The sequence below is a fragment of the Parus major genome, chromosome 7 (assembly GCF_001522545.3).
Source record: "Parus major isolate Abel chromosome 7, Parus_major1.1, whole genome shotgun sequence".
Taxonomy (NCBI): Eukaryota; Metazoa; Chordata; class Aves; order Passeriformes; family Paridae; genus Parus; species Parus major.
Genome location: NC_031776.1, coordinates 16815683 through 16887771, shown reverse-complemented (window position 1 = coordinate 16887771; position 72089 = coordinate 16815683). Strand labels below are relative to the sequence as shown.

Below are 72089 nucleotides of genomic sequence, written 5' to 3'. Positions count from 1 at the left end.
TAACGCTCTGTTTCATACCAGCTCAGCTGGTACTACCTTGAGGAATCAAACTACTTATTCTGGCACAAGCTTGCCCAGTGCAAATTAGTCTGGAAAATACTATAAGCAAACCTTTAAATAACCAGCCCACTTCTGAAAGTGAAAGAAATTGGTTGGAAATTTTCTCTACCAAAAACTACAAAACATTAATAAATTAATAAATAATTAATTAAACTACAATACTCACTTTACAGTTGAGACAACATAGAAATGAAAAAGGACGATTTTCCAGATGGTCTCTACCACAATCTTCTTTGCACACCTTAGAGAGGAAAATTATTCTCTCAGGTGATAAAGAAATCAGTCTGATAGCAACAAAAAGAAAGTACCTGAAAGATGCTTTTAACTATTAAATTATTAAACTAAAGCACGTGAAAGGTGCTAAAATATGACAATACCTCATGTGAAAATAAATACAGCAGCATCAGAAGAAGAAAGTATTTAATCAATCAATCTTATACAGCCAATATAATAAATATTTTTATTAAGAATTGAAAATGTGTATTTATTTACCATGAGTGATATAAATGCAGGCCAAGAGCCAGCTGGATCTTTCAGAACAAAGCATTCATCCAGCAACAAATGTATCCTATCCATCAAGTAAAGAGCTAAATGTAATGTCACAACCTGGTTTTCCATGCAAAAGAACTCATCACACCCTGCAATAGTCACCCTCCTTCAACAGAGCTGTCAGGTCCAGCAACAAGGCCGTGCAGGAGAGCTGCTTCAAGTGCAGATGAAGGGAGGAAGAAGAAGGGGAACTGGAGAAGCTCATGTTATGTTTAAAAAGAAAAAGAAGGAATTCTTATTTTTCCCCTTCTCTACAGAAAGCACAAATGTGTTGCTGAGACGCCTGCAAGGCCATTACCAAATTCAGCATTGGTAAACATGGGTTTAGACTCTAAACTGCAAAAATTTTCAGTAACAACTATTTGAGCCCCACCTGTTTAGGGAAAATTATTTATTGGGAAATAGTAAAATGAAAGAAACAGCAAGAGAGGGAAACCCTGAGAAATAATAATTAGAGTAAAATCAAAATGAGAGACAAGATGGATAAAGGGAGACATACAGTCATGGACAAGTATTTTGTTTAAAAAAAACCAAGCATCCAGTGTTGACAAGTTAGCCTGCTTCTAGTGTAAGCCCTTTGGTAGTAAAGCTGACAATGCAACACTGCTCCTAAGGAGCAGTAAAGTTTATCATCTGGCCTTAGTTGTAAGACATGGATCTGGATTGCAGCCGAACACCATCACATGTCCACAGGTGAGAGTAGCAGTGCCTGGATGTGAGCTGCAAGAGGAGAGAAAGGAGTGCAGTGGAGACAGTGGGAGCCTCTCTCTCTCCTGCCCTGAGGCCAAGCCAGCAGTTTTCTCCTTACAAGCATAAATTTAGCAGCACAGCACAGACACTCAGCAAAGCCTCTAAAGCTTACAGCCATGTAAGGGTATCAGACTTCATGGAAAACACCACATGTACGTGCAGTGGCACATACCTTTGCATCACACACCCTGGTATCTGTAACACCTGTCATCTAACTCATTTGGTCCTGGACTTTGTACACAGGATTTTGGTCCATGGCCCCAAGTAACAGGAATTTCAGCTTTCTCTGGCAGTTTCATAGCCTCTCAGTAGAAGGAAAGTTGCCTTGGGAATGACACAAGAAGGACACACGGTAAATCAATGGCAAGGGTTGTAGCCAGACCACACTGGACAGCATCCTATGGACAGCATTTGGGATTGCTGTGCAAATAATTTGGCTGGTGCTTCCTGTTCACCTCTAGGAGAAGTCAGGTGAGTCAGCATATGTCTGGGGACAAGCCTGGTCAAGAAAAGCAGGATGTGGGAGCACACACACTACATGCTTGTGGGCAGCTTGCTTGCATTCCTCCCCCTTCTACTTGTCACATGCATTCCCTCAAAGAGTGGGTGTTTCCTATTTGCTCTTCCCCCTGGGCATGGAAGAGGAAAGAAAAGAAGGAAGGAAGAAGCCATCCTCCAATGCTGACTGAGTCTGATCCTTGTCATAGCTTGCTATTACACTGCCCAGGAGGCAGAGAGCTTTTCCACAAAAACAGCCTTTGCTGACAATCTAGAAAGTGTTCCATCTGGAAGGGACTACGCAGATGGAAGAGACTGCTGTTTCCACCAGTCAACAAAACAGCTACATGGAACAAGGACAGATTTCTTGTTTAAAGGGGTTGAGAGGAAAGAGAAGAGTGAAGAGAAATCCAGAAGCACAAATGTAAGTCACAGGATGCCTTAGAGATACTGATTTACCTGGTGCAGGAGCAACCCTCCACTTGAAGATGTAAACTGTGCTGAGGCTATTGCAGATTAGTGTTGGGATGACTAAAGGCCCCCTGTCACCTGGTAAAAATTATTCTTCCTGCAACCTCTGAATTTTAAATGGTTCCTTATGACCTTACAGGGTGTTTCCATGGCATTTTTTACATTGATGCCAACCTGAACTCACAGACAGACTAGAGGATAGCCAATATCCAGCAAGAATGCAGAATATCACTGGGACCTCTGTGTGTGTTGTGGTTGTCAGAGTACCTATCAGAACAGATCCTGCCAAAAAACCCCTCACACGTAGCAGGCTAGAGGAGTCCTTAGATAGATCAGCAGCAATGCCAGGATGGGCCACTTAATTTGTATTTGGTGGGTTCCAAACACCAGTTGATGACACAATGAAAACTGCATTGAAATCCAAATGCTAAATAAAGTTAATATCCACTAACAAACACGAATTCAAAAAAATCAACGTGCATTTTGAAAAACACAAGCCATTAAAGTATAAGAAAAAGCAGACATAGTGAGAAGGAGCAACATGGAAAGTAATCACAGCAGAAAGGCCCCACAGTGGAGGCAAGAAACAAAAGGTTGGATTTGAGCATACACTGCAAGTTTGAAATGTTGCTTTAAAGCCAGAACATCACTTCTCTGAAGCTTCATCTCATTATGATTCTTCCCCCAAACAAGGGCTCTGCTTGGATTTTATCTTTCATTGGAGTGAATTTAACATGGCAGCACATGGTAGAAATTAGCAAGGAATGACCAAAAAGGCACCCCAGCTACAAGTACTCTGGTAACAATTTGAAATGTAGACATCTTAGTTTTCTACCAAAGTATCTGGGGCAGCGTTGCCTTGTTGCTTTTATTTTTTAATCAAAGTCAAAAATCTTGCAGAACCTTTGAAATGGTTTCTTCAGTCAGAAAATAATTTTTCACCAAAAACTTAGTAAATCTTGGCCCTAGCAGCTGACATATTTGGATGAAAAATTAAATAGGGCTCTGAGACCTGAGATTCTCAACACATTTGAGATTTTACTTAGATGTTTGTTGAACAGCTTTCATTTTATTGGTTCACTGGTCACTTTGTTTTCTCTTTATAAAAGCAACAGCTGTAATTTTACTAACAGTGAAAAATCTGCCAATAGCATTGAGCAGAATTTTAGAGAGGAAAATTCAGACAAAATACCAGAGAAAAGAGATGCATCAGACTGTGCAGTGTCATCATAAGTAAAACAGTGAAACTTACAGTTCTCTTATTTCAAAGCAGAAGCACTAGAAAATGTACTTATCCTACCATAACAGTGTTAGAGGCTCATCAGGAATAGCTCTTCTCTGACTAGGATTTGCTCTGACCAAAGAGATCAGATGCATTAAAGCAGGGCAGCTTAATATTTGAAAACACCTTTCAGTCTCAGTCAGTCTGCAAGAACCATGTGAACTTGTGGCTCACTGACAGCACTGCAGGGGCTCCCACAGTGCATGACACTGATTTATCTGTAGAGAGAAAATAAAGTACAGCCAGGTGATGCATTATGCCTTTCACTTGAAAAAAATATCACAAATTAAATTATTTCCATTTGCTGCACAAATATTTTCATTTCAGCTGGGTAAGATAATAAAGTACAGCATTCATATCTGAGTTTCCATGTGCTCACTGCAATTTGGGCTTGGCCTTCTGACACTTTCAGCAAGGTGTTAAGCTCATTTCAACTGCAAAAAATGCAAATTTTCCATTTGCCTCAACCAGTGTGGATTTTAGACACATATAAATTTCTTTCAGAGTTTGGGCACAATGCCCATTTTTCACTGCTTACTTTATTTTGGGAACATGAGTGGTACAGCCAAAAATAATGAAAACCAATTATATTGCCTTGTAAATTATAGTAGTTGAAAAATAAAATTATTAAGGCAATGTAACAAAATAAGGAGTGGTAAAAGATAAACAACCTACTGTAAATATTTTGGCCACTGCACTCTAAACTGTATTTAAATCTAAACATGATTTTAGAGTGAAAATTTTCTTTTCTTATTGCTATGTCCTAAGTTGTAGAATCCTGTTTTCCAGACATTCCGCGGTGAAAGATGTGGAGAGTGGGAGGATACACTCTTGCCCTGAGAAACGTGGCTTAGAGACTTTGGTACAGGGCTTGGATTGTTCCACAATTTGTGCCCTTTTCTTTCATCATTTTCCATGGCCTGAAAAAAGCTGGAAACGCTTAGGCCAAATTTTGTCTTTAATGTGCAATTGCCCATGTGACTTTAGAGGGGATATGATTAGTCTAGAATTTTATACAGAAATGAAACTTCAGCTTTGAAAATGGGAACAATGACTTAAAAGCACAGCTGAACCTCATGCTGAGACACTTAACTGATGCATGGAAAGTCATAATAACAGCAATGAAAGATGTCCAGTATAGATATATTTCTGGGAGTGTTACTTAAATTAACTGTTGTGGAAAGTTTTGCTTCAGAATGAGGAAATATCTGGTCCACACCACTTAGAATGGATTGCTATACCTCCTTAAGAGGAAAGACAGGTGAGAAACACCTCACTTGCATTCTGGCATGACATTTCCTAAAGGTATATATAGGTCTACTGACATTAAGCAATGAACTCAATTTAGGTGTCTTCAGGAGAAAATGTTCCAACTCACATTATGAAGCAGCAACAGAACAAAGAATTTCATTGCCCTGAGAACTCCGCTGCTCTCCAGAGGGAAGGCATGGCAAGAACAGTGAGCTCTGCTTCACCTTTATTGAGCAGCCTGGATCCAGCAGACAAACAACACTGGGACCTTGGGACTATGCTATGGTCACTGATGTCTGCCACTGGTCACTAACCCATGTTCAATACATTACCTTGCACATGGTTCAGCACCACTTAGCTGTGTATTTAGTGTTGCAAGACTGGACATCCTTTTACAAAGCTGAAGCCTAATCCTGTTTGCTCTGTAGGAATGTAATCAGATCTATTTACTCATGTAAAAGTGTCTTTTTCTTTGCAGAAGTCCTGGAACAGAATTCTTCACACAGCACAAAGAGATTTTAGGTTCTCCTATAGAATTTTAACAATTGTATCAGGCAATTTCTTTCCCTTTCTGAGGAATGGAAAAATGCAAAATGTCCAAATCCCAAAATGTGCCCCATTAAGCATGAAGAAGTGAAAGTTTTTTATGCATTTACTATCTCCCATCTTAATTACTAAAAAAAGTAATAATTTACTTTCTCTTTATCTCTACTCAACAGTTTCACATGCTATTTTAACAACACTGAAGTTGCTAATAAATATCTACTGCTCAGCCTCATTAATCAGTCACTACTATGTCTAAGGATGCATGTATGTACAGGTGGATGTGGCATTCATGTATTAATATTCCAATTCATAGGAAGAAATTTACACAACAAAATCTTCCCCAGTTAATTCCACTTAGAAATTTATCACAAAGCTGCAATGAAATATCCAGAGTTCTGCCAGCAATGCAATAATAATCACATATTTGCAAGGCTGCTGCAAAACAACACAATCCATACTTGTCCAGAATGTTCAATATTGCGACAAAAATCACAAACTGTAGTTCAAATATGTCTTCACTATGAATGCATTGGATCATTTACCTTAACAATGTGAACGTGCTCTCATTATTATGTTCAACTTGATTAGTGTGTAGTCTAACATTTAAAAGTGCACTTCAGAGGAAAGAAGGTATGAATGCACAATTGGGCCTAATAAATTGAGCAATGCCATAATGAACTGCGAGGGATCTATAAGAAACTGATAGACGCAGGACAGAGACACTCATAACTAGGAGAAAAGCAGCAATAGCAAAGAGAGGACAGAGCACTCTCTCCTATGAAATAAAGAAACAGACTCTGTCAGCCCACCTCAAATTTGCAAAGGCTAAACAGGAATAGATGGTATCCCTTTCAGTGTTAACAGTGATAATAAATATAGCAAGAGTAGGTTTATTATTGATGCTCTGCAGCAGCATCTGCTGGTTACTACAAGGAGAGCCAGCATCTCCTTCAAAAACTGAGAAGATACCATTGGGTATAGAGGCATGATTTCCCTCATGCTAGACTGGTCACTGGACAGGATCCGGGATTAAGCTCAAGGAAATAAGAGTACAGCCTTGGGTAAATTATGCCGTGCCTGAGTCTTTCTGCATGTAACTTGAAGTTATTCAAGAACCTCAACTGAAAGCACTTAGCGTTTTATGGTACTGTTCAATCTGCACCACTGACACTGTTACAAAGAAAGGGAAAACAGAGAAGAGAATATTTGATTCAAGGGAGAAGCCAACATTTGCAGATGTTACCCAAACAAGGAGGAAATATATTTGTTTGCACAAGAAACAACAACTTCCCCTCTGGAAGAAAAATGAATAGAAACCACAAACTGTCTGGATGTTCACATGGTGTGTCTTGGGCACATAAAGCTGGAGAATGGACTGTGTGGCTACCTTTGTGTGTTGACGAACCAGCACTAGTAAATCCATCCTTTTCGTACTCCAAGCAGTTAATGTAGTTTCCTATATGAACAATCCCCTTTTTCCTGATGGGTAACCCTTTTGTTTAGGCCTCTCAGAAGTGGACTAAGTTAGACTGCAGCAGGGCATTTAATGGTGGGGCAGGGGGGTGGGAAATAGAAGAAGAAAAGTCCATTGTGAAGGGCAATGTGGAAGGGCTATTTCAGTTTTAACACTCCTCTTTCGAAAAAAACTTCCTCTGCTAGGTGAAACCCCCAGTGCTGGTGGAGCCAGCTGAGAACGTCTATACATAGCAGAGTGTAGAGCACAGCTCTTTCTGAAGAGGTTCTGAATCACAGAATCACTAGGTTGGAAGAGACCTCCAAGATATAACAAGTGGTTATGGTGTAATGCCTCAGCCCTCCCCAAACTCTTGTACTGTAATATTCTGCTTCTTCAGTATTGTCCTATTGCTTTCAGAACCTGGCCTAATCTGAGCTGTTTTCTTATGGCATATCACATTTGCAGAAATAGGGCTAAACCATCGTTCCTCAGACTGATAACAAAATCTACTCTTTATATACTGCCCATATGTTTTTGGCTGAATATACCTGCAAACTGCCTAAATATCTGAAAACATCCCTACTTAACAGAAATTAATTTTTTAATGGTTGAAAGTAAGCAAGAAATCCCAAATAAAATCCTATTATAGCATCCTTTCTGACACTCCTTATAAATAAATGGGTGTGGCTTTCTGTCTTGAAAAGAGGAATGCAAAAGCCCTCTCAGGCACATCATGATTCTTAGGACATCCTGTGCAGGGCCAAGGGTTGGACTGGATGCTTCTGATGGGCCCCTTCCAACTCAGCATATTCTGATTCTATGAGTATAGTATGGGTCTAAAGAGAGGGTGCAAAGTATACTGCAGCAGATTTGGCATATGATAATGGGGAAGTTGTTCAATGCTTCAGTCTTCTTTTCTACAAAACAAGACTGAGGGTGCATTTGTTAATGATAAAGTAAAACAACAAGTTCTAAGGGTTCCATGATATTTCTTCTTTCCAAATTATCATAATATTTGAATATGTCATGAATTCCTTGGGGAGAAAAAACTCACAATCAAACCAAACAAGTAGGGACCCAGCTATTCTTCCTGCCAAACAATTGGTGGAGTTTTGGGTTGAGTCAACCTTCTGTTTTGTTATGCACAACTAAAGCTTTAGATTTCCTTCTGGCCCTCCATTTTTGCATAGTTGTTGGATGGAGGCAAACTCAGGTGGTCAAGTAACCATGACTGCAGCATGTAACTATGCCTCTGTGCCCTCTACTGCACTGTGGCTCTTGGGATCTTTCAGCTACAATGCTCTGGGGTCTATGGCTGCAGCTATATTGTGTCTGCTCTCACCAAGCCCAGTTTTTATGACTCACAGAAACTCGTATGTGTGTGTGAATTATTGGTTTTTCAATTGACAGTGAGGGAGCAAAAAATTATCTACAAAATAAAAGCTTAGCTACTTACATTATAGTCTCACACATTTTACCATGTGTTTACTGTCAGAACGTGTTGTAGTTAATATCTGAATTTCTGCCAGACTGCTGACAGACAGAATATGATCTATTTTAAGATTTTTTTTTGTTTAGTTACAACTACTAGTCTGTAAATACTGTGTGCAATAATAGAAACATTAATTTGACATAGCTATATGTTTCAAAAGCGTTTATAATTTCCTTACATTTTTCATTCTCTTTGCAATTCCAACTAGAAAATGCATGATCATTGATGCCTGGAGTTGCTACAGCATATTTTAAAATACAAAAATTATAAGAAATATTTAGTTCATTGGCTGTTGTTCAAATGGTGCTTTGTTGTCTAGTAACTTTAGATTTACCTATAGTTCCTCTTAAAATCAAACACAAACCTGAAATCTCTACACACACCATGACAAAGGACACCAAAGAAAATCAGAGCAAGGGAGCACAGTGGAAATCTGATAAACTTTTCCAGTCAGTTACAGGCTTATCTGCCTGTAAGGCAAACAAAAGTAAATGAAAGAGCTCTAGATTCAAACCACAGTAGAACTTTTTTCCCCTTAAGTCTCACGGTACAATTTCTTCATCCCCCAGGTTTTACACAGCATGTTTATACTTCTAAAACTTCAAAATGATCCATATACTGAAGGGGATTTAAATAGTATGCACAACGGCTCCTCTATCCTATTTCTTGTTTGTATCTCATGGAGCCAAATTCTTTAAATGACAACATCAAAATCATTACATTCTACTGGCTTTGCAGTTTTCTCGTATTCCCCTGTCTGTTTTGGAGCATACTGTGAGACAGCTTTAGATTATGTAATGAACATCCTTAAACCAAAAAAATACCATTCAAAGGGGACCCTTTATCTTCATTGTCTCTGCCAGGGTGTCAGTCATACATCCATCCCATTTAAAAACATTGAACATTATTAATTTTTATTGTTTTTAGTAGAGCTGTGTATGGAAGATTCATTTTCTGCCTTGATTCCTTTAAACTTACATGTGCTAAAGGAGAATACATGTACTTTTCCAGGATGGCAAAACACAGCCATGAGAAATCTTAGTCTCTAGTCAGCCCTATTCAAGTCTTTTTTTCCCCTTCACTGAGCTTTGCATAAAGCTAACCCAAACCCACATGGATTTCTATAATATCCAAAAAGAATGACAATGACTGATGTGATGTAGGTGGAAACTGCCTGAAGAAACCTAAATTGTAACAGGAAAAAAAAATTGACATTTTAGATTTTAAATGTTACACAGTTTTTATAAAGCCTCAGTCAATTTATTTTATTTATTCTAATGAAGAGCATTACAACTGCTTTACTGCACTGAAGCAAGCATCGATCACACCATTAATCACACCTTGTGAATAGTCACAAATCAAGTTCTAACAGCAAGCACTGAATCAGGAGCAATGAAGCATAAACTCCTTCACAATTTATGATCTCTCCAATTGCATCTTTTCAACCATTAAATTGCAAGATACCATAAATTTTTATCTTCTTCACTTCAGTCACATTATTGATTCTGCCTTGTGAAATATCGAATAGCTGTAAATCTAGGCTATTGAATTAAATTTAAAGTCTTGACTTCAGAAAAGAAACCCAACACACTGCCATGGCTGTTAATTTACACTGAGGAACAAATGATAGAAACATTAAAATTTAAATGGACAACAGGGATTTCAAAGAGCCACAGTTCTGTCAATCCTAGTCCTTGTCAACCTTGAGGGTTTTTCTTTTAGCCAAATTTTAGATCACAAAGTGTAATAAAATAAAAGCTCCAGGTGGATGCAGAACAGATAATTCTTGCAAACAAGTAAATGATTAAGAGGGTAAATCAAAGCTACTGAATAAATGTTTAGGTTTTAATAACTTCACTGAATTCTGCACAATCTGCCTAATTACAAGGCTGAGGTGCTATAATACAAATAAAATTGGCATACTGTACATTTGGCATAAGTACATTTTTACTTCACTTTACCAGCGAAAAGATCAGATCCCTTAATATGCCCACAAGATTCTAGAACATCATAGGCCAGTTCTTCCAAGAACAGTGCATCCATCAGAAATGAAAAGGAAGACCCACCACAGTGAAAGCCTTTATTAATTAGTGGGAATGATACATGCAGATATAAGTAGAAGCTCCCAAGGGACTGGAAGGATATAAAAGTAGAGCTGGAAAATAAGTATTGGAAGAAAACACAGGGTGTTACCTAAATTTCCAGGGTAGTGGTGGAGAAGAGGGAGTTTTGTGGAGTTGTTGTGGGCTGTTCCTGTGAAAGTGATGTCTAGCCAATGCCAAATGCCAGGTGCTGGCTGCTGTTGCTCTACATGCCCCAGTTTTCTGGGTGCCTGGACAAGCTTACAGTCCTCACCCAGACCCTGAGGTATTTTTCCCTCCTGCTCCAGGAAAACTGGGTTGATCCCCTACAGGCCCATTGCCTTCAAGGTGACGGCCTTATGCCAGCATGACCAAACTCTCTTCCACTGTTTCCATCCCCAGCAAAGGAGCCCCTGCCTGACACTGAATGTGCTGTTGGGTGCCCCACTTACTATCCTTCAAGTTCCTCCTGCATGGACCACAAAGCTGTCCTCAGCACAGGCTCAGAAACACATCATCTATTACACAGTTTACAGGATTCAAAGGCTGAAATTGGTTTTCTGGTGCATGGCTTAAGTAAATCCCCACCTCTTAGAAAAAGGCCATAAAGCTATTTGCCACTGGGGAGAGCAGAAGCAGGTCTCATCTATTTCTGAGCCTCCCACATCACCCTAACCAGACACAGTCTTTGTTTCTGTATGGTAGAAATGGAACAAAGGATTTTTTCCCTTCCAGAGAGCCAGCAGCAGGAAGGCCCCACAGCCACCCACCATAGCTGTATGGGAGAAAGGACAAGGGACTGGCTGGTGAAGGAAACAGAACAGAGAACATGGGCAAGGCAAGGCAGGTAGGCCTCTCCCCTCTCCAGGTGTGCAATGGGGAATTTCATATCCAAGAGCAATTCCACATCAGGACCACTGCCTGGAGCAAGCTCCTTGAGCTCCCAGTGATGGCTGCCTACTCTGCTTACAGATGTGTATGTAGGAGGCTGGGGTGGAAAGAGGGATGGAGCAGGCAGACAAGTCTCTGGCAAACAATTCAACCCCCAGGGAAGGAGGGAACTTGGCCTTCTAGCCAAGCATACTCAGTTGGCATACTCAGAAGTTGCCTTGAGATACTCAGCTGTCTTTCAAGCCCAATACTAGTTATATTCAATCACATAAAGCAGCTAAAAGGGTGGTCTGAAGAGTTTGTAGTAGCAGGCATTATAACTGAGGGCTGGGATCCTTCTTATCTGATCAGCATGTATTTACTTGGCAGTAATTTTCCTTTCTTTCCTCCATTAGCTTTTTCAGACTATGAGTATAGTTATCTCCCATTTTTTTCCACATAGAAAAAACTTGCCAGATATAAATTTTGTCACTGGTTTTATGATTTCATTTTAGCCCACCAACACAAGAATCAAGAATATAATCCTTTTAAGGAGATGAAAATTAATAATTGCAAAACTCCAATTCAAAACTTAACCCTATGATTTTTTGTACAACTTACTGGTAGCACTAAATTACTTACCCTGTATAATAGCATGCTGTAACAGATCATACTATTTCAGGCAGAAAGGTCATCTGGCACCATACTTCACAGAAATGTAACACTTCCCCCCTCCTTCCCCACCCTGAATTTAGAACAAAAATGTTGTAAATTCAAACAAACTACAGAAAGCGAAGTTGGTGACTGTCCTAGGGTAACACCTGTGTTATACTTATATCCCAAATAAGTGCACTGAATTTGCAGGCTGTCATTTTTCACTAGGGATATAAGTACTCAGTGCTTGGGACTGATGTGGCCCAAACTGTGAAAGGAGTAACTGGCACCATTTCCCCAATGCCAGTAACAAACACCTCTGTACTGCTTTTCACCAGAACAGCTCTTGCTCTCTAGCCCAAGGAGAAAATCACTTCAGTACTGACTGAGCCAATGCCCAGCAGAATCCTTCCACATAAAGTCACATACTAATACCAAGTGTTTTGTAACTCCTTTTAGATTATTTACAATCAGATTCACAACTCATTTATGCCAAAGAAAACACTGTTCTGTGGATTCTGTGTTGTGCTTGTACAATCTCCAGGCTTTACATTCCTACTGCTTTGTTGGTTACTGTCACTTGGACTTCAGTGTTATGATTTTTAAACCTCCCTGAATCATGTAGTACCTATCCAAAATATGCTGCTGCTCCTCTTGCTGTATTAATGAGTTCATATCTGGAAAGGAGTATCCTCTTCCCTTTTAACATCTGGAACTTTTTCCAAAAAAATAATAAACTTCAGGTATTAGGTCAAGAAAGTAAACATGAAGGAAACTCTTTTGTTCTCTTTTCTTTGATCAATCGGTTACAAAATTCCATGAAATAATCAATTAGCTAGAAAACAGAACAAATCTGAACACAAAAGACATGCTACTATCAATAAATATTTTTGACATAACACTCTTTCTTCTTGTGGAAAAACACTACTGAGGAGCTTTTCTTCATACGATGTCTGTTATATGCTATGTTTCCTGTTCACATATTTAAACCCAGACACTTTCAGGTGCAAATGAAACACTTCACAGAATTGAGACTGGTATCAGGAGGCAACCCAGCAATGAGCAGAGACCCTTGAACAGGAAAACAGTAACAGAGACCTCACAAACATTTTATTAACAATAATACAATAAACATCCAACACTATTGTCCCATTTTTGAACTTTCACAAGTACTAAATTTTACAACACTTTCTGAGGTCAGGCAAGTTATTTTACTGTGTGATCAATGGAAAAAAGTTATGTTCCCAAACCCAGAGTTGGCATGTGTGTGCCCAAGGACTATGAGATATAGTCTTTGAATTAATAATTTTTCCTAACAGGGCTACATGCAAGCTCACTGCAGCCAAAAAGAAAGGCCTTCCATTAATTATGTAAGTAAATTCATAGCCCTGATCCCCAGATATCCACTCTTACTAGGTCTGGACACCAAAATAGAATAATGTCTCTGTGCATGCTCTCTCCATATATGATGTGAAAAGTGTTTAGTCTGAAAAGTGCTGATTACACCTGTCCATTGGTGCAGACACAGCAACTAAACTTAGCTTTGGTTTGCCCCATAGGATATAGGATTTTCTTATAAAATAAATAGAGAAAAAAAATCAACTTCATATTCTTCTTTCATAAAGCAATTATGCTCCTAATTAGGCCTGCAAAAAACTGTTATAACTACTCTGTGCTCCTAAGCCAAAAGCCTGGATTCAAAGAGACTTTCAGGAATTCAAAACTTGGACCCAGATCTGAATTTGAAGCTGAAGACCATTGTACACAGTTCACAAAGCTTTGGTTTTACTTCTGCCATCTCTTTTTCACTGCTGAACTATTTGATAAAAAAAGTTTTCAGAAAACTCAGTGAGTTGCTCTGAAACCCACTACAAAGTATAATACCAGCAACTTTGCACAAAAATTTCTGATTCAAAAATGACAGCAGATTTTGTTTAATTATCAATATGTTCCAGAACCTTCTAGATTGTATTTCCTACAATTTTCCATTAACATTTCTGATCAGGCAGGATCTGATCAGAACTGCTACCTTCCCCACTTTTAAACAGTGCCAGCAAGTTGCTAAAAACTTCCTCAGATTATACTTTTAGTTCAATGAAAATTTAATAATCAGTAATTCTCTTTGAGAATTCACCTTTGCCCTTCCCTTTAAAATAGAAGGGGTTGGTAGAGGAAGATGGTGTAGTGCTCAACATCAGGAACAAATGGCTGCTGTCCTCAAAGTGATCCAATCTTCTAAGGAGCCAAGAACCACCTGACAACCTAAACCATGAAATTATGTCTTAACTGTCCTTTCCTGATTATGTTAGGAGGAAGTACTTGTATATTGGAATGAACCCTCTAACATGACAGAGCTCTATAGAGACAGCTCTGTCATTTGGAAGGGTGAATGCTACAGCACCCTTTAAACGTTCTTTCTCCAGGAAACAATGGTATTTGTTTGAAGGTGTGAGAAGGAAGACTGTTAAGCAATGAAAAGGACAGATCCATTGTGCAATAAGAAAAGTACTCACTGTGCAGCAGCAGCAGGTGCCAAGGATACTACAGGGTTTCCAGTAAAGGCTGTAATTAGGCCTTTTATGGCTATGACCAGAATCAGCAGTCTGTGAAGAGCAGTGAACTGCTCTCTTCAGCAAACATAGGATTTCCCAAAGTTTTCCTAGGTCTTCAGGAGGATTCAGCCTTGCAGAAAACTGTTTAGAGAAAGACAAATGCAGTGTGGCTGTATGCAGTCCCATCTGATAGTAATAAGCAACAAAAGCAAATAATTTTTTATTATATATATTTATGTTCTAAATAGTTACAAGATGCAAAAAAAAGGTGTTTCTAACGTGACCTATAAATCAACACTTGGTAAGCAATAAATTAATTAGCAAAATTCTTTTGAGAAATTGAATATCTTGGCACAGCAATATTTTAGTCAGAATTAGGGAGGATCTGAAGTAGTCTGCAATGCAATCCTAACAAATTAAAACATAATTTTTAAGAACTGAGGTCACTACAGAGATAGATAGTAATATTTCAAGGAGAGAAAACAACACTGAATAAAAACTAGAAAAATTCATGAGAATAAAGACATAAGTTATACCAGCTCACATAATAACCATCTGTTTTATTTCTTGCTCATCAAAGAGTCAGTTTTCACCATCCATTTCCATCTCTAGATATCCAGTCCATTTCCATCTCTGTAGCTCTTCCAGGACAGACTCTTCAGACTATGACTAACATGAAAAAAACAGAGAAAAAAAAATTCTCTCCCAAAGGAAGTATCTTGGCTCAAATAAATCTGTGGCTTAAGCATTGGCTACAGATGGCAGCAGAATCTTAGAGAGTGAATGTATAAAGGGATATGGGCAACAGAAATGAAATGGGATTGATGTTTGCCTTAAATAAAAGACTGTATAAGCTGAGTCTGAGGTTGATGAATGGTTTCTGCATATATGACATTTTAGTGACTGCTGAATGTAGCAATTCTTGGCAGGGTGGTGATGGTGAAGTGATGCTGTGAGCCAGAGACAGTGCTGGAAAACCAGAAATTATGGGATCTGCTCAGCTCTGTAATTTTGGCTGAATATACCAGTGAGCACATGAGTCACACCCTTCACTTTGCAATTTTTGTCTGGTTGATTGATATGAAAACACCAAGGAATCTCACTGAAGATACATCTCAAACTCAGATACTAAAAGGTTCACCATGAATGTTCATCTTCTTTATTACACAATGTTCATGGTCTTTGTTCTGGGTTGCTTTGAATATCTATTTTGTCATTCAGTAAATGTTTTTGGGCTCAAAACAAATAGCCTTTCTTCATCATGACTAAGAGAAGATGGCATTTACAGTCATTAATTAGGTAGTCTTAGACTGAATGTGTACATTACAGCAACATTTTACTTCTCAGCAGGGGTATTTCAGAGAGTGCTAAGAAAATTTAGTGCATTTTGTAATGGCTATTTGGGGAATACATATTATCTCAAAACATTTATTGATTATTGGGTTCAATTATTGCAATTCTGAATGATATCAACATTTCAGAGTCAATTCTACTAGCTAAATACAGATGTAGTCAGTGTAAAGAAGAAAGCATGGCAAAATTAGGTGTAAAAGCCCCAGACAGCTGACTGCACAGTAAAAATTTGTAAATATGAGTATTGAACTGGATACTGAGCAAAAGACAGAAAGAACAAACCTGCAGCAATCTATAGCATTTGGCACATAAGGGGAGTGCCTGCTCTTCACTGTGCAAGTAAATTAATAGATAACACAATCCATTTAATGTGCAATACCTCTTATTTACAACTTAGATTTTCTCCATAGATAATAACAATTGTTCTCTGATTATCATTTGAGATAATATTTCATTGTGTTTCCCATTTCTCTATATTTGCTTGTCTGCCTAGACTTCAACAACTGAGTAGAGATAAAGTATCATTAGTCTAGGGAAGAATTGCCAATTGAAACAAAGAATTTTGATATAGGGCATGTGGGAAGTGCAAGAAAACACTTCTACCCCTGAAATATGCCCTCAAGCTAGGACCATGCCTCACACCCCCAGCACACAACAAGGCTCCAGGCTCAGATTTAGCCACCAGTGAACTTTCCCATGTGCCAGAATTAGACTAGCAGTAGCTGCAGAACAACATCACTCTGTTATCCTCTCCTATTACAGCTGATTTAAAACTGATTTAGGAATTCTATTGCACAACTTTCAAATCAAAACTAACTAAATAAGCTTGAAATCAAACCTTAAAATACCTACTCAAGCTTCAGAACTTTTCTCTGTTAACAACCTGCATAGATGTTACAATCTGCAAACCCTCAAATCTGCAGAAGGGAAGTAAGTGCACATACTTCTTGAGGTTTAACCCCAGCCAGAAGCCAAACCCCACACAGTTCTCACATGACAGCAGGATTGGGGAGACAGTCAGAAGGGTAAAAGATAGAGAGCTCATGGGTAGAGATACAAACAGAAGAAAGCAAAAACCATGCACACAAGCAAAGCAAAACATGGAATTAATTCACTGCTTCCCATGGGCAGGAAGATGTTCAGCCACCTCAGGTGTTCAGCCACCTCCTGGAGAGCAGGGCCCCACCCCATGTAACACTGACTTGGGAAGACAAATGCCATCAGTCCAAATGTCCCCAGTTCCTTCTTCCTCTCACTTTATATCGTGAGCATGATGCCACATGGTCTGGATCCCTTTGGTCAGTTGGGGTCACCTGCCCTGGCTGTGTCTCCTCCCGACCTCCCATGAATCCCCAACATCCTCACCACTGTGGCAGTACAAAAAGCATAAAATGCCTTGGCCCTGTGTAAACCCTGCTCAGTAATAATGAAAACATCACTATATTATCAACTCTGTGTTTAGCACAACCCCAAAACTTAATCATGTACCAGCTACCGTGATGAAAATTAAGTCAGCTCCAGAATAAACCAGTACAATACTTGATTAAGAACGGGTATGATCAGATGCTTACCGCACCATGATTTTTATGATTTCATACATGAAATGTGCCTGACTACCAGAGACTGCTGTTCTATTTAACAGCATGATAGGCAGATACCATGTTTTCCATGGCACTGTACATTTAGTTTCTTGGGAGCAAGCTTGCATCAATGTATAATTAGACAGTTATATTTAAATGCACCTGCTGTGTCAATGACTCTTCTCCGTGTCTTGACATGTCAAATCTGAAATTAGCCTGTACCTCCTAGAAATGTCTTCAGTAAAGGATGAGGAGATACTTTTCCATAGGGTTAAATCCTGCAGGTGTTGCACCTGAAACAGTGAACTTGTTCTCAGATGCGCTGACCCACCTACACATGGTTTATAGCTTCCAGTGAGGCATGTATTGCATTCTTTTCTATGCCAGCTCAACAGCTCAACTTTAATGATCACAGAAGAACAAAACAGTGTTGAGTTCCTGTTGTCAAAGCAAACAACTGCAAATCCTCCACATGCAAGCATGCTCCCTTTACTTTCTGTTGTCTTATTCATAACAAGCATGCTTGAAAACCAGACTGGACAGTGGGAGCAGAATGGAAATTCTCTTCTTACCCATATCCATTTTGAGGAATGAGTGCAATGGTTTTAAAGTTGCACAGAGGTAACATATGTGTCAGAAAGTATGATCAGATGCGCTCTTCACAAGTGTTAGGCCAGATTAGCTTCAATGCAGAAAAGCAAAACTTCAAAAATACTGCCAGCATCATCTTTGTCATAACAACAAAAGTAGTAATGACAAATAGTGGGAATTTATATTGATGCTGGCATCAACAACTCTGCTGGCAGAACCTCACCTAGCATATTTACTTACTTCATCTTTTGGTTTAACATATTTAACTACATATGGCATTCTTGAATTACATGGAGCTGAAAGTGCTGAGTGCTCTTAATTCCCACTGACTTCTCAGTGAAATAGAAAGGGTGCCTAGTACCTTGCAGGGTGAGAATGGAGCATTTTCCTATGTCTACTTCTGTTCCTAGCTCTCCTGCAGCAGAATCTTGTAATGTGTATTCCAGATGACTTTTGTTTCAAGCACCATTCCACTCAAGACCAAGTTCTTATAAATGCCCTATAGCTTACAATCTGCAGGCTGGGAATTTCTGCTTCAGTCTACAGCAAGGAAGTATGTAGGCACTTTAATTTGTATACTGGTAGTTGCAATGTTATAACACAGACCCACTCAAGGCTGCACTATACTGAATTGCATTTACAGATATTAGGAAAGCCACCTATTAAACTCAGTGTATTTATTACCAATTAGATTTCTTAAATTTCCCAGCAGCAGCTATTTCACTAGCAATGAAACAAACACACCAAAAAGATACAATACAATTTTCCCGTCCTATCTGCTGCAAAAACTAGTCTTAAAATCAAGTACAAATGAAACCACCTGACTGCGTTGGCTCACTTTCAACACGCCAGTCTCCCTGACTTTGCCAAAGAAATGTTCCGAGTCTCACACTGAGAATGACAGAATATATGACTCCAGTGGCCCATAAAAAGAAGCAGAGAAAATGTAAAGCTGGCAGACAATGTCATCTACTGGCAACAACTGTATGACTTTATAAATCTTTTCTGTTGTTTCTGCTCCAAAGGTGCAGCTTCAAGACCAGAAATATTTGTAAGTGCACACATGCATTGTAGTTAAAATATACTCTCATGCATTTTATTTTACTAATGAAAAAAAATGGACAAGTGATTTTACACCTGACATACAGGTATGACTCAATAGAAATCAATGAAACTGCATCACTTGAAACAATAATAAATTTGACCCTGAGTTCTTGTTTCATTTTAACTTATCAAGAGAAACACAGAGCTAAAATTAGCTTACAGTAGAAGTCACATGGTAACATGAATAAATCTCTTCCCACTAGTTCTGTGAAGATGCCTCTGGCTGTGAACCACAGCCATCTGTGGGCAATAATCCTGTCTATCTAATAAATATCAGGCAAAGTCATAAATTACGTGAGACTGCACCATACATTAGAATAAAGGAATAATGACAGATGGCAGAAAGCCCATGAGGTCACTGCAGGGATGAAGCGTGCGAAATATAGTGAAGGAAGCGCTGGGAAATGTAGGTACATACAGTCTTCAAAATATTTTGCAAAGAATAAACAAATTATAAGTAAATTGCAAAATATACAGATAAAGAATCATCCTGTCTGTGCTGCTTTTTCACAGAAATGGAAATGCATCCATATCTTTACACCCATAGGACAACTATTAAGTCTTTGCCACTTAATGGGAAATGGAAAGGCGTAAAGTCTGAAAGAGGTTTTGGAGAGAAATTATGCTCAGGAGTTATACAATGCTCCATGTATTTTTTCCTACCTGGAAATTGAAAGTGGCACAAAATGAAGCAGGACAATGATGTAGATGGAAAATGCCTCTTAGGAACAGCTCTAAAATTCATCTGATTTTTGGAAGAGGTACTCTTCTGTGGTTCACCCCAGGCCCCGCAGACATCTAACTGTAATAAGTGAATTCAGATTCTGAAACTATTAGAAAGCCAGGCAACAGCTAATTAAACTGACAAAGAACTTTAGATATTGAAATCTGGCTTTCTACCTTAAGTCTGTCTGTAGCTTTAAAATGGAAAATACCTTAGCATCTAAAATTAAACATTTCTATTGTGGCAAGCTAGCCTGATGCTTTGATTAATCTGGTAATTTTACTTATGAACTCCAGCCTGAGCCAAATGTACTCACATAGGCAGTGTCACCTCTGGATACTGCAGATAAATATACTGTTTAAAAATAGTTCCTTTCAATCCCTGGAAGTCTTACTGAAATACTTTCATTACTTGGTGCTGACAGAACTTTACCAAAAAAAGCAAGAACCCATTGTCATGGCCACCTGCATGTTACTAAGTTGTTGCAATGTTCATTTGAACCAGATTCATAGTGTCCAATTGAAACTAATTTTTTTCCTCCAAAACACTACAATGGGTTATCAATGGAAAAATTATGTTTTGTATATCTTGCAAAATATGCATTAATGAAAGCATTTTCATAATTCCTCAGGTTTACCACATATCATGAGATCAAGGAAATGGGCCACCTTCCATTTTAAGTGGCTTTTCATCTGCTTCTATCCCTTCTACTTCTACTTACGAAGTTTTCTCTGCCTCTAAAGATTTTCTTTGCTAGTTAGAGATTTCTTTTCTCCCCCCCACTTAAGAATGCGCAGAGAAGTAGAGCTTAAAAACTTTCTTTTGAAAGTGGAAAAACCCTTTTAAATTGTGTTTGCTCAAGATTAACCTCCAATCACTTGGGTTAAAAATTCTATAGTGTTTCATATACTGATTCTCAAAGAACAATGGTACATACACCAATGGAAATTTAATCTTCATGGTGCCTTCAGGGTTTTCTATGACTATTATAATCACTACTGGCAGGCAGATTTTGTACAACTCTGACTTCCCACAGATCTCCCTAAAAAACAGTCCTATTTACACTACTTATTACATTAATCCAAAGACACTGGAGACTTCATAGGCACTGCCTGATGTGTAAATGCCAACATACTTCAGCATTAATATGTTTATCCCATGGATTCATCAAGCTCTGAGTTGATATTTATAAATCTGACAGTATTTCGCACTTACAACAGTGTTAAACACAAGATATTTTTTGCAGGATTGGGGGCTCATCTACACTACAGACTCGAATAACTTCTGAAAATTCAGTGTCTGCTTTCCAACAGCACTTACAAAAGTGTTGTGAAATATCTGATAATAGAAATCTCTCAAAATCCTTCTGGAAGATGGGTATATCAACACTGAAGACTGAAGAATGAACTATTATTATTCTCCAAAAAAGAAATAATACATGAGAGTTTTATCAGCCTTTAAACAGTAAACAAAATGCACTGGAACATTCAAGCCAATTTCACTGGTTGGGAGAGCAATCACCACCCAGAAAATTAGGACAACATTTTCTGACTGAAACACAAATTAACTGCACCACATTACAGAACAGAGCAATTACACTTTAGATCACACTTTTAAAAATCTGAGACATTCATTAAAGGACAGGTGATGGTTTAAGGCAGTTCCAAATCTCCTCCTAGGGCACAGGGATCACGTGGTATTTTTAAGTCATCTGGAGACAGTAAAGAGAAATGTCGTATCCATCTGCCCCCTATTCACACCAGCCAGCAGGCAGAAGCCAGTCCAAAGTACACACAGATATATATTAAAAGACATGGTCATGGCTGCTGCTGTGTCCTCCTACTTCTGAGGGAAAAAAGGAGGCAAAAATTTTCCAAGCAAAGCTTTGGAAACTCCCAGAGTTGAGACTTTTACATTGAACAATGCATTAAGAATATCTGGGAGGGAAAATCCTGTGCTGGCAGATAGGAGGACTGGATGATCTACAATGGTCTGTTCCATTTTTAAATTCTATCATCAGATTTGTCCTCAAGTACAAACCCTCTAGGAGTTTCTTGGGGGCGGTGCATCCCTCCACAACCCCTACTGTGGGCTCTGGCTTAAAAGCCACAATAGAGTCCTTAGAATCTAACAACAAGAGCTATTCTAGGCGATGGTTAGGAAAATGGGATTTAAAGGAAGTTTCTACTATTGTGCAAAATTAGGGCAAAAAATCTCCTTTCAGATAAGCAACAAAGTATATCAATTCCAACAGTTTGCTCTCCTGCTGTTGTATCCATCATAAAGAAAGAAGTCTTTCTGTGGTGAATAAAGGTGATCGTCTAATCAATTAAGATTTCATAGAAAATACGGAACAATTCATCTGTCTGCCCCACCCTCTTCCCAGGTTGAAACAGGACCTTTCCACTTTACTCTGCATGTCACTTTTGTTAAAATGACAGGCACCTCACAGAAAACACCAAACATACATGTAGAGAGAGAAGAATTCTCATTTTGAGATCCACCATACAAGTGAAGGTTTTTGAGCTATGAATCTGATTGCTCTGTATTGGACAATTGCTTATATAGCATGATATGTATCATTCTTGTATGCCTGGTTATTCATGTCTTACATGATAATCATCATGATAACACTTATTTTGATTACACCAATATTATTAAAAGCATTTCTGAAACTTATGTAAAGAGTACACTGCACAGAAGTAATAGTAATTATTCACTGACTTCACTATTGTCCGTGATAGTTCACAGATTCAGTTGAATACAGTCATTATCTCCACCAAGCACAATCTATTTTGGGCTGTCATGGCTGTGGCAGACTTGGGTTTTTGCAATTGTTGAAAACAAGCTTTTTTGCACTATGTGGAAAACTTTCAGCTGAATTTTGGAAGTTGATTTCCTTTAGCCATAGCTATGTAATATGTTAGTCATTCATTTATCCTATTTTACCTGAAGATATCTTAGAGACTTCCAACTCCTCCACCGAAGGATGGAGAAACACCAAATGTTCACAGTATTCAGAGCCTTAAGGCTAATGTCGCTTCACAGTGGCATTAACTTCAAGTTGTTGTAGCTCTTATGTTGCAGCTTTGGCCTCTAATGACAAGGACATTTTCAGAGTATATTTTCTCTTTATATGGCTATAAACTGGAAATAAGTTCCTGACTTCTGATCATTTCATATGCAGAAAATATAAGTAGAAAAAGAAACATAAAAAATTTAGAAGTTAGCACTGAACTTGCAACACCTGATATATATTCTAATAGAATTTCTCTTTTGCTGGTATTGTTTTAAAAGGATTTGGCTTAAGAAACAAAGGAGAAAAAATAAGGAAAATTATAAATTAAACAAAGTATGGACTACTGCCTATATGAAATGTAGAGAAAATGCATAGGAACAAAGAAGGAAAATACATCCCCTAAAAATAAATTATAAGACTTTAAAATATAGATAACATTAAGGTATTATAGACAACATAATCTACAAAAGAACCTCCCAAACCCAAATCCAACAACAACAACCAAAAACCCAACCAAAAGTATTTGCAAAATGTACCAATTTTACTCAGCTTACCTGGGGTTCACACTGTGATTCACAGAATCATAGATCTACTATGATTATACTGAATATGCTTTTGAAGTATTGAACTTGAACACACATTTTGTTTTACAAAAATATTTCCCTTTAAAAGCCCAAGCAAGCAAAGCAGGTGTTTATGGAGTGTATTTGAAAACATAATTTCTTTTACCTGGCTTTTCCCCATTTCAGCATTTTGGGCGTATGGTTTGACTCTTGGGGAAGGTCCTGTGCAGGACCAGGAGTTGGACCCAATGATCCTTGTGGGTCTCTTCCAACTCAATGCATTCTGTGATTCTGTTATAGTGTCACAGTTGCTTCTAGTTGTAAGAAATTAGAGTAAGAAGATTTTAAAATTAAAGATAACAGATAACCTGACATAGGCATATATTTTACAAACATCCCTGTAGCACTAAAAAAACTGTAAGAAATCTCCAGATATATATAAAGAATTTCCCACACCAAATAACTATTCTGGAATATGTATTTAAGAGAAAGAGAAGGAATAAGAAGACAAATAAGAATTATCTTCTTGGGAAATGCTTAAATTATGCTACTTCAGAAAGAGCTGATGATATAGAAGTGAAAATTCTCGAATGATCACTTTATTTCTCTAGGCAAGATTGGGCTAGTGTTATACAACATTTTCAGATGTTTCTAACTTATATTATCATTAAGTGTACACAGTCCTCTTAAAGCAGTTTTTGCCTAACCCTGCTCTTTGCAGCAGTGCTCTTTTTTTACCCAAGAGATGAGCTAAAAAGGAATCTAGATGTTTCAAGCACACAGAAAGACAGAACTCAACTATCCTAATACTTATATCTTCCTGACATAAGACAGACATCCCTACAGCAATTTCAATAAAATGCTATGATCTTAAAATATAGCACAACCATGCATGTTAATAGGACTTAGTATAGTAAATCTATGCACCAGAGAAGCTCTGAAATCATACTGCAAGGTCTGGCTTGGCAGAATTGATGAATACCCTATGGAGATAAGCTTGGGTCAGACCTCAGCTGATTCTTAGAGCTCTTTCATCCTAGGCCAAATGAAAATTCACAGAAGCAATCATTAAATGCATCTCCATTTTTTCCCAGGAACTACCTGCAAAATAAAATATACCTTAGTGTTTCCATAACTGGAAGCATGAATAAGCAAGGCAGGCTTGCAGACAGAGGGGTGAGCTGTATGCCTGGTGGGGAGCAGGCTTCATGTGCCTTTCAGATGTTAGAGTCATGAAGCAGGGGTAAAAAAGTTTAAAAAAAAAAGAAGGGGAAGTAGTCAATAGGTCAAGGACTACAAAACCCCTACTAAGCCCTATCATGCTACAAATTGCTATCTTCTTCTCTTTCCCCATATGCTGTTATTACTGCATCATCAGACACTAGGAGGTGTCTGGCATGGCCTTGTTCTACAGCTTGGTTTGGTATTTTGAGAATACACTTTTGAGAATGGTGTACCAATGGATGATTAGCTGATCTAGCTACTCAGAACAGAGCTGGCTGCTGTTTTATTCACATTTGACGCACTGGCCATCTCTCAGTACTTTTGACACTCTTCTCTGGTTACTTTCCATCCCATTGAGAAGCTCAGAGAGCTAAGTCAAATTTGTCAATTACTTAGGATTCTCTAAAATTGATATAAAGTAATTAGAAACACATAGTGACTGCAACTCTGCTAATTGTCTTTGTCATTGCAGTCACTATGCGAGACAAAACAGTCACGTTGAGGAAGGCACAAAGGCATAAATAACCAGCACTGTAGAAAAGTGTTGAACAGAAAGACTAGTCACCAAATCACAGATGTTTTACTATGTATTAGTTTATATTTTATGCGTCCTGGTGATTGTTACAGCAATATATATAAATCACATTAAAGTCTGTTTAGGGAGCTTAACCTGTTGAATGTTTTTATTTTAACATGTAGAGTGTGTTTATTTTACTGGAGAATGGGCATTACTGTTCCCTGCAAAGGAAATGAATACATCAAAACTTACTTTGTGGGTGTTGTTATGAATTTAACTACATCTGAGGGAAAAAAGAGAAGGAAAATTATTGGTCCAATGTAAAATTTGATTATACAGAAATTAAATCAATTAATAGATATGTACAGGAAGATGTTTTTCAACTCACACTGTAAGAAAAAAAAGCAGAAAAAATATTAGCAGCTAAAAGGAATCACAGTTCTGTGATCATTGATTTTTTTGTCAACAGCATTGTCCTGTGATCACCAAACTACTGTCAGCCTCCTCCTATTCCGTCTGATCATGAAGATAAGTCACTTACATATATCTTTATACTATCTTGTAGCTGACACTAGGCAACATTAGTTACAAATACATTGCCAATTTGAAAAAAATTAAGAAATAGAGAAAAATAATTTTAAATTCCCACATAGTTATTTCAAAAGCTTAATGATTTGACCAGTCTGAATAATTCATTGACTAGACAACTGTGGCAAAAATCTACAAAGCACCACATCTTCAGGGGCAAAACCTGATAACAATGTTAAACAGTGACCAGACCACTGGATTTTGTTTGTGTTTTGTTAGGTGTTTCAGCCCAAATTCAGAATAACATCTTAAGCCTGTGATTAAGGTTCCATTGAATTCAAAGCATTCACAGCATTTGCCTAAAGTTGAGTAAGACTTTCCAATTTTTTTAAATATAGCCAGACCATTGAAAAAACCCCAAACAACAAAACAACAGAAGTACAGTGCTGTTAGAGATTTTGGCAATTTGTTTCAATACCAGGCCAAGTTGCTGAATAAGACAATACTATCTGCATTTCTAAAATGAAATTTCCTAAACTGTTTCCGTTATCTAGATTGAAGTACAACCAAGCAAAGAAAAAATGTAAGTAGAGAAAAAACTTTTTAACTGCCCCATGAAAATATTATTCTTTAATCACAATTTGAGTTAACAATATTCCATCAAATCAATTATAACGGAATGACAGAACAGACTAGTGGCTTTGGTGATTTAGTGAATGACCTGCTGAAAAGTCAAGTATGACAAATGATGGGGCAATCTATCACTTTGAAGAAAATGATCTTCAGCCTCCTTTAGAAAGACCAATTCTGTCAATCCTACTAATGCTTTCTTCTTGGAACCTACATGAGAAGCAGACATATTTGCTAACTTACTTTGGGTTAGTGGCTTGGATATGTAGGCAAGAGTAGATAAAGATGTCAACTCAAATAATTCCAATTGCTAGAGTAGAAATCAAATTTGGGTATTAAAAATAGAAAGCCTGGTGTTGGCATTGAAATTGTTGCAGACAGGTATAGATATTATAAAGGACAGGTCTTAAAAAATATGGTTTAGGCCCTGCTACTTGAGTTAAGCTAGCAGTAGCTTGCAGGTTCCCATGCAAAACAACCTTGGGAATGAGAATTTGTTTGCATAACAACCTACTCTTGGGGAGAAGAATAAGTCTGTACTTGCGTAAACAATAGATGTGTCCCATTAGAATCAGTGAAGAAAATATGTAAACATATCTAGAGAGAGAAAATTTAATGGACATATACAAATGCCCTTCTGGACCAATGAAATGAACTTCACTGTATTGCTGACCAATTAAATTCAATACGGTGCCTTTTGATAATCCTATAAAATATGACCTATGCAATAATGATTTGGCTTTTCCTGCATGAGGAAACTGAGGCTTGGCTGGTTTATTACAACAGAAATGTTATTGTGTAATATTCCACTTCAGGGTTGTGCAAATCAGATATTGATATAGACAATGATTTACATATATGAAGCATATATGCAAGCTTACATATTTGTGTGTATATAACAACATATATACACATGAGCTATAATCTGTTTAAGAGAAAGAAACAGAAAAGTCTACAGTGCTTTTTCTTACTGTTATGGCTAATAAAGGCATTAGCCAGATGTTAAAACTCATAGGCATCAAACAGCAGTGATCATTATAGTCTTCAATCACCCCATTTAGAATTTACAATAAGCTAAGCAGAAAACCATTATTTCCACCTTCAGTATAAAGTTTTCCTCTGGCTGAAAACAGAGTTCTGCAATGGACTGATGCACCATCTGTTCTAACTTCAGAACCCTTTTCCATGAAACTTCCAGCAAGGAGAACAAGCTATTGATGAGACCCCAGAATATAAGGACATCATTAGTGAGTATCATAATAAGATTAAAATCCCTTGAGGGCTCTCATCAAAACTTAGATTAAAAAAGAAAGAAAAAAAAAAGAGACAATACTGACATTATAGTAACAAACCATAATATAAGGCATAAAATTAACAAACATTATGAATTAATCATACTTAGACAATTACAATCCATATGGCTAGTTAAACTCAATCTGCTACCTGTAGTGGCATAGTCTGGATACTGTATATTCAATGCCAGTGCATTTCTCCCAGAATGTAATTACTTAATTTTGTGAATGATAAAATGATGTGTAAAAGCCAATGTTTCCATGGATTCAATGCCCCAAGTCAGATAAAATGTATGAATGCTTATTATATCTCATGACAGTTTTTAACCCTATTTCATCTCTCATATTACCTTTAGGTATGTAAGAACAGTGAATCATCTTCACACTCACTACTAAGGTTAATGCAAGAAACAAACAGTGTTCCAAGTCTAATTTTCTGCAAACAGGATTCCTAGGACTTAGATGATAACAAAAGGCAAAAGGTCAAATCAAGCTGTAGTTCTTGAGGTTTTTTATCGCTTGAAGCACACACATTTGGATTCCGAGAGCAACCACTTTCTCCTTACTGTTCCACTTATATTCAGGCAGGATATTTCAATCTCCCAGAGGACTTGGCATCGAGATTCTGATTCATCGAGAATCACTTTCCTCTTTTGCCATATACAGCATGTCACATCTGGTGATACACAATTCAAACAATGGGAAGCTGCAACTCCTCAAAAAAAAAAAGTAAACCAAACCAACGAAACACCAGACCAAGCCAACTCTAATATTTTAGTCCTTTGTAGACTCTGTAAGGAATTTCAAGCTAATGCTTTGTCTTCCTTATACCAAGCTCTGGACCCCAACCTGTTCTACAATATCTGGAAGACTCTCCTGAAACAGTTTATATCAAGCATAAGCAAATCAGTTGGGCAATATAACAATATACTTCATCACTGCTTGTTCTCTGAACAGACTTGAATTTAAAAAATAGGAACATTTTAATTAATGCCAGACACGCATTTATAAAAGGGAGCTGTTACACGGAAAAAGAACAATTGATAACCTCAGGACTATCTCAATATTTATTCCATTCAGTTTTTCAGATCAGGCTGCTAGGAGGAAAGAGTATTCTTGTATCATAGAATGACATGCCTATCAGAGGACTAATTTTGGAGGGAGGAGAAGACATAATCTTTCCTTTAGCTCATTAAATGGTTACTAAAAATAGGTGGGACTAGTGAACAATAACAAAAATGAAGTATTTTGTGAAGTTGTGAGGATTTACATGCTCAAGGGTCCAGAAATTATCATTTGCACTTTCCTATTTAAGTATCTACAAAGTAATATCAAAACCCAACACAATCAGGTCTATAAGCTCCAGGTTTACTTCAGTCTTTCTGTTTCAAGAACAATCACCAAAAAGACATTTAATTACTTTGAGCCACTGGCCACAGAAATCCAAATTACTTTGCATCTTTAAGTGAAAGTGCAAAAAATATATAACTGTTTGAAATAAACAGATGTTTGTTAACCCCAGACTTTTATACAAAGTAAGTTACATATAGAGTATTTCTGGTTCAGGATTCTTCTTTGGTTACCAGTGGACAGGTACAAAGAAATGAAACATTTTCAGTTTCCCAATCTTTGATTGGCAGGACAAATTTAGAAAATATGTATATTTTTGGGGTCCATAATCTCATTCATATTCATTATTTTTGACATTGTGCAATTGCAGACAGGTAGTTTGGCTTCCTCCATAGTCATTATTAGGTGCTCCAAATCTATTTAAAAGTTAAAGTGTGGTTTCATAAGGAAACTAATTCCAGAGGCAGCAGAGAAGGCTTTAGAGCACGAACTTCAGAGCTTTCTCATCATCCCAGAGCAGAGTCTGGGTCCTCGCAACTATGACCAGTAAATGCTTTTCTTGTTCAATAATATATACTTAATTAAAGAAACCAAAGGGCACTCTAGTCAGTCTTGTGGAATCATTAGCACACATTTTGCATGGTTACAATCATTCAGCTTTCAGCCACATGCTTTATAATACCTTGTTAGGAGCACTATACTCACCATGAAATCCTGTACTTGTCATGACTTATTGCTTAATTAAAATAATGTAATCAAAAACCTCACAGAACAAATGTTGACTGAAAAAATTATGCTAATCTTATACATATCTACTATTCACATATTACTTTCTGCAGAATAAGTTGACTAATGTGTTAATAAAATGAAACATACCCAACTATCTTGTCAAATGCTATTTTTATCTCAGCATTTACATACATTTGTCATGAAGGGGGTACATTCTGAGTAAAAGGAATAAACACTGTTATGATTAAACATGTCTGACATGATGTTCTCATCTGAGCATCAGGCAATGCCACATGCATAGGAAACTTGCACTCATGCAGTCAAAAGCCAATGGCTTCATATCAAAATCAAACTTACAGAGAGCAGGACAGCTTTATTTAGCAAGGAGATGCATCTGATTAGATTTGTTCTGAATTTGGCCCTGAACACTCAGATTAAAAATGTTGACACAAAGTTTGAAACAAGTATAGCCTGATAGGATTGAACACTGCATTTCACTGAGACCAGAACTTTTGTAAGGAAGGAAGAAACTCAGAAGAATCTTCTCACAGTCCACAGCTACTTCAGGACATTATCAATGTCAGGAAACAAGGGAGACCCAGCCCCCTCACATTTGAGAGACATGCTTGACTCCCTGTACCAGGAAGGACTTAAATTATTGCACTTACATAAACAGAGAGTTTAGAAAAAAGGAAGAACAGAAAGACTAGTAAGGATAGGGACTGGAGAAACGGTGCCATTTCTCCCTTTGGAAAAGGCCAGGTAAATCTATATAATTATGCACCCAAGATCTTTCAGAAAGGACAGGTCTTTTAGCAGCCTTCTTTCCTCTACTCTCTGAAGGTACTGGAAAGAGATAATCAAGACCTGAGCTTGTACAGGAGTGTACACTAATGACTTGCCTGCTTTCTCTCTTAGTGCTGCTGGCATTCAAGTACAATGCCAAGAGTATTTCTCACATTCTTGCTCCTGAATATGCTGGGAATCCTCTATAGTTCCTTTCTAATGAATACTGCACTGCCCCCCAAATTCTTTAGTATGCTTGCCTAGCAGCAGCATTATCAAAAAGTTTAATTTTTTCCCTTCAGCACCCATGTAGATACAATAAAATGTGCAGAGATAGATTAACTTTCTCAGGAGTCTCCTTGAATTTGTGTTTCTTCTCATGTCAACACTATTTAACACAAAAGTCTGAAATCATGATTGTATAAGCTCTGCAGGGAGAAAAGAAAATATGAACATGTGAGACAGAGTTGTACTGGCACCATCCTCTAGCCGTGTTGTTGATGATGAGAATTTGTGCCTAATCCATAGATCAGTTAACACATCAGTGACTTAATGTCAGTGGCAAATTAATAACATATCAATAAGTAATAGGAATGTTTTATAGCAGTCTTTGGACTTGGACATTTTCAGACTTAAAAATGCACAGAAAACAAATTGTTAAATACTAGCAATAAACAAGATAATATTAAGAAAATCCCATTAGTAGTGCACAGATCAATAAATATTTTCTTGCCCGAGATTAAAAACATAAATGTTTCAGAATTTGATAAGCACAAAAGACTGATTTTATACCAAGCAATTTTCAGGAAAGAAGGCCTGTATACTTTCATAGAATGAAGATTCAATAAAATGAGCAAGGTATTGAAACCTGAATTTAACCTGAATATAGACACAGGAAAATTTGTGGAAAATCTCTCTTGGGACAGTAAAAAAACCCCTCTAATAAACCAGCAATACTTTACTATTTTATACCATTTTTCACCTATATATTTCAGGTACTTTCAGGGGAAGAAAATATCCAGGATTTTTTAAGTCAAAAAATTTGTCTCTGCCACACAGTCTTATATAGCTTAAATTCTTAATTATCTTAGCTTCCTTTACAGTCTTCTGTAGTCTGTTTTGCAATGGAATATGCCATTTTAATTATCCCAGATCTATCTACCAAACTGTCTTCATGTCAGTTTCTTGACCTTCAGCTCTAGCCTTTACCTGTTTGTTACTGGGAGTACCTTAAGGCTCAGTGCTATAATCCATAGAAAAAAAAAGTGGCGGGGAGGGAGAGATGAAGAGAGGTTTCTGTAGCTACCAAAAAAGAGTTTTGATATTTTCTGGAAGACTTTTTTTTTTTCCTTTCCCTTTTTTTTTTTTTTTTTTCTGATTTACTACTATGAAAACCTGCCATTTCAAATTCAGCAGTCTCCCTCAAAAAATCAAAAAAGGGTTACTGTGCCATAGGATAACACAAAAATAAGCTTGAAAAATCACTTTATTGCTAATTTAACTTTATTCTTTGGCCAAACCCCATCCTGCAGTGTCTTAACTCAAAGTACCACAACAGAAAGCAAATCTACAGAGATGTAACTGAGTTCATAAAAGCATTCCTATACTCCGGTTTGCCATAAACCTTTATAGATACTTCAAACTAGCAATAGTAAAAGAGAAAAAGAGCCAGCTGCAGTGGTGAGGGCCCAGAACAACAAGACAGACTTTTCTGTGGAGTGTTTTTAACATAGTTCATTTGATTCACAAAGATTTCAGGAAGCACTATAGGAACTTTTGTTGGTACATATGTTAGAAGGATAACCCTGTCAGCAGAAAAACTCCAATGACACATCTCATCTTTTGTGATCAATGATAGACAAAGGGACATTTTTTCATTCACTGAGGTGGAAAGTGAGAAGTCTACCTTTCTAAAGGGGGCTCTGCTGTGTCTTTCAAGGGACTTATTTACTTTGGAAACAGGCTGTTCTAGAGAGATTGGAAAGTAGCCTGCCTTTATGAGGCTAACCCCCTGAGATCCACACAGGCACAGAATCATAGAAACATTTCAGTTGGAAAAGACCCTTAATGGCTATTACCTGTAATGGTATACAATATAGTATGTTGAAATATGCTGGACAAGTGGACCTGATCACAGGAGAACACACAATAGGAGAGATTAAAGGGCACAAGAGCAATGTCTTGCACAAACACAAATAATTCAGGTATCAAAAATATTGGTAAAATTAATCACTAACCCTGCCTTAGAAAGAACACTTTGCTTTAAAAAGTCATCAAAATTAAAATCAGAACAAATTAGGTGAAGTGCATCACTAGCAAAAAGAGAAATATAGTGTTATATGCAATTCTGCCCTTGCCTGTGGATTTCTCTTTATATAATTAATTTGGGAATGTATACTCTTAATTTTTATATCCACTGTTGCTGATGAGATGTTTTATGTTGTCTTACTGTAAAAAAGAAGTTGCATTTCTTCTGAATTTAAGATAATGCAATAATTGCTTTCCCTGTTTTACTGGTCTTGATGTAAGTCACAACAACATTAGAACTGTTTAGATAGTTGATGATTTACCTTATTTTACTGTTCATTTCAAAAATTCTTGAACAAAATTAAGCAACCCTCTCAATGGACTATTATGTGTTTTTCTTAGCAGAAGGGATTAACTGTGGTAATTTGTAAATTATGAAGTCTCGCAACCATTAAATCCAAATGCAGAGCAAATTTAAACAGAGAACATATAGTCATATATAGAAATGAGTGAATATTTATACGGTAAATAAATCTTATAGTACTAGAAGTATACACGTCGTAAGATGCTACTATATGAAGACAGATGAAGCAGCAGGATCGTGTTGTTCCTGTTTGGGCTCCCCAGAATAAGAAAGAGATGGAGTTATTGGATGGACCAAATCCAGTGAAGTTGCAATTTTTTTATTCATCTGCTGTTGTTTCTGATGCTAATGACATCTAGCCAGCTCATGTCAGGTATACTTTAGGGCTTTTTCTTGCTATGGAATAAAGTCCTTTCTTCAGTTTATTTATAAAAGTCAAGGAATGGTAGTTAATGCCCAGCTCTTGAAGAATGCATATCTGTGGGTTATTCTCTCCAAATATTTTCTACTTTTCTCCTGCTGACGACATCTGATCAACAAGATACTCAAGTATTTGCAGGGCCAGTCTACTGACTCTAGAAGGTAAAACACTCTGACTTAGTAAACTCAAGTTACATAAAACAATTCAAGTAAAGAAAATATCTATTATGGTCCTCTTACCTTTTACTTTGTGAAAAGTTTAAAGCACAGTATAATTTGGAAGTAGAGAACATCTCTTTTATGACTGTGGAATAGCAATATTTAATCTCAAAAGAGAGGTTTATGAAGTAAAGTGCACTGCTACAGTCCAGTTTTATTACTTCAATATCAAAGGATACCAGTCATGTGTTTCCTGAAAACTGCTGTCATTGACTTCACATTTCTTGTTACACTGAATAAATAAAATCAAGAGCAAACAAAATTTTAACTGGTCATACATATATATATAGTACATGGATTCTGTGTGCTTCTGTCTCACTTTTCTGGTTGCTTAGTTTGAGAAGCAGACCAAAAAAGGATAAAGACTATTGAGATATGTCAACCTCTATGACTTGAAACAAATATTTTCTTTCTGTCACAGTCTACTCTTTCCTATGTTTCCTTGTTATTTTAGATCATGAATTTGGAATAGTAATTATGACTGTACCAGCACTAAGCAGTAAAATAACAAACAGACTCCTCTCAGTTTTTCTTTCTATACAACAATTCTTCCAGTCTCAGTGAAATGCAGTGTTCCTACCAGGCTATACTGGGTTCAAGTTTTGTGACACATTTTTAATCTGAGCTCTCACTCCCAAGTTTTCTTTGGAATTACTCTAGTAAGACTGACTTCACACACATACTGTCAACATTTCTGAGATTTCTGCAGAAGAATACCTTGATCAACTGAAAAATATTATGTCAGCCAAAATCATGTAATACATACTCTTTGTCTCTGGGACTTACTGTGCCTACCATGCCTGCAAGTTCTACTTATGGGGGGAAAAAAAAGCCAAACCTGAGGAAAGCTTGACACACTCTGGCAGTTTGAACCCAAACAAAGCCCAGCAGCTTCTCACAGAGCACATTTCATTCCAAAATAAATGGTTTCCTAAAAAACCCAATAAATTACCCTGGTTGAATTTGCAAGGTTTTTGTTGATTTGGTTGGTTGTTACATTTTTTTTTACCCTAAGCTATTATTTCCCAGAGTCAGGTGTGTAAAACTGAACACAGGCAATCAGAACAGTATCATTTTGATTGTGATGCTCCAGGAGTAAATTTGGTCATGTGTACATCTTCTTTCATTTGATGTTTCCATAATTCCATCCGTAGTGCTGTTTCCCCAACTCTCCAACCACAAAACCGTCTTACCCTGAAACAGCGTATGCCAGCATTACCTCAAAAAATAAAGTAAGAATTTCCTCCATTTTCTCACCATGTGTAAATGCTCTTGAAGAACTCTCACCTGTTCCTCTCTTTTCACTTTGCCTCACCAAATTTTTCTGGCCTCAATCAAGGCAGATTTCTTCACTTTCTACCCAGTGATACTTTTCACTTGCTTGAAGAAATCCCTTCTCCTATTTATCAATCTCTCTTCTTTCATCTCCCGTGCAGCAGGCACCAGTGCTTCTCCTTGCTTGTCCTAAATCTCCCAGGCTCATTAGTCCTCTTCTCCGCCCTTGATCTTCATCTTCTTCACCTTTGTGATTGTCTTCCACGTGCTTTCTGATATCTGTGACTTTGTGAAAACCTTTTCCCTTAGCACTGCAGTACTTCTGCTTTCTTCTGTGACCATCTCTGCATGATCCTCTAACCCTGCAGTATTTCTTGTTATTGCTGTAAACTGCTCACCTTGTACTTTGCTTGCAGGTCTGCCTCCATTGGCTTCTGAGGAATCAGACTATTTCTTTTGTCCTTTCCTGATCAAGATGCTCCGTCTTTCCACCTTCCACTCCATGAGTCATCCTCCTTTTTTGTTCTTGTACACCTCTTCGACACATTGATCCCGCAGCTTTACTCAGAGATAATTAATATCTCCCTCTTCCCATTTGGTGAAGTCTAAGTGATCAAACTTCCCTGCTTTTCTCATCAGCTGTTTTTATCATGTACAAGGAAGTTATTGTTCTTATAACTATTTCCAAACTTACAAAATTAATTTGGAGAGTGATAGCACTGCATTAAGCTGAAAAAACAAACATGTGTTACAATTTCATGTTATGTTTGTTCGTGCTTTTAGGGCTTTTTAGAAACACTACAGAATATGATTTTATGAGGTTGTTTATACTGCCATCAAGATCAAGCCTTGCTATAAGCTGTGAAGTTGGACATTTTTGCCTTACACAAAGCAGTGGTCAGCATAAGCACTACTGAGGTGACCTTGCCCAGTCTGTATCTCAAGCAGTTTCAGCTCCTATCTCAGGACTAAAATGATGAATCAATCTCTATGTCTGCTCAATACCTTGACATCTTTCTTTCTTTAGAAAATAAAGGTTAGCAACAGGATTTCTGAAAAACAAACACTTATGCACATCAACCTGAAGGGCCCCTAATTATTTTTATTTATTTTTATTTTGTAATAAGGGGAGATACTTTATGGAACATAAGCTCCCCTAACAAGATACAGAAAATATACAATAATTTCATATTTCCGGCTAAAATATTTTCAGCTGAGTTATGTGAAGACACAAACAATAACAAGGACAACCATTCTCAAACAACCTCTTCTACCACCAATTGATGCCAACAAGAGACACTGCATTGACTTGGATCAGGTCCAATTAGGTGGAAACAGTATGTGCATGGTCCAGCACTCAAGTGGTGAAATGGTTTGTTAGCAGAGCACATGGTTTTGATTAGTGGCCTAATGAACTAATGCCTTAAATCAACAGGAAATGCAGCATCTGGTCAGCACTTCATTGCTTCCTCAAGCCCTGGACACATCTTACTATTGCTTCCAGCTCTCTTATGCTACCCCAGTGCATAAAAGTGTTAAGGAAGTAGTTCTTTTGAAGAAAAAAATAAGTAGATATTAATATATTAATTACTACAAGCAAGACACAGGAAGTGTTGCTGGTTCCAATATTCTATGGATCAAGTTTCTGCCAAATGAGACAAAAATAGCTTAGGCCTTCTCTAGTTTTCACCATCCAGTATTTTCTACATCATGCTCTTTGAAAAACTGACCAGAGTTAATGATGTAAAACATATTTATTCATTAATAAACATATTTGTCTCTAGTAGATATTGAAGCACTTTATACTGATATTAACATGCTATATCTTATTGAGATGTTTGTGTCTGTGGCAAATAATTTTGCCTGCTTTTTACATAGTCCCCTGATCCCTACCCAAAATTCTCATTAATAGGGATTCCATATTTCCACACAGCTTGTCAGTTTGATTATTTAAGTACTTATTCAGTGTACTAAAGACCCTAATCACCCCTTCAAAGCATGCAGCTCTATATAAGGCCTCCAATGTCTGAAATACATAAGGATCATCATCATCATAATAGCATGGCAGCTGTGCTTCCTATAAGCCAGAAAAGTTGATCCTGTACACAACAGACACACCTCAGCTACTGTGTGCCATCTGCCTAGTTAGCGGTTAGACAGCCACAGCAGATAGAAACAGCTGCTCCTGACAATATGAAAAACATCAGTACTTCCTTAAAGGCTTTGGCAATGTGGATAAACAATTTCAGTGAAAAGAATATTTTAAATTGCTGCAAATTTTCGATGCAACTGCTATTATGCATCACACCACAACAAAGTGATTATGCTCAGTAGAATGGATTTTGTTCAGCAACTCTAAGAGTGTTGAGGGATTTTTTTTTTTTTCCGTGTTGCTTTTGGTTTTGTTTTTTTTTCCTCAGTTTTATGGAATACCAGTTAAAAAGGGTAAGAGACAATTTTGTCCTGGACAAGGTTTCATGGCAAACTAAAATAATTTACTGTGATTTTTTTCCATTTCATTCTTTCAAGTAAAACAATTTTTACTTTTGCAAGTTCACTGTGGTCTTCACCTTGAACTACTTATTTATTTAGGGAATTTACGTAAAGACTGGATTTCTGAGAGACCTAAATACTGTGTCTGGTCTGCAGCAAAATTATTACCTATAATAAAAGAAAATAATGAACTACTTACCATTGTGAGGATGGGAGGGTGTTTGGAAATGCAGAGAAACAGCACAATCCTTGATCTTGGCAGCTATGTGTTGCCAAAAGGTGGATTTTACAGTGAGTAAATGTTAAAATGCAACAGATGCATAGAAAGATGACAGGCTATAGAGGATGGGTGAATAGACATGCATTACACACACACACTTCATACCTACACAGTTTTAATCTTCTCCTTTGTTACTCCTTATGAATAAACAGAAAAGCTCTAGGTGTCTGACTCAGAAATGAAGCTGCTTATTCAAATTTGGGGGCTCTGTGCCCCCTTTGGAGCCCAGCTGGTTGCAGGCAGGAGGAATGGAAGACAGAACAGCTCTCTCTCACCTGCCTAACCATGCATAAGGCAGCAGACCTTCATGGTGCCTCTCACCACCTCTTTCCTGTCTGAGTGCTCACAGTCTGGACATGGAGTAGCAAATTACTATAAATAGGCACCAATAGTGCCGAAGTCAAGCATGGAAAGGGTTAGCAGTACAGACTCCACCTCAGAAGCTGATAGGGAAATAAAACCTATTTATAGAAAAAACCCAAAAGCTATCTGGAAACATAATGCAACTGCTGTCTTATATTTTGTATATATTAAACTTTCTAGCTACCTCCAATAAGTGTGAGATTTATATTAGTTGTGAAAAGATCAGTAATGGGAGGCAAATTAATGAGAAAACTGCTGTCACATTACAGCATACATTTTTAACAGAAGTTTTAAAATATTTGGACAAAATATCTATATATATTTTAAATGTGAATTATTTAACTGGTAAATGTAATTATCTAACTCTAAAGCAAAAATATAAAAGGACAAAAATGGATTTAATCAAAATATTCTGTCATTGCCATACATAAGCTACCAGAATATCTTTTCAACAAATGAAATTATTCTTTATTTTATGCTTTTAAAAATGCATTAGTGTAATTGCTCTGCAACAAATTACCTTCTGTGCTATAAGCGTGGCTACAACATCCCTCGCATGTACATCAATTGTGCATATTGTCATGATGTTCTGATGATCACCAGGGGTGAGTTCCCCTAACAGCATGTTTATAAGGGCATTCAGTTGAGCAATCTGCAAAATAATTATATTTCAATGGAGATATTACACTGTGGGGAAAAAAAACCTATTATATGTCAAGTGCTAAATGGAGCAGTTATAGAACCAAGACACATTTATTGGTGCTTTTAATCAAAGCAAATAACTTTTGCAAACTAATAATGGTGTTGTTTTCTTACAATTTTAATTTTACTCCTTAATAACAAAAATACACTTTTCTGCTGGTTCCTAGAACTTAATTTCAGAACAGATAAATACTAGTCTGATACTGCACTTGGAATGCCAGTCTGTAACTGCACACATGATAAAGCTACTGGAGATTTCAAGTATCACATGTAGACTTTAAAGCTCTGCTTCCAAACCAGTCACAATACACCACATGTTTACTACAGGAAATGCAGAGGCTGGGGAGGGGAGAGAAACAACTCTTTGGGGCCTGATTGCCTTGATCATGATGACTTCTTTGTGTCAGAGGAACATGAAAAGCAGGATCCCTGGACAGCTTCCTTTATCAGACTGCTATGTATTGCCCCATCCTGATGGGAATGGTGACTCTGAGGAGGTGGCCCAGAGTGCCTGTCTTCATGGCCCTGGAAGCCACTGGCAGCCACTATGAATTAGATTTATTCCAAGGCATCTGGACATCTTCATTTAAAAAGTGATTCTTCTGAACAAAAACAATAAAATATTTTTGGAATTTTTTTTTTTTTGGGGGGGTAGTGGGAGGGAAGGGGATGGGGACCCCAGAACAGTCCTGATTACACTTGCTATGAATTAACAGTAAGCACATATATGTTTTTTAAATGGTTGCAAGACAAATCTTTTTGACTCAGCCTACCAAATGTATTAAGGCACTGATTTTAAAAAGCTAATTCATGCAGAATCCCACCTTTGCAACAGGAATGTTTGCACTGATGAAAAAAACAAGATTTTAAAACACACACATCCTTAGTAGATGGATTCAGTGGAAAGTAGTGTAATTTTTTCTAGAGATCACTAGATTTTGCAATTTAAATTTTATAAACCACTAAGGTTTCACAGATTGGACTTACACCATAAGACTTATGTCTTTGCTTAAAATTACCATTTTTATATATTTTATACATTTTGTGCATAATAGGTTTGCATACCTACTAGTGATTGCATACTTTCAGATGATTTCCAGCCATTCTCCTACATCCTTGAAGATTTCAACATCCTCAGTACAGTCTCAATATTTATCATATCAATTGTTTTAACTGATTTTGTAGTTTGTTTTCACATGCTGTTGCAGCTTCAATTATTTTTTCCGCAAAAAAGTTGCAGAGCTGCTTCTAAATTCACCGTTATTCTACCTAATGTAAATACTATTTCCTCTAACATCTTAAGGAAGCAATTTATATGAAAATCATTACTAAGTGTGAATAACATCATAGGCTTTGTCATAGTGCTTGTGAAGATCTTCTTGCTAAACCTGTTTCCTGGCAAAATGTAAAACACACAGACCTGGAACCTGGGCAGGCCAGGTGACTACAGCTCAGCACCCTGGAGGACAGAACAACCTCTATCCTAACCCCAGGCTCTGAGCTACACAAGTTACACTGTGAAAGACCTCAGTCCTGTAAAACACACTGTGATCTGCCTGCTCAGAACACAGGTTTGTTATGAATAAAACCTTTGGTGTTCTGCTCTTTTCACCCAGTCTCCTTTGACTAAAAAGCTCTACTTCACACCTTATGTGAATTTGCAGAGACAGATGAAAATAACTCATTTTTTATGCTTGTCTTCAATTGTGCCTTTCTCCCCGAGCTCTAACAATAGGATATAAAAGCTTGTGAATCCAAGAGAGAGGATTTAATGGTGGTTTACCTTGAATGGAACCCATAGAGTTCCCTCAAAGGAGATAAGAGCTATAGAACAAAATACAGGGTAAAAATCACCAAACTTCATTTTCTCCCAGTATACTGTTTATGCAGTAACACAGCTCATACACTCTGCAATGTGCAGCACTGAATGAAGCTGTTTCCTACCAGCTTGAAGAGAATGATTTTGGTGGGCTACATCCAAAGACACAGCAGTGGCTTGCTCTTCATATTACTCAGTGATTGCATATAATTTGGCATCACTGAAACAATTGCAGCTCTGAAAAGGTTGAGCTCTGGGCTATTATGAAGGCTAAATTAACTCTCGTCACTTGAGCGAATGATCCATTCATACCAAGGTCAAAATCACTAGTTGAGCAGCACAGGCAAGATGACACTATAGCTGACTGACCTGCAGTTGCATATGGATAAGACTTTATTATTCTCAGGCAACCTGAATATTACTGAAAACATCAAATTAGTTACTTACTGCAGAAAAAAATTAAAATCTCTGTGAAAAAAGTAAAATCTAACCTATATGTCTTTCTCCTGCTCACTTTGTTCCTTGGGTTCAGTCAGAAGCATGAGTGCTGTGAGTAAGTGACTGAATTTGCTGAGGCAGGAATGAAAGTTCAGGAGGAAAATGAGGTGAAACTTTTCTTGGTTTTCTCTTGAAAACTCTTAAACTAGCCTGTAGATCAGGCACTTGAGTGCACTAGCAAGACAAGAGAACAGAGAAGAAAGGACACTAGCAGGTGCTAAAGGGAAACTAGGGTCTCCCAGAGAATACAATTTTCTTTTTCTCAAGGAAAAATGGTTGTCTTTTTATTAATTTTTCTTTCCTTCTCTATCCCTAATTTGAGCAGATCAAATATGAAATCTCCATGGCATAGAACAGTCCAATACTGTTTTTTCTGAAGCAAAATTAATAGTTGTAATAAAAAACTTGTTTCAGAACAAAACTTTTTTTAAATAGTTGTCCAAAAAGACAAAATATTTCAACTTTTCAATTACTATTAATCTCCAATTTTCAAGTCAATATTAATCTCTGCATCCGTCTGCACAGTTCTAAGTTCTGATGCTCCATGGCTCAGAGGAATGGAGGATCAGAAGAAGCATTCCCCAGGCAGCCCATATTTCACATGGCACGTTGCTGTGTGACTGCCTTGCATCCCATTATTGGCAGCAGTGGCTGAACTACAGGAAGACAACATGGTGTGTCATGGGATACACAGCCCAGCAGAGACTGAAGTTTCACTGGGGAGAAATGGGAAATAAAAATAACTAATTGCAGTTTCCAGTACAGGCCCAAGGGAATCACCAGCATGAACTGTGGAGCTACTTAGTTACTGGGACCTCTGCCTGATGCCACACTACAGTAATGACTCAGTCAAAAGCAGCTGCTATTTTTGATTGAAAAGATATGGTTTAATTTCCTTTACTTGACAGGAAATTTACCCAAAGCATCATTTTCCCACAGAAAATGTTAATGTCTTTCAGATTTATTTCATTTGTTTGGGGCTTTGCGGGGGGGGGGGGGATGGAATTTTGACTAATTATTTTTGATTATCCAAACTTCCTGCTCCTCTCAGGAGCCTAGGCTGCATGTCAGGCAATTCTGTCCAAAGCTCAGTACACACTTGTTCTGGCTCCTAAGCCTAGGTGGCTTTGGTTAGGCTGGCTCCTCAGATCTACTACATTATTTCATTTCCAGTGTGTGAGGATACTTTTAATTAGAAACATAAACCTTTACATTCAGAGATTTCTAATTCAGGTTCAACAACAATCTTTCCATCATCTTTACATAAAATTACACTTCAGTGAGCATCAAGGGGAGACAGAAAAGAATACAGACAATATCCATGCTTTGTACAATTAGCAAATGGTTCTGGGCTAACAGAATGGACAACAAAGATACCCATTTTCCCTTGAGTTCTCCTCAGTGCTGTCTAATTGGCTGTGACCTCAGGATCCACTGAGCTTCTCCTTTTAGATATAACAAATAATGTGGTCTGAACAGGGAGCCTAAGGTCTGTAGAATTATTTGCTTCATATCTTTCAATTCAGCAGAACATCAGGCAAGGAAATACACTGCTCAATAATCTGACATGTTCTTCGCAAAACACAGGGCACTGTAGAGTACATATAACCACTGTTTACACTGTTCTTATTGTCACCAAATTTTAAGTAACACTGTCAATAACTTAAGTACTTTAATCTGTTGATAGATGTTGAAGAAGCCTACATTTGGCTAAAAACAGTGACTAAAGAACACAACAATCTAGGATGAAAAGTTTCCCTGCTCTGAATGGTTACACTCAGAAATTATCTTCAGTAAAACAACTGCAGAGAGGAAGTGGGAATCATGAAGAAGTGGGACTCCCATCTTCCAAAGGGATCATAGAATCCTTCTGGTAACAGCTCTTTTTAGAACTATTTTTAGAACTACTATAGTAGGCTTGTTAGAAATATTAGTTGTTATTGAAAGAAATGAAACCAAAGCAGAACAAAATGGAGTCCAAAAGCGCCAACTCATTCTTCTGTTTTCTATACTGCAATCTTTCTATATTATCTTACTTTCTAAACAGGTGTTTGACATCATCAGAGGAAAGATGTTGTCAAAATAAAAGTACTTCCATTGTTTTAAGGTCACTGTCATTAGTATTTTTAAAGCATCATAAGCCTGAAGTTCTAATCTGCAAAACAGCTCTGTGCACCAGAACAATTCTTGTTTTGCTGAAATACAAGTTAAACATTTGAGCACATAGACACATCTGGTCACCCTTCAAAATAAGGAACAGTTGCTTCGATCTGTTACGTGCACATCTGAAGTATGAACACAACAAAATTACTTTGTTGATAAATGATTCACCAGTAAGGACATCTTTTCTCCAGATGGATTCACATTATTTTAATCACGATATTTTCCAACTCATTTATGCAAAATACTTTTGGTCTGCCAATTTCTGAGAAGTTCCTTGAACATTACATTGTCTTGATAATATACTAAGTTATAAACAGGATTCTAAATTAACTCATTGCATTGGTGACAGCAGACTTGTAACTAGAAATTGAGTGTTTGTTTCCAAGAAGGGCTAGACCAGCATTAAGAGCTCTGGCCAGGATTTAGGAGATTTGCTTTCACACAAGTTCTGAAAGTGTCATTTAAAAAAATCACAGAATTTTCAAGTTCTCAGGTGTACAATAGAGCTAGTAGCACTTTCCTATTCACAGAAGCTCATATAGGGGCAAGTAAATATATTTCTTATATTTAGAAAGATTAGGAGATATCAAGATATACAGTAGGAAAGCTTTTTCCATGGAAACCAAAAATAGTTTGTGTAAAATTCAGTAGGCAGTTTTTGTTCAAACAGTTGGTACTCCAAGAGTTACAAAGACTCCAAGAGTCAAACAGAAGCATATGATTGGCTCCCATTCAGTTTTCCCTCCCAAGAGATCTCACCCATTGTCTCACCAGCGTTTAGAAAGCACCCCAGCTACTGAGACATTCTTCAATTCCACTTTGAGGTTAACCCCATATTGTACAAACTATTTAAAAACTCGGTGACCTCATCCTTCTGCCCCAAACCAAAGTGAAATTTTCATTGATGGCTTTGCAACATTTGGAGAACTGATCAATGGTGTATTAAAGTTCCTTTAAGTCCCAAATACATGCAGAAATTTTTAAGACGGGAAGAATGAGAATTGTTACCTTCTACACTTGTTTCTTCTAAGTTCCTTCACCTCCTGATCATTCATATTCCCAAAACGTTGGGGGTTTATTTCATAGTTCAGTTTTTAAAGTAGGGTATGAATAGAGAGACATCTAACAGATTCTGGATTATTATGTGTCCAGATGGTATTTAATTTTTATAAGCCACACATAGGATGTTTACATTCACCATTGTGTGCATCCATCTCTTTCTACTGCCATTTCTCCTACTGCATTAGCTACACCTACGCATATGTGTTTATCTCACAGTTCTCTGTGCAGTTGAACAATGAAAAAGTCCTCTATGTGTTATTCACCTGACAAATTTTGCCTTAGAAATAAGGCACAAACATTTCAGGAATAAAGTTATCCAAAATTCTGCAAATCCAGAGCACAACAACTATTGTGCCCATAATTGCTGGGTTCTGAATTACGAGAAGTTTTAATTTCTTAAACTTCAGCTCTTTTCAGATGCTTAATCCTTGATTGAGAAGTGCATATCCCATGTTGCAGTGCTTTGAAAGGTCTTCATTTCTTACACAGCAGACCTTTGTGAACAAAATGACAGAAGCAGTAAAGAAGCAAGCAGGGTAGTGACTGCATCTTGGAATTTGACTTCTGAATCTTATGCGAAAGCCAGCTGGGTAATTTGCTGGTTATGGAAGAAAAAACAAACTCAGAGGGATATTTTCAGAAGTACTTTGAGATTTGGGAGTTCAATCCTGTAATACTTGTTTCCCCAATTTTTTTAATCCTTTAGTTCAAAAACCCTCTAATGAAGGGAATTTAACAAGCTACAGGCTCCTACATAATGCAGAGTACTCAGAACACGAGAGATTATTTCAAGTAGCGAAACACTGTTCATTAGGGAAATGATCACATTTGCAAATCTTCTGAGCTCCATCACCATGTGCTCATCATTTATTTGTTTCCATGGGGTTTTCATCCAATCTTTAATACTTGTCTATAAAATTTTAAAAAATAAACAAACAGCTCCTACTACATTCTAAGCAATGCCCATGGTTTCCACCTCATCAGCAGGTGAATATTTATGAATATGTATGGTATATAAATGCAACAATATAAGTTTCAACATTTAAAACCTACTGATGCTGAAAAGTAATTTGAGAGGATTTTCATCCGTTGTGCTAGAACTCTGTTTGTTATAGGGAAGGAATCTTTAACTTAATGGTTTGGGTTTTTTTGCCTGTTTTCAAAGTTAAAACACATTTCAAAAGTATTAATATTCACAACTAGGAATCAGTTCCCTTCTTTCTCAATGTCTTTTCAGTAGCATTAATTGATGAGAGGAGTGCAAGTAGGGAAAAAAGAAAAACTGAGTTTTAAACCTGATATAAGCAGGTATATCTCACAGTCATAAAATGTACTGGGTAAATTTGTCTCAACAAGCTCAACAAATTTCAATTAAGATAAATGCTTGATACTTAGGGAAACTAAAAGAAAAGTATACATTATTTACCTGCTATACTATAAGCAAGGACTCCAAATAAAACTGGATCTTTTAATGTAATTAATATTAATGGAAAAAATAAATCTAAAAAGTTCTCTCTTGAATTCCTCCAGAAAATATCACCTGGAATATGTATTCAGTATACAAGGCTGCATTACAGATACTCTAAATAACTCACTGTCTGGGTGCTCTACACTGGTATGAAGTGAGAATTTACCCCTGAGAAATTACTCCACTGTGCAAACAGCTCTAAGAGACACTCAAAGATGGTATATAATCACAAGTATCTTCCACATGTAAATCAGCGGACTAGAATGTAAAAAAAAGTCTACCTAACATGCAGAAACATATGTTTTTGCTTTGGGACTAATGATTCATTGAATTCAAAATTTCAAGGACAATCATGAGTATCAAAAATTCTCATTTACAAAAACAAGTTACCTGAAACAGTCTCATTTACACTGACTGCAATTCCATTGCAGTGGCAAAATCATTATGGTACAAGATACTAAAACAAATAGAATGTATTTAGAAATAAGCTTTACAAACAATTTGGCTTCTGTAAAATGGGTTCAAGCTTAAATCAACTTATATTTAAAAAAACAGAACAATGTTTTGCTCATGTAAAAATAAATAAATTTTAAAAATCAGGAAGATCTTTTGCTTCCTAATCTTGTCAGGCACTCTGTTTCATCAGAGCAGAAGGAGCTTTTCCTATTCTTCCACAACAATAACTTCATCTCTGAGGTAACTGTGCTCTCATGGACATTAAAATAAATTTTGTCCTCTTTTGGAGACTGAATGGCTTGTGTACAGCTGCAATTACCTCTGAGGAAAAGCTGATGAAAAGAGAAATCTGTGATGACCACTGAAAGGGACTCCTGTCATTCTGAACAAATACAAGTAAAGCTGGATGCCAGATTAGTGACTTAATCATAAAATATAAGTCAATAGACAGGATTCTGTTATAATCCATCCAAGGCCAGGTTTTCATAGTTCTTATGTTATAAAATAGGACTGCTGCAAAGGTTATTCTTCTAGGGGATTATTAAATGGCCATTTTGAAACCTTTCTTTAGGCTAAAGAAATATATAAGAAAACGAAAGACAGTTGTATAATTTCCTGAAAGACACCATGACAAACTTATCCCCACCAGGAACCATCTTATCCATCTGAATCCATAATAATGTGCATTTAGGTTTGGAACTCCTCCAACTTCAAATTGATTTGCTGAATTTCATAAAAAAAGTAGTGAAAAAACCACTTTTTTTCCTCCTTGACGACCTCTGAAACACATTTCAGCCTTGGGCACTTTTTAAAGCCATGCACAACAATTCAGAATAGAAAAAAAATGACAGACCCCATACTCCAGCAGTGCCAGTAAATACCATTGCAATAATGTTATCATTCACTGTCAGATACTGAAAAGGTACAAATTGAGGCAGACACTGTAGGTTCACATGGTACTGTGCGAGGCTTTTTCTTCTCACTACTCTTCCTAGCTTATTCGTGCAGACACCACTAATGCATTTCCATCCAAAGGAGGGTTATGGTAATGAACTACTAGTGCTTTTTCATGCAAGTGAATTAAACTAAGTCAGAACTCTAAGATTTCAGTTTGTAATATTGCTCAGTATACAGATAAAATAATTTAAAATTGTTCTTAGACCACTTGAGCAGAGTTCATAGGTTCAGAAAACTTGAGCAAAAACCCAAACAGCATTATTTCAAAGTTCCTTTCTCAAATACTCATTCTGAATATATGTGCTGAACATGAGGCATACCCAGAACCTGTTTTGCATGTGATATATCCCCATAACTCTGTGGTGTTTCCTGATTCTGACCATTTAAGAACTGAGCCTGGGAATTGAGCCATATACTTGTAGCAACACATGACAGTAGCATGCCCCTGGAAAACTGAATACTTTTTTCCTTTTTTTTTTTTTAATCACAGCTTATGTCTGTATTACTTTCTTGCTGATAAGCCATGGTTCTGTAGCTTTAGTGCTATAAACAACTAAGAACTCATCTAAAGCTTGCTTAACTAGGTTCATGCAATCATACAGGCACGGATTGTATTCATTTCTTTGAAATAAAAGTTGAAGAGCATGGAGTCAGACCATTAACTTGATTTCATCATTTTGTCCAATAAAAACCAGCAATTCTGCCCTGAAAATTTAAAGATTTGTCTGTGTGCTCCCCCACCAAGATTTTTATGCTCTCAATCAGTACTAGTGTAAAGGAGCTACAGTTCCAATAATGCATTTACAACTTGTGGGAATCCTTCAACAGTCAGGCCATGTCTTCAGAGTTCCATTGTATAAAAAGGTGCCTCTGGTCAATGCTACAGCCTGAGACCAAATAGAATTGCTTCCCAGTACCCATTGTCATGGTAAACTGGATTCTACACCTGGTGGAGCCCAGTCATTCTTAACATACAAAAAATATTAAAATTTAGAAAGCAGTGTATTTGATGCTAAAGAAGCGTCAGGAAAATCACTAAGATTCTAGAACCCTGTTCTATTTTTTTTCAATTAACTTGTCAATAGATTTACATTTTCAGATAATAAAAGACTTTTACACATTAAAAATTTCTCTGGATACCTATTCAAATTCAAATATTCCGCTCTGCTTCAAGGATTTCCTGTAGTTCCTGTAGTCTGAATCTTGATGCTAAGGAAATACTGACTCCCTTCACTTTACCTTTAGAGGTGGTAATAGATAAGGAAAAGCTTTTTTCTATTCAAAACATAAACACACGTGTTTTAATGTGCATCACATCACTTTGCGTAACTATTAATAAATTCAATGGAAAAAGGAAATAAACATATTAAATCCAGCTATTGGAATGGGACAGGAAGGGGTTCTACTCACATTTCATCACATCTTCAGATCTGGGTTTCATATACACAGACAAGCTTGGCGTGAAGCAATGAGGAAGAATAATGCACACAACTGTGTCTTGATCTGGATGCAGTGGCACCCAGAGAACTTTGACAGAACCACAGCTTCACTTGGGTTTTGAAGCAAAGTGTGACATGGACCAGTGGAACTTGACAGTGCTCTTTATCACTGACCCTTAGATTGAAATAAGTAAAAAGTTTATACTGACCAATACTTTTACCAGAAACAACAGCCAAGCTTTAGATGTGAAAGTGGTGTAAGACAACAATTAAATACACAACGCTTGCCTGCAAAAGCAGTAACACTTTCTGTACTGACCTTCGTCTCTCCCTGCTGTGTCTTCCCCTGAAATGCCTGTGGAGGTCAGTAATGCATAAAGCTAATAGGGGACTGTGAGTGCCTGGCCTCTGCAATGTACTGATGATAGGATTTTTTTCTCTGCTGAGGTCTGCTCACTGTCAACACTTCACAGAAAATTGCTGGACTCGTCAATTCTGCCACTATAGACAAATGTGTATGCATATATGGATTTAGACATATACCTGTAGTCTCACACACACACTTCTAAAATCATGAAGCCTGCAAATTAATATAAAAGCAAGGCAAAGCAGATAACCTCTCATCTGGACAGCTTGCTCTCCAGTCTAGCAACAGAAATGGCAGACAAGTGAGACTATTTCAAATACAGTAGGGGATAAGAGGAGGACATTTAAAGAAAATTATAAACATTTAGTAACTTGTTTGAGACAATTTTGTGTTGGGGGGTCCAAAGTGAGCTTTTCCCTTGTTCATTTGTTTAATTAGAGGTCAATAGCTGCATTTAGCCCTAAGGAAATGAACATCTAGGGCCTACTTGAATTACACAAGATATTAAGGGAAAATTTGAGAAAGTTATTCCTCTTTTGAATATTTTTTTGTTCATTCCTATCCACATAGCCAATTGTTATACTCAGTATGTCACACTTAGGTATCCACTTTGCTGCTAAACAGTGCAACGAATGAGACCATTGCTGAGTAAACCAGTCAAATGAGCTTCTTCCAGATAAATAAAGGAGCAAACCAATTTGTGTATTTAGCACTGGATGACAGATATAAGGCAGCAACACAAAAAGAGATATGTGTAGCCATAATGCAAATTAATATAATTTTATGCTGTTTTATTCTAAATAAAATGCTAAACACCACCTTTGTTCTCCAAGTGTATATGTATAATTTCATATCCTAAGTTGGTCATTCAAAAGCACTCAGATTAGGCTGAAAAGTTATCTATGCACAAATTTGAACAAACAACTCCTGTTCTCAAGTTTTTTTGTTCATGATTGGATCCTCATTAGGCACACAAATGCATGGATCTTTTGCATAAACAAAAGGATAAAAGTAAGTTTACAGCAGAATGTTAATAAACAGAGTCAAATCTGTACATAAATGTTAAGCTACCATTCAGCAGAAAATTTCTAGCTAAACTTTATGAAATCTGGGGGCACTTTATGTGAAAAAAGTTGCAGCAGCATAGCCATGTAGCTTGACATACCCCAGCTCTTGGGAACTCTGGACCCAATCCAAGCTATTACAGTTCTTTTCTATCTAGACATATCACAAAGTAACACAATAGACCTGGGTTCTGTTCTGCAGTGGCAGGCCATGACCAATTCCCTCTGAATTCAGAAGAAATGTCTGACAGCTAAGGAGTCAGGCTCCTGGATTACTAGCAACTGGTATCCTTATGGTATTTATTTTTCTTTTTCAACATTGCTGTTATCCATATGAAAGTGTAAAGTCATTCAGAATAATTTGACACTTTCTCTTAGCATTGCTTGTTAAGAGCTAAGCAGGTTAACGCTAAACAAGTGGTAGTAAAGCCTTCTTCAAGCAGGACTTAGGATGTTTTTTTGGAAATCACAAGAATGATGCGGCAAATTGAGATTCTTTTTATAAAGAGTTTTCTTCTATATGTTTCCATTACAGCTCTTGCATGCCTAAGCAAGGTGAAAATTACAATAAAACAACATGTACAAGACGAGTTGATGGTCTGAGACAGTCAGCACAGCTTCACTAATGACAAACTGTGCCTGACCAATATGGTGGTCTTCTATGAGGGAAGACAAAATGATGTTCTCCACCCAACCTTCTGTAAAGCCCATAACACAATCTCACAGAACATCCTTATCTCCAAATTGGAAATGGACATGGAAGTGAAGGGAGGGCTACTTGGTGGATACAGAATGGGCTGAATGGGCACAGAGGGTTATGGTCAGTGGCCCTACATTCATGTGGAGGCTGGTGACGAGCACTGTCCCTCAGGGCTCTCTCTTGAGACTGGTGGTTTTTAATATCTTTATCAATGGCACAGACAGGGAGATTGAGTGCAGCCTCAGCAAGTTCACAGATGACACAAAACTGAACGATTGTTCTGTACCAACCCCAAACCCCATAAAAACCCAAAATAAGGAAAAAAAAAAGGGAACCACATCACACATGTCACTATCTCTCTCCTTATTCTTATCAGTTTGGCAGTTACTGAGCCCCACATGCCCAAACAACACTCCATTGACAAGTCAAATGGAGGAGAATGCACAAATAAATAAATGACTTCCAACCTGAGACCAGAGTTCATAATCAGTCTGCAATCAGAATATATTTTAGAATCATTTCAATGTTTCATCAACTGAATTTTCAAAGAATACAGGTGGATTCTTCAATTAGTTTTTGATCATGGAAGAGAAAAAAATCCTCTTTTAAATTATTTATCAGCTGTTTTATTTGAGACTTGTGAATATTCCTCAATGCAGAGATCATGAGAACGGACATTCAAAATGCAGTGTACTCAGATTAGCCACACTTTCTCCAAAATATATGCCCAGCTGGGAAAGCTCTTTTTGTTACATTTTTTGTTGTCACAACGTGTAAGACTTGAGAATACACCTTGATAAGTAATGTTGATGCAATTTTTATTTTGACTGTAAATTCTGATTGGTACTCCAAGATATTGACAATGACAGATATATCGTAACAGTTCATAAAATCATGGTTATTCTTAACTTACCTATATCCTGGAAAAAACTTGAGTAACAAGCTTAAAGGGCACTTTTGTTTTAAAAATATTTCTAAAGCCATGCTGTTTCACCTGAAATATACAACTTACTTATTGAATTAGGGTTCCTTAGAAGTTAAGCAGGTAATTCATGGAGACTGTTCCTAAATTTTCTTTTGCTACTATTCATTAAATATGGTCAGTCTCTATGAGCCTTTAAGCACTCTTATTTCCTTTAAATTTACCTAAAACTTTATTAGAGTCAGTCAGTACTGCCTACATAAATTTAAAACATTCCCAGTGGACAAGAATAAAACATTTAAAATCTATATTTGATCTGACAACAGCATTATCATGTTTAAATTAGAAACAGATTAGACATAATTGAAGATAAAGAGGACACAAGCATCACTCCCATTCTGGTGGAGTGGGCTTTAAATTATCAGATTCATTCAGAATACATTACGTAGAAACATTGAATTGTTATCTTTAGACAGCCTTTTCTAAGAGTTTACAATTTCTCAGTTCAGTGAAGCCTGCCACCAGCTTGTTGTCAGAACAAGAAATGAAAAATCATTTGGTTCAGAGCACAGAACTGATCTCACCTCCAAAAGCACACACTTTGGACTGTAGAGGTACCACTTCATGCTTCGCATTGAAGTCAATCTTTCTAAGATTCTTCCACGTTTCAGGTAATTCCTAACCACGTAACAAGAAGATATTGTTTGTGAGTTTGCAGAGTCAATAACCCCCCCACACAAACACACATACTTTCATTCTCCCCAACTTTCCCTGCTTTTTCCCTTTTTTTTGAAAAATATCAGTTGAGTTTGTGTTAGTCCTTCCCTATTGTTCTTATGCATTGATAAAAATGGACTCTTTACACAGAGTAACTTGATAAATGCAGTTTATGGGAAAGATTAAAATTTCTTTACAACATCCTACATTTTCTAGTTAGAACATGTTTATGTATATTACATTTTGAAATAACCCTCAACAACACAAAAAATGCCTCAGTGATGCAACTCATGATAAAATAGTTTGATAAATACATTATTTTGATCCACCCATAAAAAAGGCACAAAAATAGTGACAACTGAATGTATTGGTAAGCCCCAAACACGTCAAGTAATTTGCTTAACCTGCTTAGCTCTTAATAAGGGTGTGCTTGAACCCAGTCTGGTCCATAAAAATAAAGCCATATTCCTTACATCCCTGTTAGACATCCCAAAGGCTCATCTGCTCTACAAGCTATACCTGTTGCTGACAAAAAGGCCAGCTACAAGTCTAGTTGAATATAAACATGGACTCATTCACAACAGTGTCATTAGACACAGTAATTTAAAGGCAAAGATACACAAATATAAATGTTTTTTCTTCTTTGATGTTGTTTCAAAAAAGTTACATGGGGCTTTTGCAAACATCCGTGTTTACTCTGAATCTCATTCAGCTTAATTCCACAATCCAGTGACACAGCTGAAGCTCATTTCCTCCCTGCAAGTCATACTGCTCAGAAAGGTTTCCTATCACTATTTGAAGAAAGTGGTTAGAAGTTTAATAAACACTAGCAATCCTCTGACGATGTATAAATATTGACAATCTGACAATGAAATACCTGTGTATAAATTATACTTTAAAATGGATATTTCCATGCAGGTGAAGTTTATTTTTCAGCTGCATTAAGATGCATGGCAGATTAGAAATGAATAGTAAAGAAATTATTGGGAAAGATTCCCCGTTTTCATATGCGGTGTAAGTTTTTACATTTCCTGCAAATGATGCTAGGGAAAAAATAACTACAGAACCACATTTAGTCACTCGGAAAAATCAGGTTGATAGCAAAACTCTGATTCATAAAGAAAGAAGTGTTCTACCCGCTGAAAAAATCAAACATTATAGTGGTGCTATTTTTACTGCTTCAATTTTTTGGTCTGCCAACACTTCTCTAATTAAAGTTACATTAAAGAGCACGGTTCAAATTTTCAAGAGGTTACCTCCAATTCACATGCACCATTTCTTTACCTCTATGTGCAAACAGGCACGTACTCATCATGGAGCAGCAAGGGCTGGCTGCTTCCCAAGGGAATGTGAGCCAGGAGCAGAAAGTTAACCCAGCAGACAGCACCCTCATCAACCAAGGGCCCAGTCCCAGAGGCCCTTAAGCATGGCAGCAGTGCCAGGTGTTGGTAACTGGGTTCATCAATAGCCCCAGACACAGCCAGCAGTGAAACAGGTGCTGGGTTCCACCAGCAAGTATAGCCAAGAGTGGTAAGAGAGACAGAGGTAAGGCAAGTAAGAGCCAGCCACTGGGGTCCATCCAGGAGAGCACACCTGGAGCACAGGTCCAGGGCCAGGGGACCCTCCCAGGGGGCAGGGCTGACGGGAGCCTGCAAGCCAGGAACACCCTGTACCACAGAGAAAGTGAGGCCACAGGGATGAGCTTCTGTGGAGTCCCCTGGGTGTGGGGAGGAGCCACCAAGGACATTTTTAGTGCACTCAGGACACTGATAGTTTGCACACCTCCAAAGTGATTAAGCCGCTAATTACCTGACCTTCCTGCACAAAAAAAGGGGTTTCCTAATCCTGCAAGGTTAAGATTGTAGAGTTTTACAGTAAAGGGATTTAACCCGCCTCAGGTTATGCACAGAAAAACCTTTAAATTTGGGTACAAAGGTAAATTGAGACATTTTCAGTATTGGTTTGCAAAATCAAAATCATATGCTACTTGTGAGTTTTTTAGCTCAGATCATCTAGAAAAAGAATTTCCATTTAACCAGAAATGCTCATGCTTCAAAAATTATTTTTGTTCCAGCAGGGCAGTAGACAGAATCAACCTTTCAACAGATTTTATATAAAACTTGTATATCTTAAAATGCAGCCGTGGATTTCCCCATGTTTCATGCAGTGATCTGGAATATAAGAGAGCACCAAAACCAAGGTTCTGCTGTAAATCATGTAGTGGATTAAGTCCACTGTATCTCACATGCTGTGCTGAACCCCCTGACCAAGAATTTTCATCTATTTGAGCCATGCGTTTCCTCTGTATCCCTAAGCTTGCTCTTAGCCCCAAGAGTTAGAGGGAAGCAAATACAACATTTTTTACTGCATTTCAGGATTATTGGATATTAGTCCCAAAGAAAAAGAAAAAAAAATACGAACAAGAGATTTTAGACAAGACCACAAATATAGTAGAATTATTTATATTTCATTAATAGGCACAGAAAATGGAAGCAAAGGAACCTCTGCAAGGATGGAAATACCTGTTCTTTAGAATATGGAAAGTCTCATGAACATTTTGGACCCTCAAAATTTTAATAAAATTCTAGCTTCCCTTTACTAAGAAATTGTCCACTGCGCAGGAACTGCTTCATACATCCAATTTTATCATCAGTCCATAGACTATCACTCTTTGTTAAAGTGTTGTTCCAGAACATAGTGACCAAGTCCCTTTTCCTCACAGCTACTTGACTTATTTCTTCCAGGGTATCCCTCTGATCTATATAATGCTAAATTAACATCCAAAAATGAAGAAGTAGTAGAAGCAAAGATTAAATTCGAGAAAGAAAAGACATGCTTAAAGCTAAGTCACATGCCAAGACCCAAGATATTGCACTGATGGCAATGACAATTATAACTTGTCAGTTAGCAGCAGGTTTCCTGTCTGCTTCCTGAAACAACTTAATAGGAAATGACTGCTTGGATTCATGTTTCTCAAGTATTATATGTTTCATGCATCACACTATGAATAAAAATTCAAAGTACCTACCATCATCAGCTAGAGAAGAAACAGTGCACTTGTTATTACTCACATCCTCCAACATGTTGATTTGACTTACAGCACTTGCTAGTGAGATGAACTGTGATTCAGATCCTTATGACCATCAGTGTCACTTTCCACTAGAGATCAAAAAAAATGCAATATTGTGTCCAACTTTGTCCTTTGTTTCCTTTTCACTATTTTACAGTGTAACAAATTTATATTTAATCTAATTTTGCCTGTGTAAACTGTGATATTTTGATATATTTATTTATTGATATTTGTTTCCATCACATATTAAAAAAAAACTGCAAAAGGAAGAAATTGCACAAAGACTTTTACACGTCCTGCTAGTCTGGCAAAAATACTCTTGCACAAAAACTTGCATTTACATTGAATTTCTAGCAAAACTGTTTCACTGTGATTCATAAAGCACTTTTGTCAGCTGAGGACATAACCTCACAGCTTATAGAGAAGGAAATTATTCCAGATACATAGCTCACCTGTACTTGCAGATCTGGGAGCAGACACAATATCAGGTGTCCTGGTGAGAAGTAGTAACCAATAAAGCAAATATTCAACCTATAACCACAAAGAAACAAGCAGTTCTTGAGAAATGCCTGGCCTGGAATATGTAGAAGTCATTTGACACCAAATGCTCAGTAAAACAGGCACTGTAAAGCCAAAGACTGCCTATGCACAATGCACAAGTGAAAGTAGAAGGCAAATTTGTGAACCAGCTTTGAAGAGAGTTCAGCTGCAGATTTCAGTGTGTATTAAGAAGGCACTCTCAATTGGTCAAGTGAACCAGAAGAAGTTAAAAAGAAGTTAGCCATTATAATTTAAAAAATATGTGCTGGTAGCTGATGGAAATGACTGGATACATTCATAAAACAAGAGAAGCAGAGGTTAAGGAGAGTAGAATATGACAGCTCACTGAGAACAGATGGGAAAAGTCCTCACAGCCTCTCTTGAGGTATTAGCCTTCTTGGCATAAGCCATTGGATAGGGTGAGTCAGCTGGGAAAAAAAACCCTACATGCAAGTGCCTAGAGGAAAGGTCAATTGTGACACTTGGAAAAAAAAAAAAAAAAAAGGGAAAAGTAGCAAAAATAAGAATAACTGAAAAGGGTCTTTTCCAAAGTATTTAACAATCTGTCTACAGATGATGCAGTATCATAACTGTTTTTCATTAGTCTTCCCATAATATCACAGAAATTGCCATTGACATTAAAGTCCAAAGAAATTTTAAAAAATATTTCATTGCTATTAAGAAAAAGCTACACTTCAAATAAAGGACTGGATTTAAATGTTACCTCAGTGTTTTCATTCAGATACTGAAGAAAACACTTGATAGCTTTGAACAGCCCATCTACAATCATGTGTTCTATGTATTCAGTGTAGAGTTTCCATTCATCAGAAAGAGGATCTGTCTGAAGCAAATACTGATTGTCCTGGAAGGAGTAATTTAGAGAATCAGTAACAGGGGTTTAGAATTGCTCTTCCCAGTGTGTATTTCTTATTACAGCTAAGTGAGTCCAGGAATAAAGAAACTCTCACTTTGATGAAGAAAAGCATTCCCGCTATTTACAACGTAATTACCTTTTCATTGTAACTTTTACAAGTACATCTGGAACTAGTTACAGAAAACTATCTCCCTTTAGAGTTAGATTTGCATCAGCAAGTGCAAATGTTTGAAAACAGTTCTCACTTTTACTTAGTCCTGACTTTCCTAAAAGTATTTACACCTATTTATTGACAACACCTACTCCCAGAACAAAATATTTACTGGATCTACTATCATGTAGACTATGTGGCAAATCTTTTCCACTGTTTCCTGAATTGTACTTCATAGGGGTTTTTTAATCAATGGATAGAAGAAAGGATTTGTGCCATTTTTTCATGACATAAAAAGTGTTTGACTCACTCTATACAACATCCAGTTTCACATTATGCTTGAATATTCTGATTCCCTCACTCACCTTTTAAGCAAGTTCTCCCTGCCTGTTCATTATGCTCACAAAGATCTGCATTCTGCCAAATCAGAGGCAGACATCAGTTGTTTGTCAAAACTCTCCAAATCATGTATTCTACTTGCTTTGCAGCACGGTCTTCCACAGCTTCTGGCACAGATTTTAAATGCAGTTAAATTTGCAGTATAAGAATTATACTTATTCTTATAAGAATTATCTTATTCTTTCTAAGGTTATCAGAAATATCTTTAAACAGATTCCTTCCTTCTTTGCTCAGTCTGTTCTGTACCAAACCTGAATTTACCTGTTATGCTCCAATAAACCACTAATCTTTTCACTTGGGAAGAGAATGACAATCAAATTTGCTCAGTCTTCTACTTTTAAAAACACCTAATGCCAGGTTCTCAGTGGATTCAACCTTCTTACTATGTTATATCAGTTGAGTCTGCATCCTATTTACATTAGTAGACAACCTGGCTTCTAATGTAAACAGAAAGTTCCAGGATAGTTTATAAAACTGAAGATTTCTCACTCTCCCTACGGTGGGCCAAAACAGGACAAGTTTGTCTTACTGAAGTTCCTCTTTTGTCTTTCTATCATAGATTCTGTGTGAAGTACTCAGATTTTAGTTCACTGACAATGCAGCCAAATGTAGAAATCTGAAGGGACATTACCCTGTTTTGAAACTGGATATCAGCCAGTTCATATTATATATTATTGTCATATTATTATAACAATTGTTATATATTATATGACAATCTGTTTTGACCCTAGGAAACCCTTTTATACTGGCCGTCCATACGCAAACTAGAATTATTTTAACTAATGTCAATCCAACATAGGAATTTCGATTAAAAAGGTTCTACCTAAATTGTACAGAGAAATCCAATATGCATCTGCCTGGTACATGAGATGTCATTTCCAACAGCAGGAGGAAGTCACATTATATAATTTTTTTCTTTGTTTCTACAGGGGAAATTCTCACTACTCACCCCAGTTATGACAGTAGTTTTGTAAAAACACATTTCTGAGAACTGGACTAAAATCAACCATGAATTTTATTTCAGTCCCTAAAAAACATTCTGCTCAGCCTAATAGTGGAACTTTCGCCATCCTTTACTAGGCTTATAAAGCACATCAGTTTAATCCCATAAATTTCCTGGTTGGAGGAACTAGTTCTATCCATGCATTTAATAAATGAATGCATTAGAGGTGTCCTGTATCTAGCAGAGGTACATTTCACAAAGTCACGGAATCACAGACTACACTAAGTTAGAAAGAACCAATCTGGACCATTGAATCCAATCCTTGGCCTTGCACAGGACATTTCCAAGGGTCACATCATGTGCCTGAGAATGCTATGCAAGTACTTCTTGAGCTCTGTCAGGCTTGGTTCTGTGACCACTTCCCAGGGGAGCCTGTTCCAGTGCCTGGCCACCCTTTGGGTGAAGAACCTTTCCCTGGTATCCAACCTAAACCTCCCCTGACACCACTTCATGCCATTCCCTTGGGTCCTGTCACTACAGAGAAGAGATCAGTGCTGCCCCTCCTTATCCCCTCACAAGAAGTCATGACTGTAGTGAGGTCTCCCCTGAGTCTGAGGCTGAAAGACCAAGTGACCTCAGCTGCTCCTCACACAGCTTCTCCTCAAAGCTCTTCACCATCTTTACATGCTTCTTTGGACACTTCTCTATAGTTTTAATGCCTTATATTGTGGTGGCCAAAACTGCACATAATATTCAAGGTGAGGCTGCCCCAGAGCAGAGCAGAGCGAGCCAATCCCTCCCTTGCCCAGCTGTGATGCTGTGCCTGCTGCCCCCCAGGACACAGCTGGCCCTCCTGGCTGCCAGGGCTGCTGACTCACATTCAACTCACCAGTGACCAGGACCCCCAGGTCCCTCTCTGTGGCACTGCTCTCCAGCACCTCATTCCCCGGTCTGTCCGTACATCCAGGCTTGCCCAATCCCAGGTGCAGAACCTGGCATTTTCCCTTGCTGAACTTTATATGGTTGGTGTTGCCCAGCCCTCTAATTTGGTGAGGGCTCTCTGCAGTCCCTTCCTGACTTCATGAAGTCAACAGCTCCTCTCAGTTTTGCATCATCTGTGAACTTGCTTAGTATCACTTCCAGCCTGCATCCAAGGCATTTGTGAGGATGTTGAGGAGCACAGGGCTGAGGATGGAACCCTGTGGAATCCTGTGAGTGACTGGACACACAGCCTGATGTCACTCAATTCACTATAACCCTTTTCTGCCCAAACTGGGAGCCAGATGCTCACCCACTACAATGACATGTTTATCCAGCTGTGGGCTGGACATTTGGTCCTGAATGATCCTGTGAGAGACAGTACCAACAGCTTCACTGAAATCCATGAAGATTACATCAACTGGCTTCCCTTGATCAGCTAGGTGGGTTACTGTGTCAAAAGGAAATCGGGTTTGATAAGCAAGACCTTCCAGTCATGAAGCTCTGCTGGCTGTGACCAGTGACTGCATTGTCTTTCAGATGTTTTTCAATACCTCCCAGAATAATCTTCTCCATAACTTTACCAGGCACTGAAGCGACACTAACAGGCCTATAATTTCCAGGGTCCTATTTCTTGCCCTTCTTGAAAACTGAGACAATGTTTGCCAGCTTCCAGTCAGCTGGGACCTTTCCAAATTCCCAAGATTACTCAAAAATCATCGAGAGGAGTTTTGCAATGACATCAGCCAGCTCCTTGAGGATTCTTGGATGAATCACATCAGGCCCACATCAGGATCCAGCTGGGGCATCATATCCTGCACAATTTCAGGGTTTACTGGGAGTTAGTTGATTACTCTTGCAGTCATGGTCCTCCACTCAGGACACTGAGGCCCCCTTGGTCCGTCATTTGTGTTGAAGACAAAGAATGCATTAAACACCTCTGCCAGGTCCCTTTTTGTGAGGTGACCAATCTCATCCTGTAATGGGATGATGTTATTTCCACACTGTATTTTGCCATTAATATATATGAAAAAAATATTTTTATTGTCCCCCACAGTTTGGCCAGCTTCAATTCCAATTGGGCTTTGGCCACACAAATTCTGAGCAATACTTACAGATGTGCTGAAAATGTCTTCCATGTCTGAGAAGACTCTTGTAATTCATAAGACCATTTTAAACTGTTTGCAGTCACTGGTGTGTTTTCATAAGATGTATTACATCCATTCCTTAACTTAAACAAAAATACTTATGATAAGAGATTTACACTTTATGATCATATAAACTGCACATAAAATGCCAAATCCACTCTCAGTGACTAAAGTAACAGCTTCATATCCAAAATCTCTGTCTCTGGGCAAAACCACAAGGGCTTCCTGAAACAAGTTACATTGGGTGACAGAGGAGTTTCAGGTGCTGCACAGAGATGCTTTCATTCCCACCTTTGTGAAACAGCCTAGAAAGATGGAGCTTATGCTAGCTTCAGGCAAGTCTAGTTACTGTTCAGGAATCCCAGGGGCTTTTCTGACTGTAGAAGGGGGATCCTTTGGCAAAACTTCAGCAGTAAACATGAATGACACTAAAACAGTTATAACTGTTTATAACTGTTTATAACAGGGCTATAAACACAAATGAAGACACTGTTGTATAGTCATGAGGATCATGAAGAGGAGAGATTTGTCAGACCTCGGTGTGGTTTGTCACCTTGCAGATCTGGACACTTTAAGAGCATTGTGAAATCTAATTTCTGCTGCAGCTGCCAAGATAGCCATATGCTCCTTCTTTATATTTTTCTTAAAGAGAAAATGTATCTTCAAATTTTGTTGCAGAAATTTTCCTCCTCTTCCATGTGATCCCTACAGAAATTACAGAAATTAGGAGGAAAAAAATTCAATGAGGAGTATACTTACAAGTATGATTCAATGCTCATTGAACAGATTATAAAAATCAAAAAGCATCCTATGAGAACCTTATGAGTACATTTCCATATTTTTCGTGCACGTCAAAGTATACCTTTAATTGCTTATATAAAGATGTGCAGATCTGAGCTTTTAGAGACAGGAAATAGAACCAAAATGTCATGGGCTACGTCAGCTTTCTTCTACATCTATGCAATTTCTGCTGTAATTATTTTCTATTGGGATTCTAAAGAACTGGATAAAGCCTGTCAACTTTTTGTCTAAAGTTTAAGTGTTTTGCTTTCACTGAATTTCATCAGAAGGTAATTTGGTTGTGAAGGAAAAAAAAAAGAATTCTAAGCATCTGCATGTTCATTTTAAAGTGGAAGTTTAATATAATTTGAATTTCAATGAAATAAGATGAGAAAGTGTTCAGATTTCAAGTATTTTTAAATTTCTCATGAACATTTCAGAGCCTCCAAAACTTGTGTTTTGGTTCATAAGAGCATCTGCTTTTTAAAAATCTCCCAGTTTCCTGCTACTATTACTGCACTGTCAAGCTCCTTTTTATAGTATCCCCTTTTTAAAATCCTAATTCAGGGAGAAGTGATCTTCCATACTCATGAGTGTCTCATTTCCACACAAGCAATACACATCATTACAAACTTGATCAGTAAAGAGAGAATCAAAAAATTTCCATGGCCTACATTTTGGCCAGAAGGATTGGCGAAATACAACAAATTCTCTGAATGGTACAATAAGTCTCAAAAGGAACTAAATCATTAAATTCCCATGAAATCTGCTTGTAATCAAGCTAAAAATACTGTGGAAAAACTGCTTGTCTCATGATTTCTTCAATAATTCTAATTTTGGCTTTTGTTTGAAAGCCACAAGTGCCTAACCTAACCTGAAAATGTACGGAAATGTTCCAAACGCCATGGCAGCATTTTGAGAATATCAGCAAAAAACAGCTGCAGGTTTATTTTGATTTCAGTTCAGCCTTCTCCTAAGTTGTTTGACTAATTTCAGTATATGTGGAAATCCGTTCCCTTACTTTCTGTTTACTTTAGAAACAGTTATTACTTTGAAAACAGAGAACATACAAAATTTCATCTCTTATGTCCTAGCAATTTCAGGCTTAAAAATGAAGACACAGCTCCAAGCATCTTAATACTTCTTTGAAGGAGCAAAGATTTTTAATTTCTATCACCGGGGTGTGAAAATGAACAGAAAAAAATTCGCTCTTCTTGTTATCATATAATAGGTACATAATATGTACTTGTAGAACAGTAAGATTACTGAAAACACTGCACAGGAGAAGAAAAAAAGAGGCCTTGGAACGATGCTTCTATAAAAATACAGCATGTGCCCAATGAGAAAGGAGAAATCAGTAGGTATAATCCAGAAAACAGGCAAAGAAAATTAATGTGTTCCTGATTGCATACAGAATATAGAAGACCATTGAAAATTCCTATCTAATTACTTCAAACTTATTTCAAACCCCAGTTGAAATATAATATTTTTCTTTAGAGAAAAAATATATTGAACTATAATAATGAATGTATATTAGATTAATTAATTTAATAAATAATAAAATATAAGGAAATTAATAATTCTAAAAAGAATAATTAGATTAAGAAGAGGTTGGAGATTTTTCCTACTTTCTGCTTTTGATTCTCAAACAATTCTTTGTAGCAGGTAATTTATTCATTAAACATTGACAGAATAGAAAAATTGGGATAAAAGCTAGAATGGGTGGCAGGCCTTTCCAGTAGATTACTAAATACCAGCAGAAAATAAATAAATTTGCAGAAAATTCACTGAACAATAAATGAAGAATTGCAATTTTATTCTAAAACATTTTACTCTAAAACCTGTGTTTTCCCCAGATGTTATTCTGGTAAAATAACAGAATAATCTGCTAATTAATTGTAGGGTTTTGGGGGGGCTTTTTTCTGTTTGTTCATTTGTGGTTTTTCTTTTTGTTTTGTTTTGTTTTGTGGCTTTTTTGGGGTTTGGGGTGTTTTGTTTGTTTTGGGTTTTTGTTTGTTTGAGGGGGAGTTTGGTGTTAGTGGTGGTTTGGATTGGGTTTTTTTTTTTTTGCTTGGAAAGTAAATTAGAAATGGCATCAGGAAATATACATAGAATCCTGGTTCACAATTACCTTTATTGTCTCTTCAAATGCAAGATTAACATTTTGTGTGAATAGTAATGGTGTTGAGGAAGAGATTATTAAGAACTGAATGATGGGAACTAGTTTAATAAAGCTATGAAAAATTAAATATAGAAAAATAAAATAATGGAAAAATATAGGTACCTTTAGAATGAATAGAAAACATTATCACTAAAGAAATATAACTATATATAAATATATTAGTAGATAGGAAAATAATATCTGTCTTATTTCTGTGACTAATTATTAGAGTAAACCTTATCTTTCCTCGTTTTGTAGGAGTGTTCTGAGAGGCAGTTAAGAATGGTGACTGGAACAGCTGCTGAAAGACCCATATCTAATGCTACTGGAAATCAGACCAGACAACATGCCCAAGAAATACTTCTTAAGAAGGCATGAAGTACTTGCATTTCCAAAACGACACAGGACACTGGAATAGCAAACATTAAACATGAAGAAATAGTCTGACACAGCATTGTGAGACCGCTTCTGCAGCCTTGCAAGTGGCACTGGCCAGGAATTGATGCTTCTTAGACATTACCCTCTGCAGCTTTCAGCTACCCAAGAAGTTAGTGGTACAAAGCTCTAAGGAAACCATTCTGGCAGACTACATGAAAACAGCTGTCCTGAAGCACTGGACAAACATCTGTCACAGGTTCTCCACCTATCCAAATAATGGACTGAGATGAGAAATTATTTTTTTTTCTCTGATCTGGTTGTACTTTCAGTTAACATTGCTTTGGAAAAAGCCCCTGTGCTATAGGGGGCATTTCTGGAACTATTGTGAACTGCCTGTTGAACCTGAGACAGTCTGGTTTTTCAATGTCCAAAATAAGTCTTCACAAGAATAAGGCCACATAATGGCCCAGGTTAAAAGGGACCTTACTGAACATCTAGTTCCAACCTTGCCTTGAGCAGGAATGCCCTATGTAAATGTAGTCATAATTATTCCCATGACACTGTGGGAAATAGCACTGAAGCTACCACTTCTGCAGATGTCAAGCCTGCAAAAGGCAAATTGCAGATGCCTAGTGGACAAATTCAATAAATAAAACCAAAAAGTTTATAGTGTGATTTTATATAATTTTTCCCAATAACATGTTTGCTGCATTTGAATATGTATTACCAGCAGCAGTCTCAGTTTATGGCAGTTTGTGGTTAAATACCCCATAAAAGCTAACTCACTTGCTCCATTTTGAACTCACTACACTCATGCTGACAGCCCAAATTACAGTATTTTATTATATTGCATCTTTACTGTGTATTTTATTTATCTCTGTTGTACCTTCTAGTATTTGGCATCTATTCAAAACCTTTACCTGTGTTCTCCTGCTGCTCTGGGGGCTTTTGTAGCTTCTTTTGCTTTTTACTCAGAGCATTATCTTTTACTTTCACACACTACAAAGTTCATTAGTTTAGAGAGCTTATGCAATCTCTCAATGACACCAAATCCCATTTGTTCATCTGATTTGCTACACAGCTGCAAAGACGGCCTGTGTATTAAATCACCAATTGTGACCACCTGTAAAACACTGCTTGTAAATATGCTATTCAAGGCATAAAGCCAGCTTAATGTAGCAGTTAAATTTTTAAATGAAATGTCACAAAAACGTGTAAGCAATTCATAATTCAACTGGTTTGTGTACTGCCCATTTACTGTTTGTTAAAATTCATGTCTTGATTTTTTATGTCTCTTCATAGGTTCTGCTAACAGAGCATCCATAAAAATTGAAACTTTTCATGGGGCATCTAAGTTTAATCCCTGCTGCAACAGCTACATTGACTTCATTTTTTCTGAATTTCTTTGAAAGATGTTTTTGTTAGATCTAAAAAGTTCTAAGAATGCCTTCATTTGGCAATACAATCCACTGTGTAGCTCTACAGAGTAAGTACTTTGTCTTCTATTAACTTTGGTTTTCCTCTAGTATGAAACTATGGCCCAGTCTCACCATAAACATAAAATAACGTTCTTCTATTCAACAGTTGCATGGGTATGAACAGTCAGTGACCTTTGTTTAGTGACATTTAACTTTATCATTCTTCCAACCTATTGCAAAACCTTACCCTCTCCCTAAAGTTTCAAAGATGGTTTTTATCAACAACTTTTTATTAATTTCCTTGTGTCTGTGGAAGACCATTTCTAAATAGTAGCTTTACAGGAATGAGCTTTTCTCCATTTTTATTTGGGTTAGATTTCATAAGGGTCTTAATCACCTGCATCTTGTAGAACTAAAAGGAATATAGGTAGTAATGGTCCTCTCTTTCTTTTGAAACCTTCTAACAGGTTTGAAATCTTAATGAATTAAAGACCCTACAACATTTATATCAGAGAAGCCCTATGTTTTACTGTAATACTTTTTACTGAACTAGCAAGTTATTTTGCTGAACGTAACTGCTGGATAAAAAATCCATGCTGTGACAAGTTAGTTTCTCCCTGCACTAATTATTTTGATCAGCATCACCCTCTTCAACTTCTGAAGTTGAAACATGCTTCTCATGTTTCTCAGGCAACCATATCCTATTAAGTGTGTGTTTTCTTCCTCAACCACAGTACAATGTCCATTTACTCCTATATTTTTCTTTTGCGCCCTGAAAGTTCTACCTTTGTTCTGTCTCTTCTCCATTACATGTGGTATGTTTACATGCTTATATAAACCCCTTCTCCTTACTTTAGATTTTCTGATGCATCTATTTTTTTTTTGTTGGGATGCATTTGTACAGTGCTGGGAGTAAACCTCTTGTATCTCAGCAGGAAGCTGTTCCTCACAGCAATTCTGCCTGATGGCTTTCTTTCCATTTTCCCTCAGCTTCTCAAGAAATTCTATTTCCTGAAACCTTACAAATTCTCCTTACATAACTCAATGTATTCTACCTTCTCTTTTTCATCCATCTTCTCTTTTCCATCATGTTTTTCATTGTGTTAGATATTTGGCTCATTTACTCATATATTATCTACTCTGATATTTTATATTTTTTACCACTACTTAGATTGCTATTTTCTTAGAACTTTACAGAGTTTACATGAGATCATGGCACACAACTCCCACTGGTTTTAGTAACTCCCATTGACTTTAATGTGAGTTTTGTGGCTAACTCCTTGGCAACTCAGAAAATACAGGGCCTGGTGGGTATAACCTGAGTTTAGAATCACTTATTTAGAAGAATAAGCTTTTAAAAGCTTTTTCTGGTTTTGTGGTCTTGGATTATTACAACTTCTAATAGCTGAGGGACCAAAGAAGACATTTTCACATAAATTAGAGTATTTGAGGTCTACATGTCAAGATTCAGAACAAATTAGGAAAGATTAGTCATTTCCCCCTGAATCACAGTCAAGTTTTGCCCTTGCTTTTATCATTGCAGTCTATGGTGGTCTTCTCTCGTCTACTGCAGATGAAAACATGACTTGAATAATGAATGAGTCTATGATCAAAAATATGCAAATCTTTTTCTTCATTTCAGTATTTGGACATATCAACTTCAATTTCCTAAATCCTCTCTTCTAACTCAAGCTATTAATGATGCTAAGACAATTATCTAACTCTACCAGATTGCCTATTGTTCATTCAGCAGAAACCCCTACTTTTACAAGAATATCAAACTGTTTCTGTAATATTTCATATATCATTTCCCTTTTCTTTTGCAGTCTTTCTGTGTCTTAAGTAGTAGCCAGGGTGTCTCAAGCGAAAAGAGAAAGAAGCTTTGTCTGAAAAAGTAACATATTCTTATAGACCATCTGATATAACTAAGAAAAACAGGTGAGTTTTCACATTCCCAACACCTTAATCTGTATCTTAATCTTGTGTTCTTCTCAACAGGACTAAAATCTGATGTTACTCTTTGGTCATCTAAAAAATATGTTCCTTTTTTCCTCCTCTTCATGTAACTCTAAAGGCAGGTTCTCCAAACCTGGGTATTTACGTACCCATTTTTCATTCCTGACATTAAGCCAATTCTCACATAGCTACAATCTTCAGTACAATTGATGACAGCAGGTTTTCACTGTTTGTTATATTTGCTTTTAAAGTAAACCCAGCAGTTTACAAAACATAAACCTGATCATTAGAAATACCTACAGTAAATCAGAACATGAAGTCTTTATTCAAGACCAAGATGTGATTATCCTTTATGTAATTTCAAGGGAAAAAAATAATGGAAGTATTTTTTCTCACACATATATTGGCAGCCAACTGCTGTGGTCCAAACTCTTCCAGTGATCAAGGAGCTGGCAGAGTCCTGAGTCACCTTCTCAGGCTAGTAAGAAAACAGGGGAGGGGAAGGGGAAGGGGAAGGGGAAGGGGAAGGGGAAGGGGAAGGGGAAGGGGAAGGGGAAGGGGAAGGGGAAGGGGAAGGGGAAGGGGAAGGGGAAGGGGAAGGGGAAGGGGAAGGGGAAGGGGAAGGGGAAGGGGAAGGGGAAGGGGAAGGGGAAGGGGAAGGGGAAGGGGAAGGGGAAGGGGAAGGGGAAGGGGAAGGGAAAAACCCCCAAACCTGTAGCTGTGAAAAACAGGGTAGCTACAGCATGATTTATTTTCATCCTGCCACTCATTCACACTATATCAAATTTTACCTCTGAGTCCTGAAAATCACTCAAAGCAGCTAAGTTTTCATTGGAGGTTTGCCTGGAGCCTTTTTCAGGATCAAGGTCTGCCTCATCAGGTGTCCTACCAACATGAATTACTCTAGTTCAAAGTATAATTCTAATACAAATTAATCACAGCACGTACTCAAATATTTATCAAAATGCTTCTCAACCTAGTAATTTCACACTATAGAATTTTGAGATATGAAATAGATTAAATATTTTACCCTAGAAGCGGCTTCCAGTCCTTTTGACTCCTGAAATGCAGGATTTAATATTGTTACTAAGAGGTGACCATTCATCTGCCAAGTGAATCTCACAGGATAAGAGAGCTTTCTGCATTACAAATGTATGGAAAGTTCTATCTCAGAATTCAATTACAAATATCAATACTTGCTATTCAGAGCAACAGCTCCAAAATAAAGCTCTTTAATTTCAGATTATAATTGAAAATGTAACCAAATTACTGTATATTCTATTGCTTTTGAAACCACTGACAAATACAGGAACTAATCCTGTACCTGCTACTCATATTATCACTAATGCAAGTAATCCCATTCAAATTAAGAACATGTAAACAAAATTATTCATGTAAGTAAAAATTACAAGAAAAGGTAGATAAATCCCCTGAAATTGAATGATACAATCCATTTATTTAGTGTCTTTCTATAAGGTATGTGGTTTTACATGCCCAGTTGAAACTAAAGGTACAACAGAGACTACAAAAGCTTAAATAACAGATACTGCACAAGCTGCAGCCAGCAGAGCTGATACAGCTGTTGATCTTATGAAAAAGGCTCCCAGGATCTCCTTTCATTCCTCAGTTCATGTTCTCCCACATCCTCATAGTCTATGAGGCTCCTGACTCAAGCAGAGGGCTCAGCCTTAGGAGCTACTACACAAGTGGGCACAGCCTACTGCCATGACAGTCCCATTAGAGGAAAAGAGACAGCAAAAAACACTGACAGGATTATGCTGAGAATTGTTTGCTGTATTTTCCTGCCTCAGTTTTAGATCCTCAATCCACCACTATTCGGTCACAGCACAGATGATTTACCAAGAAATGGTATTATAACTAAAATATTAACATCAAAGGAACATTTGAGTAAGAAAAAGTTTTAAAAGTCAACCCCATTCTCATTAAAAAGGGATGAATAAAAATGCTATAGATAGAATCAATTAGTCTACGGTTGTCCAAGCTAGCTGATACCTTCAAATATTAAAATCTTCTCATACACAAGTCCACAACCAGTACTAGACTATTCTAACCATGCTTCTGCTGCATAGCTGAGCCGATGGAGACAGGAATACATTTCTCAGTGAAATTTCCACCATTTCCAGCACCCTGAGCCATCAGTCATGCTTCAATTTGCCTGTTGCAATTGGACATCTTGCCAGCTGCTATTAATAGTCCAGTACATGAAACTGTCAGTCCTTCAAATGGCAAGGTAAAAGCAATTAGTTTATAAGGTTAAAAGCAAAAGTTTTGGGGAGGGATAGTCTATTTTAATACAATCACTTTAAAAAATAAGCAAGCCATATCTAGATCGAGCACGTGTCTTCTGTGCAAGAGTAATAATCACATTTCACCAAAAATTGAATAAGTCTATTGTGTAAATGAAGGACTCCCTAAGCACACATTAACAAGAGAGACCATAGCAATCTATCATTTCAACGATCCCTGAACAACAGGATCTGTAAGTACTTTTGATAGAACAAATTGTGACAGCTTCATAGGAATTACTGCAAGTTGCATAGGCAAAAATCTACAGAATAAAAGGAATAGAAATAGGATGTAGGTTGTTCATATGATCAAGCATTGAAAGTAGCCTTGCTTAAACAAGTATTTTTCTCACTAGAATAAGAAGACAGGGATGAAGTACAGGAAGTGCCTGAAGTGTCACATTAGAACTAACCATAATGAGAAAATCAAATAAATATTGTGTTGCTAAAAGAAAATATAAATAAATCAAAAATATTTATTTTCATGTTTCAGTTAAAGCAAAATTTAGCACTGCATTTCTCATCATATATAAAAACATTATCTATCTATCTATCTATCTATCTATCTATCTCTCTCTTAGCTTGACTGGCCTCCCAGTCAATCTATCATACTATCTTATCTATCTTATGAGTAAACTGTAAGAACACAAAAACCTGGATCTATTTCTTACAAGAAGTTAAAGCCAAATTATTAATGCATGACAGAGTCTGGTACAGGTAGATGTGTGTTGGCATTATTTCAGTTATAAATTTTTACCTCACCTCCTTCATTTGTGCTTGTATATCATCTTATATAGAAATAGTCACAAGAAATTTGACAAGTAGGTTGATACTTGAAAACTGTACTATCCTTTTATTTGACGAACAATTCTGGTTTTCTCCACCTTATGGAACTCTCAAACAAGACACTTAAAATGAAATGCTTCAAAGATAGTGAGAGCATATGTCAAAAAAAACCCTCTCACCTCAAATTCTCTGCAAAAGAACTAAGTTGCTGTCTATGAATGACTAGAATTTATCTGCTAGCCCATAGCTGTGAATAGTCAGAAAAGAGATATTTTAGAATAGTTCAGAAATGCTTGTCCACATTAGATTAGCCTTTCATGCCAACACTCTTACTACTGACATAAACGTATCTTGCCAGTAGGGAAGTGTTTATCATTTGACAATTTTGCATGAATAGAAAGAAACATCAGAAAGTTTAAAAAGACAAGCTGAAAGAAACAAAAGGTAGTATGTCAATGGCCTAGCAAAAGGCCAGTTTCTTACTTACGATGTGACACCTAAAATTTAGCACCTTGATGTTAAATAAATACTTCATTCATATTCTCTGTTCAGGGATTGCTCCGTGTGTAATGAACAGATTAATACAGATCATTTCATCAGTACCTTATTGCACTTCACAAAAGCCACTAATGACTCTTCCTCTCCCTTCTGTAAAGCTCACTGGGAGTTTTGCCCCAGTGTTCAAGAGAGTTAGAGGTATCTCAATTCTCAGCACTGTTGTGAGAGGTATGAAAATGGTTCACAACTGCAACACATTACTGGAAACTTAGGCCACAAGATGGTGTTCTGAATGCACATTAGAAGCCAAACCAGCAGATCCCAAAACACCTTAATAACAACTGATTCATCTAAATTTTAACACCTCTTTTCCACATTTTCCTGAAACTTTGATGTCTCAATGTTAATATTCACTTACTTCAAACAACTTTTGTAAGTAAAGCACACTAAAAATGATAAAAGGCATATAACTTAGAAAAATGTGATCATAATAAGATAACACAATATGTTGCACATAACAGTTGCCTCTACAGAAAGAGCTTTATGGGAATGTTACAGCATTTGTATTTACTAACCTGTTGTAATCTAGTGGGCTGTGTTTACTTTTCTGTGTTTTCCTTCCAACACCAATGAAACTCTTCCCTCATGAATAAACTTCTTCACTGAACACTTTTGCTCTCTGACTCCCAAGTGCTGTTTTCTCCATCTGAGCAGCTGGTGTGAAAAGCTTTAGGGAACAGAAAAGAGTTTGAGGTGTCAAATCTGCTACTATCCTCTTTCACCGATAAAATGTTTCATTTTCGCTACTTCAGCGCAAGTGCCTTTGGGAACTATCAGTGGCTTCATTCATTCATGTGTCACTAACACTTAAAGATGTTTCTGGGTTTTTTACCCAAGAAATAGAAGTGCTAAAAAATGCAGATTGAGACAACCAAAAAGTAGCTGCCCACTTCAAAAACAGTTTAGGCTAGCTGAAACTTTTTTACTTCCGTAAATCCTGTTTCTAAAAGAACACTACTGTTGGCAACTTCTTGTATCTTCTATCATATAAAAACTAGAGCACTCAATCAGGAATTTGAGGGTATTTGAAATCACACATTTGTCCCCTATTTGCCCCCTTCAGAGTGCCATCTCTCAGAATTGTACCTGCCCACCCTCCCATCCCCATCCCTGGGATATTAGGTGGGAAATTTCAATATAACAGTT

The 72089-nt window shown here is 37.2% G+C and overlaps 2 long non-coding RNA genes across 2 annotated transcripts; both read right to left on the bottom strand.

Annotated features, from left to right (window-relative positions):
* Positions 1-19809: 19809 nt before the first annotated feature.
* LOC117244752 lies at positions 19810-23742 on the bottom strand. Its single transcript, XR_004498410.1, has 3 exons — positions 23613-23742; positions 22814-23032; positions 19810-19942 (listed from the first exon to the last, which is right to left on the bottom strand). It is a non-coding gene; the product is annotated as an uncharacterized LOC117244752 (long non-coding RNA).
* A 14931-nt stretch (positions 23743-38673) lies between these two features.
* LOC107207323 lies at positions 38674-56153 on the bottom strand. Its single transcript, XR_004498367.1, has 4 exons — positions 56020-56153; positions 55526-55656; positions 52365-52458; positions 38674-38815 (listed from the first exon to the last, which is right to left on the bottom strand). It is a non-coding gene; the product is annotated as an uncharacterized LOC107207323 (long non-coding RNA).
* Positions 56154-72089: the final 15936 nt, after the last annotated feature.